This window comes from Eptesicus fuscus, chromosome 21 (assembly GCF_027574615.1).
Source record: "Eptesicus fuscus isolate TK198812 chromosome 21, DD_ASM_mEF_20220401, whole genome shotgun sequence".
In the NCBI taxonomy this organism is placed as follows: Eukaryota; Metazoa; Chordata; class Mammalia; order Chiroptera; family Vespertilionidae; genus Eptesicus; species Eptesicus fuscus.
Genome location: NC_072493.1, coordinates 48,592,378 through 48,657,471, shown reverse-complemented (window position 1 = coordinate 48,657,471; position 65,094 = coordinate 48,592,378). Strand labels below are relative to the sequence as shown.

General features: G+C 64.3%; 7 protein-coding genes and 1 long non-coding RNA gene across 20 annotated transcripts in view; 2 read left to right on the top strand and 6 right to left on the bottom strand.

The window, feature by feature from the left end:
* Positions 1-1,726, bottom strand: part of NLRP9 (NLR family pyrin domain containing 9) — an 18,980-nt gene extending 17,254 nt beyond the window's left edge. Inside the window, exon 1 of the mRNA XM_054710083.1 lies at positions 1,447-1,726. Coding sequence (XP_054566058.1) covers positions 1,447-1,726 — 280 coding nt within the window. The remainder of the gene's footprint in view (positions 1-1,446) is intronic.
* An 8,081-nt stretch (positions 1,727-9,807) lies between these two features.
* RFPL4A (ret finger protein like 4A) lies at positions 9,808-13,259 on the top strand. Its single transcript, XM_054710082.1, has 2 exons — positions 9,808-10,093; positions 12,730-13,259. Exons 1-2 carry the CDS (start codon positions 9,808-9,810, stop codon positions 13,257-13,259), a joined length of 816 nt encoding a protein of 271 aa, XP_054566057.1.
* Positions 13,260-15,947: 2,688 nt separating this feature from the next.
* EPN1 (epsin 1) lies at positions 15,948-30,108 on the bottom strand. 4 transcript variants are annotated; one of them, XM_054710146.1, is made up of 11 exons: positions 30,042-30,108; positions 27,317-27,639; positions 21,906-22,155; positions 20,114-20,238; positions 19,503-19,577; positions 19,043-19,126; positions 18,111-18,414; positions 17,738-17,848; positions 17,510-17,596; positions 16,543-16,800; positions 15,948-16,459 (listed from the first exon to the last, which is right to left on the bottom strand). In XM_054710146.1, exons 2-11 carry the CDS (start codon positions 27,542-27,544, stop codon positions 16,251-16,253), a joined length of 1,731 nt encoding a protein of 576 aa, XP_054566121.1. In that variant the 5' UTR covers positions 27,545-27,639; positions 30,042-30,108; the 3' UTR covers positions 15,948-16,250. The 4 variants fall into 4 exon arrangements, with proteins under 4 accessions (XP_054566121.1, XP_054566122.1, XP_054566123.1 ...); XM_054710147.1 differs by lacking the exon at positions 30,042-30,108 and adding an exon at positions 29,801-29,893; XM_054710148.1 differs by lacking the exon at positions 30,042-30,108 and adding an exon at positions 27,863-27,912.
* Positions 30,109-30,648: 540 nt separating this feature from the next.
* Positions 30,649-45,242, bottom strand: U2AF2 (U2 small nuclear RNA auxiliary factor 2). 4 transcript variants are annotated; one of them, XM_028138417.2, is made up of 12 exons: positions 45,054-45,242; positions 41,445-41,580; positions 40,910-40,954; positions 40,547-40,650; positions 40,211-40,362; positions 38,924-39,040; positions 38,687-38,825; positions 33,846-33,949; positions 33,640-33,762; positions 33,322-33,420; positions 32,959-33,207; positions 30,649-31,335 (listed from the first exon to the last, which is right to left on the bottom strand). In XM_028138417.2, exons 1-12 carry the CDS (start codon positions 45,100-45,102, stop codon positions 31,201-31,203), a joined length of 1,452 nt encoding a protein of 483 aa, XP_027994218.1. In that variant the 5' UTR covers positions 45,103-45,242; the 3' UTR covers positions 30,649-31,200. The 4 variants fall into 4 exon arrangements, with proteins under 4 accessions (XP_027994218.1, XP_027994219.1, XP_008159351.1 ...); XM_028138418.2 differs by having other exon boundaries at positions 33,334-33,420; XM_008161129.3 differs by having other exon boundaries at positions 33,846-33,925.
* Positions 45,243-46,667: 1,425 nt separating this feature from the next.
* On the bottom strand, positions 46,668-50,847 carry CCDC106 (coiled-coil domain containing 106). 5 transcript variants are annotated; one of them, XM_054710890.1, is made up of 6 exons: positions 50,656-50,847; positions 49,561-49,636; positions 49,342-49,449; positions 49,086-49,262; positions 47,777-48,022; positions 46,668-47,400 (listed from the first exon to the last, which is right to left on the bottom strand). In XM_054710890.1, exons 2-6 carry the CDS (start codon positions 49,589-49,591, stop codon positions 47,084-47,086), a joined length of 879 nt encoding a protein of 292 aa, XP_054566865.1. In that variant the 5' UTR covers positions 49,592-49,636; positions 50,656-50,847; the 3' UTR covers positions 46,668-47,083. The 5 variants fall into 5 exon arrangements, with proteins under 5 accessions (XP_054566865.1, XP_054566867.1, XP_054566866.1 ...); XM_054710892.1 differs by lacking the exon at positions 50,656-50,847 and adding an exon at positions 50,616-50,646; XM_054710891.1 differs by lacking the exon at positions 50,656-50,847 and adding an exon at positions 50,106-50,336.
* A 2,066-nt stretch (positions 50,848-52,913) lies between these two features.
* ZNF581 (zinc finger protein 581) lies at positions 52,914-54,700 on the bottom strand. Of its 2 annotated transcripts, none has more exons than XM_054710610.1 (2): positions 54,548-54,700; positions 52,914-53,952 (listed from the first exon to the last, which is right to left on the bottom strand). In XM_054710610.1, exon 2 carries the CDS (start codon positions 53,932-53,934, stop codon positions 53,338-53,340), a length of 597 nt encoding a protein of 198 aa, XP_054566585.1. In that variant the 5' UTR covers positions 53,935-53,952; positions 54,548-54,700; the 3' UTR covers positions 52,914-53,337. The 2 variants fall into 2 exon arrangements, with proteins under 2 accessions (XP_054566585.1, XP_054566586.1); XM_054710611.1 differs by lacking the exon at positions 54,548-54,700 and adding an exon at positions 54,316-54,433.
* Positions 54,701-54,859: 159 nt separating this feature from the next.
* On the bottom strand, positions 54,860-56,979 carry ZNF580 (zinc finger protein 580). 2 transcript variants are annotated; one of them, XM_054711006.1, is made up of 2 exons: positions 56,781-56,979; positions 54,860-55,773 (listed from the first exon to the last, which is right to left on the bottom strand). In XM_054711006.1, the coding sequence occupies exon 2, from the start codon at positions 55,759-55,761 to the stop codon at positions 55,264-55,266; it is 498 nt and encodes a 165-aa protein (XP_054566981.1). In that variant the 5' UTR covers positions 55,762-55,773; positions 56,781-56,979; the 3' UTR covers positions 54,860-55,263. The 2 variants fall into 2 exon arrangements, with proteins under 2 accessions (XP_054566981.1, XP_054566982.1); XM_054711007.1 differs by lacking the exon at positions 56,781-56,979 and adding an exon at positions 56,014-56,168.
* LOC129147725 (uncharacterized) lies at positions 56,970-58,179 on the top strand. The gene is made up of 2 exons (XR_008554995.1): positions 56,970-57,169; positions 57,938-58,179. It is a non-coding gene; the product is annotated as an uncharacterized LOC129147725 (long non-coding RNA).
* Positions 58,180-65,094: the final 6,915 nt, after the last annotated feature.

Sequence of the window (65,094 nt, the reverse complement as noted above, 5' to 3'; positions counted from 1 at the left end):
ATTTTATTGATTGGTTACAATTTCAGAGAGGAAGGGAGAGGGAGAGTTAGAAACATCAATGAGAGAGAAACATCGATCAGCTGCCTCCTGCACACTCCCTACTGGGGATGTGCCCACAACCAAGGTACATGCCCTTGGCCGGAATCGAACCTGGGACCCTTCAGTCCGCAGGCCGACGCTCTATCCACTGAGCCAAACTGGTTAGGGTTAAATTTATTTTTTTTAATATATATTTTTATTGATTTCAGGGAGGAATGGAGAGACAGAGAGAGAGAAACATCAATGATGAGAGACAATCATTGATTGGTTGCCTCCTGCACGCCCCCTGCTAGGGATCCAGCCTGCAACCTGGGCCTGTGCCCTTGACTGGAATCGAACCCGGGACACTTCAATCCGCAGGCCAATGGTCTATCCGCAGAGCTAAAGCAGCCAGGGCCTAAATTTTTTTTTTTTTAAATAATTTTAAGCCTGGCCAGCGTGGCGCAGTAGGGTCATGCAGGAGGCAGCCAATAAATGTTTCTCTCTCATATCGATGTTTCTCTCGCTCTCCCTCTCTCTAAGAAACTCACTAAATATATCCTCTGGCAAGGATTTGAAAAACAAAAGTCCTTCCTATCAACCAGGAACAAAGCTCTCTGGAACTGGATCGGCAGCCTTAACAGGTTTGGCTCAGTGGATAGAGCGTCGGCCTGTGGACTGAAAGGTCCCAGGTTCGATTCCGGTCAAGGGTATGTACCTTGGTTGCGGGCTCATCCCCAGTGGGGGGTGTGCAGGAGGCAGCTGATGGATGTTTCTCTCTCATCGATGTTTCTAGCTCTCTGTCCCTCTCCCTTCCTCTCTGTAAAAATCAATAAGGTATATTTTTAAAAAGGATGGACAAGTGTCATATGGACTTCCCCTCGCAGACTCTAGTCCCAGGCCACCTCCTGGGACAGCATGGACGTCTTGGGACTGAAAAATGGGGACACGACTGACATAAACCGTTGTCTCAGACACTAGGTACCGGCCGGCCATCACTGGCTCGAGTACGAGCGGAACTGCCTTGTCGTTTTTCTACCTCCGCCAAGTCTCCTCTCGACCATCACACATTCTCAGTGGAAGGAGGGGTGACCGTTATTCGAGGACGATATCACCTTTGCTACTCCGAGCTCCCGGAGACCCACCTTCATTGTTGTGAGCTGCCAGTACACGCCCCCCACCCCTCGGGTCCCACCCCTGCATCGCACACTTACTTTTTTATTTTAATTTCAGAGAGGAAGGGACAGGGAGAGAGAAAAACATCAGTGATAAGAGAGAATCATTGATTGGCTGCCTCCTGCACACCCCCTCTTGGGGATCAAGCCTGAAACCCAGGCATGTGCCCTTGACTGGAATCGAACCTGGGACCCTTCAGTCCGAAGGCCGACGCACTATCCACTGAGCCCAACTGGCTAGGGCCACACTTACTTCTGATCTCATCCTTGGCCTTGGCCCAGAGGTCTCGCCGATTGACCTGCTGAAACAGCCTCAGGGCGACTTCCCAGGCCTGTTTGCCCGGGTAGTGCCTGCACAGCAGTGTGGCCAGGTCGTCTCTGGAGGCCTTCTTCAGCTCCGGCCACGGGATCGGCCTGAGGTCAGATTGAGTGGGTTCTTGCTTGAGGAGCTCCTTAAATTTCCAGAACTCGTTCTTCTTCAGCTCCTTTAGGTACCACAGCAAGCAAACGTCAGAAAAAAAAGATTCGGCCATCGCATCCCAGGACTGTGAGCTCTGACTCCTCTCGGGAGGGCGGAGGGGAGGTGGAAATCTTCAAAAACAAGAAATAGGCGATTCCTGGCGAAGAATGAGGAGATTAGAGAGTTAAATCTCAGCCGTCGAAAGTAGCTTCAGTCTAGTATTTACAATAGAGGCCCGGTGCACAAATTCATGCACAGGTGGGATCCCTCGGCCTGGCCGGCAATCAGGCCTGTCTCGCCCAGTCCAGGGGGAGGGACTGTGGGAGGTTGGCTGTGGGAGCGCATTGACCATCAGGGGGCAGTTCCTGTGTTGAGTGTCTGCCCCCTGGTGGTCAGTGTGTGTCAACCAATCATTCAGTTGAGCCATCTTAAGGGTGGCTTAGGCTTTTATATATATAGATAGCCAAGATATGGAATCAACCCAAGTGCCCACTGATAGACGATGGGATAAAGAAGATGTGGTGCAGTTCGGTGGCGTGGCTCAGTGGTTGAGCATCGACCTATGAACCAGGAGGTCACGGTTTGATTCCTGGTCAGGGCACATGCATGGGTTGTGGGCTGGATCCCCAGTGTGGGGTGTGCAAGAGGCAGCAGATCAATAACTCTCTCGTCATTGATGTTTTTATCTCTTTCTCCCTCTCCCTTCCTTTCTGAAATCAATCAATGAAAATATATTTGAAAAAAAGAGTGAGGAGAGAACCTCAAAGCACATTCAGGTCTTCCTCTAGTTTGGGAACTGTGCCTTCCTGTTACGATAGATTTATTGTGGCTAATATTTCAAAAGGAACAACTAGCAAACAAAGTCGCGGTCATCAATAAAAGCCCGTGTGTCAAAAGTTGTAAATTGCACACCAGTAGCCATAACAGTATTATTCACAAGAGCCAAAAGGTGGAAACTTGAACCCAGCTCTTCATCCAGGATGAAGGAACACAAAATTCAGTCTACCCTGCCCTGGACTACCACTCAGCCCCGAAAAGGGAATGAACTCTGACCCATGTCGCCACAGAGAAGCTTCAAGACATTATGCCCAGTACAGCTAGCCAGACACAAAGGGCTAAATCTTGTGTGATTCCACTTACATGCGATACCCAGAATAGTCAAGCACAGAGGCAAAGTGGCATGGGGATGTGGGGGAGGGGAGAGGGGAGTTAGTGGAGAGTTTCAGTTGCAGGGATTAAAAAAGGTACTGGACATGATGGTGGTGATGGTTGCATAACAGTGTAAATGCACTTAATGCAACTAAACTATACTCTTTGTTAAAATATCTTTTTATTTCTTCAGAGAGGAAGGACATGGGAGAGAGTTAGAAACATCAATGATGAGAGAGACTCATGGATCAGCTGCCTCCTGCATGCCCCACACTGGGGATCGAGCCCACAACCAGGGCACGTGCCCTGACTGGGAATCGAACCCTGACCTCCTGGTTCATCGGTCAACGCTCAATCACTGAGCCATGCCAGCCAGTCCTAAACTAAACTCTTAAAAGGGGTTAAAGTGAGGGGACAGGGGATGGAGGATGAAGAGGGGAAGAGAGTCATATATGTGGAGACAGGCGACTAGACTTTGGGTGCTGAGCACAGGATGGAATGAACAGATGATATTATAGAATTACACGCCTGACACTTACACAATGTGATTAACCAGTGTCACTTCCATACATTCAATTTTAAAAATGGTCTATAGCAGTGGTAGGCAAACTGCGGCTCGAGAGCCACATGCGGCTCTTCGGCCCCTTGAGTGTGGCTCTTCCACAAAATACCACATGCGGGCGCGCACGTACAGTGCGATTGAAATTTCGTGGCCCATGCGCAGAAGTCGGTTTTCAGCTTCAAAAGAAATTTCAGTTGTTGTACTGTTGATATTGGCTCTGTTGACTAATGAGTTTGCCGACCACTGGTGCATAGGCCCTGACAGGGTAGGCCAGGTGGTTAGAGCATCGTCCCAAGACAACAAGGTTGCAATTCCATCCCCAGTCAGGGCGCGTACAAGAAGCAACCAATGAATGCATGAATGAGTGGAACAACAAACCAGTGCTTCTCTCTCTCTCTCTCTCTCTCTCTCTCTCTCTCTCTCTCTCTCATAAATAAATAGATAGATAAATAAATAAATTTTAACGGTTAAAATAGGAAACTTTGTTTTATGAGTATTTTATCACAATTAAAAACAAAAAAAAAAAAAAACTTGTGCCTTAACCGGTTTGGCTCAGTGGATAGAGCGTCAGCCTGTGGACTGAAGGGTCCCAGGTTCGATTCCGGTCAAGGGCATGTACCTTGGTTGCGGGCACATCCCCAGTGGGGGGGTGTGCAGGAGGCAGCTGATCGATGTTTCTCTCTCACGATGTTTCTAACTCTCTATCCCTCTCCCTTCCTCTCTGTGAAAAATCAATAAAGTATATATATTTTTAAAGTTTCTTTTTCTCTCTCTCCCTCTCCCTTCCTCTCTGTAAAACATCAATAAAGTATATTTTTAAAAAATAAAAAAACTTGTGCCATAAGGCTTTTCTGTAAACATTGCTCTCTCGTTGCTTTTCTAGCTGAAATCTTCTGAACACAGTGCGCCTGTGCCCTGAAGCCCTTTCAGATGCAGGCAGGTTAGCCCCCCGCCCTAACAGGGTCCAGACCTGGGCCACCCTCTGGAAACACGCTAACGACTCACCCACCGCCTGGGCACAGCCTGCCTCGGTCTCCACAACTCACAGCACCTGACCCACCTCCTCTCCTCGGCCTCTGCGGCCATGCCCGACCGGCATCAGCCACAAATCCTCCACGTGTGGTTCAGGGCCGTGGTCGGCAAACTCATTAGCCAACAGAGCCAAATATCAACAGTGCAATGACTGAAATTTCTTCTGAGAGCCACATTTTTTAAACTTAAACTTCTTCTAACGCCACTTCTTCAAAATAGACTCGCCCAGGCCGTGGTATTTTGTGGAAGAGCCACACTCAAGGGGCCAAAGAGCCCCATGTGGCTCTCGAGCCGCAGTTTGCCGACCACTGGTTTAGGGTAAATGAGGGCCCACTAGAACTTCCGGATGGCGAAAGATGAGGCGCTGGAAGCCAATCATCCAGCTCAATGACCAAGACGACAAGTCTCACACGTAACCCTCCCCTTTGCCCGCCTGCCCCTCCCTCTGCAATTCGCCCGAAGCCTGGTTTCCATTTGTCTCCCCAGGTTCCATGAATCTCACAATCACAACCGAGAGACCAACCAAGTCTAAGACTTTGACTTAGGGAATCTTCATCTCTTCTCCTTAGTTCCAATAGCCAAGGTCCTCCAACTCTGTCTCTGATTCAGTTTTATTTTACTTATTTTTTAAAATTTATTGAGAGAGAGAGAGATTTGCTGCTCCACTTATTTATACATTCATTGGTTGATTCTTGCTTGTGCCCAGAGAATCAAACCTGCAACCTTGGTGTTTGGGGCGGACGCTCTTAGCAACTGAGCTACCCGGCCAGGGCTCCGATTCCATTTGGGAGAACTAGGAAGCCTCAGTCCTGTTCTCTCACCTAGTTTGGCATTGGGAACGCGGAGGTTTCCAGAGAAGTGCTGGGAGCACCATCTCCCCGTGAATTTAAATACTCTTCCCCTTAGAGCATCCTTCCCACAACCAAGGGGCCGGACTTGGTTCTTTTGGGTGCCGGCTACCTCATTCTTTACACACAATGGCCCTGCAGTAAGGGCAGAGCAGAGAAAGAAGAAAGAAAGAAAAAAAGAAGAAAGAAAAGAAAGAAAGAAAGAAAGAAAGAAAGAAAGAAAGAAAGAAAGAAAAGAAGGAAGGAAGGAAGGAAGGAAGGAAGGAAGGAAGGAAGGAAGGAAGGAAGGAAGGAAGGAAGGAAGGAAGGAAAAGAAAGAAAGAAAAGAAAGAAAGAAAGAAAGAAAGAAAGAAAGAAGAAAGAAGGAAGGAAGGAAGGAAGGAAGAAAGAAAAAAAGAAAGAAAGAAAGAAAGATAGAAAGAAAGAAAGAAAGAAAGAAGAAAGAAAGAAAGAAAGAAAGAAAGAAAGAAAGAAAGAAGAAAGAAAGAAGAAAGAAGGAAGGAAGGAAGAAAGAAAGAAAGAAAGAAAGAAAGAAAGAAGAAAGAAAGAAAGAAAGGAAGGAAGGAAGGAAGGAAGGAAGGAAGAAAGGAAGGAAGGAAGGAAGGAAGGAAGGAAGGAAGGTCAGAAAGAAGACATCCTCACCCAATCTGGCGGCTGGTCCTCCAGGCTGGTCCCCATCAGAGAGCTCTGTGGGCGCCAAGACTATAAGGCCTTGCCTGCGCTTTGATTGGCTGTGGAGCTCTCCCTCCCATTGGCCGGCGTGACTCTTGATTGATGAGGCTCGGAGGGTGATGTGAAACTGCTGTGTCTTGTTTCAGGTGGGAAGGATCTCCCGGCATCTCCCCCTGCACTGCCAATAGCCTCTCCCTCTCTGACCTCAGTAAGCTCTGGGCTCCAGCCAACAGTCTTCTCCCGCCGCCAATGGCGGACCACTCTGCTCATGACCCCAGGGCCTGCTTTCCCCATACTCCCGATCCCTGAGGAAGTTATCTTTCTTAAATATATATATAAATATATCTTATTGATCTCAGACAGGAAGAGAGAGGGAGAGAGAAACATCAATGGTGAGAGAGAATCATGGATCGGCCCCACACTGGGGATGGAGCCCACAACCCGGACCTGTGCCCTGACCGGGAATCGAACCGTGACCTCCTGGGTCATAGGTGGACGCTCAACCACTGAGCCACGCGGGTCGGCGAGAAGTTATCTTGTGCCTCTCATAGCAGCACCCAGAACGCAGCCTTCGTGCACGAGGAGGATGTCATGACTGACTACTCCTGACGACCCAATGACTAGTCTTGGGTAAGGAGCTCTGGGCGCGAAGGGCAGAAGCTAGAATTTGCAAATGTCTTTTTTTTTTTTTTTTTTTGTAATTGAGATAGGAACACTGAACATGAGATCTATACTCTTACCAAGATTTTTTTTTTTATTGATTGGTTGAGAGAGAGAAACATTGATTTGTTGTTCCACTTATCTATGCTTTCATTGGTTAATTCTTTCTTTTCCCCAATATATTTTTATTGATTTCAGAGAGGAAGGGAGAGAGAGAGAGAGAGAGAGAAACATCAATGATGAGAAAGAATCATGGATTGGCTGCCTCCTGTACACCCCCCACTGGAAATCAAACCTGCAACCCAGGCCTGTGCCCTGACCAGGAATCAAACGGTGACCTCCTGGTACATAGGTCAACATTCAACCAATGAGCCATGGCCAGTGTGATTCAATGGTTAGGGCATTGGTCCCAGCACTGATGGGTCTCAGGTTCGATTCCCAACCAAGGGCACATACCTGGGTTGCACCCCAAAGGCAAGGGAGGCACTACCAATCACCTCTCACTCTCCCAATTCCTCCTTCTCCCCTCCCTCCCACTCTCTCTAAAAATCATTTTTTTGGGGGGGAGAGATTTCAATTATTTTTTTTAAAGTTTTTTAATCATCACCCAAGGATATGCTTTTTATTGATTTTTAAAGAGAGAGGAAGAGAGACAGAGAGAAACATCTATCGGTTGCCTCCATATGTGCCCCGACTGGGGATTGAACCCAAAACCTCGGTATGTGCCCTGACCCGGAATCGAATCCACAACCTTTGATGTACAGGACAACACTCCGAGGAACTGAGCCCACCGGAGCTGATTCCAAATTTTTTTTAGGCAAATTAGTCACCAACATTCAAGAGGATTAGATTTTACTATTGAGAGAGAATATTTTTTATCAGCGGAAAAGCACTTCAGGCTTTTCTCCAGTTTCAGGTGTCCAAGACCTTTCACGTGTAAACACTGAGAATGTTAGCACTTATTTTGTTGCTGATCCTCACTGGAGGATATTTTCTCCATTGATCTTTTACGGAGAGGAAGGGAGAGGGATAGAGAGTCAGAAACATCGATGAGAGAGAAACATCGATCAGCTGCCTCCTGCACACCCCCTACTGGGGATGTGCCCACAACCAAGGTACATGCCCTTGATCGGAATCGAACCTGGGACCTTTCAGTCTGCAGTCCGACGCTCTATCCACTGAGCCACACCAGCTAGGGCAGGGCTCATTTTTAATAAGTGGGTGGGTGGGAAGAGATTAACCAAAGAACTTGTATGCATAACCATGGACACAGAGGATGGGGTGGTGAGGGCCTCAGGGGGCAGGGGAGGGCTTGAAGGGGTCAGTGGGAGGACAAAAGGGGACATTTGTAATATCTCAACAATAAAGATAATTTTTTTAATTAATGTCATTTAAAACTAGCCCCCAAAATAAACCAAAAACAAAAACAAAAATCCTAACACACACACACACACACAACAACAACAACAACAACCTAGTCTCATTACTTTTTTTAAAATATATTTTTATTGATTTCAGAGAGGAAGCGAGAGATAAAAACATCAATGATGAGAGAGAATCATGGAACGGCTGCCTCCTGCACGCCCCACACTGGGGATCCAGCCCCCAACCCGGGCCTGTGCCCTTGACCGGAACCGAACCCAGGACTCTTCAGTCCGCAGGCCGAGGCTCTATCCACTGAGCCCAACCAGCCAGGCCATTTTAGAAGGATGAATAATGAGGACCGTTCTTCATTTCCATCCTAAGTCTAATGGATTGACAGACATAAATATTTAAGATCTATTGTAGAATGAATGCACGGCAATATTTAATTCGTGTTAGTTTAAAAATAACTTCCGTATACACTCCCTTCCTCTGGCCCCGTAGTCTCTCGGTGACCTGAGAAAATCCCATCCTTTCCATCCACCTCCGAGGGGACGCGGTGCAGCCGGCAGGAAGGGGGTGAGGTGGGAGGAGCCGCCGCCCAGTAAAGCCGGCGGGCTTGCTGGTCGACCTCACTCCACAGCTGCGCCCTCGAGCGAAGCAGCGGACTTAGCGCCTGCGAGGTGAGTCCCTCTGAGGGGCCCGTTTCACTGCCAAAGGTCCACGGAAGGTCCTGGGAAGGGAGGGTCCTGTCCGTGCAGCAGGTCTGTCTGGGGCCGCCTCAGGGCCGGGCGTGGCGGGGACACCGAGGGAGGGAGGGAGGGAGGGACGCGGGGCCTCTGACGCGGGCGGGCGGCGGGACCCAGGCTCAGGACCAGGTGGGAGTAGAACCGGATCGTCCTTATCCTGAGTGGGGTCCCAGCTTGGCGGGCTCGGAGGTGGTGCGTGGCGTGGCCCCCACGGACTTCCCCCGCCTCTCGGGGTCCGCGGTGGGTTTCCGCCCATCCATGGGGGTGGGGGCGGGGGAGCACAGTGGGGAGACGCGGAGGGTTTCGGGGTCTCAGCCAGCACTGCCCAACTGGATCTACCAGGGGACCCCCAAATGTCGTTGTAAACTCGTGTTCTAGCAGCCCCATAAGCAAAGGATCAGGGAAGTGATCCAGGCCCGGCTGGGCTGCTTAGTGGTTAGAGCGGCTGCCCTCCCTCCCAAGGGGCTCGGGTTCGATTCCCAACACGTGGGGAGGCTGGAGCCTAAAGAACAATGAAGCGCTAACTTTCCCCTGACCGGCAAGCGCGGGGCCTCCCACAGGGAATGAATCTGGGGGCATCTGCAGGAGAGAGCCCACTCCTCTTTCTTTCTGGTCCCCGACATCTCCGGCTGCACCCATTCCCTGTGGCTAAGCCCCACCCGGTGAGACCCCGGGGCAGGGGAGAGACCCCCACCTGCGCACAGCCCAGGCTGCACCTGGGAAGGTCAGGGCTGGGAGCCCTTCCTATTGGTCCTTAGATCACATCCTCCTCGCCCAGGAGGTTGCAAATGTCTATCCTTTAAGGAGGAGGCGGCCCTGACCGGTGTGGCTCAGTGGCTAGAGCGTCGGCCTGCGGACTGAAGGGTCCCAGGTTCGATTCCGGTCAAGGGCATGTACCTTGGTTGCAGGCACATCCCCAGTAGGGAGGTGTGCAGGAGGCAGCTGATCGATGTTTCTCTCCCATCGATGTTTCTAACTCTCTATCCCTCTTCCTTTCTCTCCGTGAAAAATCAATAAAATTTATTTTTAAAAAAAGAGGAGGTGTCCGGGGCCCCAGGAGTCCCTCTCCCTCCTGAGAGGCTCACCGAGCCTGTCTCCTGCCCCCCCCCCCCAGGCGGCCATGGCCCAGCAATTTAAGGAAGCCGCCCGCTGCCGCGTCTGCCTCATGTACTTGGAGGACCCGGTGAAGCTCAAGTGCGGCTTCGACTGCTGCCGCCGGTGCCTGGCCGGCCTGCCCAAGGCGCCGGACGGGGAGGGGGTGCTGTGCTTCAACTGCTCCCAGGTCTCTCGGAAGAAGCACATCAAGCCCAACAGGCTGCTGGGCAGGCTGGCGGCCAAGGTCAAGGAGCTGGAGCCCCAGCTGACATCCATCCTGACGATGGACCCCAGGATTCGCAAGTTCCGGGGTGAGAGCTCTGGGCGCCGCCCGGCCCTGAGGGGAGGCAGCTTCGCAGAGGGCCCGGGGGGGGGGGGGGGGGGGGGCCTCCCCTGGCGGCCGCCCTGGAAGGCTCCTCTTTCCCAGCGCCTCCAGCCTGAGAGTCTACGTGACAACCGGCTGCAGGTTTTTAGGCAAATAGAACCCTGAGTCCGTCCTAGACCTGGGCTCCCCAATATCTCCAGCCGCCCCACTGGAGACGGGCACAGGGAGAAACCTGCTTTTGCGTAGACTGGATGTTACAGACACTGTGCCACTGAGCAGCTCTACCCGAGTCTTGTTACTGTTCATGTGTTTTTATTTTAATTGATTTCAGAGAGGAAAGGAGAGGAAGAGAGAGAAGCATCAATGATGAGAGAGACTCATGGATCAGATGCCTCCTGCACGCCCCCTAATGGGGATGGAGCCTGCAACCTGGGCATGTGCCCTTGACTGGAATCGAACCCAGGACCCTTGGGTCTGCAGGCCGACGCTCTATCCACTGTGCCAAACCGGCCAGGGCAAGGAATTTTTTTAAAGTATTAAATTACAGTGGACATGAAATACCGGTTTGGCTCAGTGGAAAGAGCGTCGGCTTGGGGACCCTTCAGTCCCCGAGTTCAATTCCAATGAAAAATAAATTGCAAACATTTTAAAAGAGCCCCAGCCGGTGGGGCTCACTGAGGGCAGCGTCAGCCCAAGGGGCGGGGACTCTGAGTCTCCTCAAGGGCACCCACCTGGGCTGAGGGCTCCCTCCGCCAACACTGTCCCAGCCCTTCTGAAGGCAGCCAGTCCACGACCTACATCAATGCCTCTCTCTCTCCCCTCCCCTCCTTCCCCCGTCCCCTCCCCTCGCTGCTCCCTCCCACCTTGCACTGGAAAAAAGATCCTGGGGTGAGGATGAACACCAACAACCAAATTAAAACAGTGCGCCAAACAGGTGTGCGGGGTACCAATCCCCAGTAGGGCGTGAGCAGGCACAGCCAATGGATGCTTCTCTCATGGATAATTCTCTCCCTCTCCTTCTCGCTCTTTCTAAAAACATTGGTTTTTTTCCATTTAAAAGAAAAGAAAGCAAACAACAACAAACGCCATTGGTCTGTGGGGGGCAGGGTTCATGTCCGAGGCTGCCCCGGCTCCCTGCGCGGGTCCTGGGAGGAGGCCCGCTCTCCCCGCCCAGCCGCGCAGGCTCAGTCTCCTTCCGCCACCCCCATCGGGTCTGGGCCCAGGTTGCTGCTGAGGTTCGGACACATCCCAATGTCAGGACTCCAAGCATCTCCTGTTCCTTTTCATTGTAATTACAATAAAGCGCCGTGGCCTGGTCACCCACAGCAAGTGAGGAGGTAACTGCATTTATAAAGAAGAGGTAAGCCCTCGCTGGTGTGGCTCAGTGGGCAGAGCGTCGGCCTGCGGACTCAAGGGTTCCAGGTTTCATTCCCTGTCAGAGCACATGCCCAGGTTGTGGGCCCTGGCAGGAGGCAGCTGATCAATGATTGTCATCAATGATGTTTCTATCTCTTTCTTGCTCTCCTTTCTGAAGTCAATAAAAAAATATATTTTTAAAAGAGATAAAAGAGAGCTTTAACATCAATATCATTCTGCAAGAAGTGAACTATTTTCCATCCTTTGAAATTCGTGAAAATCTGCATGATAATTTTTTTATTGATTTCAGAGCGGGAGAGAAACATCAATGATGGGAGAGAGTCATTGATCAGTGGCCCCCTGCCGGGCTGTATGATAATTTTGAGGTCTAATTTTCGTGTGTATTCCTTACTAAAAAGAAAAGAAGTCCCACCCAGCGGGCCTGGGTCAGTGGTTGGGCATCACCTATGAACCAGTTCAGGGTTTGACTGCCAGTCAGGGCAGAGTCTCAGGCTGTTTGGCTTGGTCCCCCAGTAGGGGGCGTGCAGGAGGCAGTGATTCTCTCTCATCGATGTTTCTTCCTCTCTCCTTTTCCCTTCCTCTCTGAAATCAATAAAAAAATTTTTTTAGCCCAGCCCGTGTGGCTCAGTGGTTGAACGGTGACGTATGAGCCAGGATTCACACTTCAATTCCTGGTCTCAGTGCACAGGCCTGGGTTGCAGGCTGCATCCCCTGTAGGGGGTGTGCAGGAAGCTGCCCATGCATGATTCTCTCCCATCATTGATGTTTCTCTCTCTCCCTCTCCCTTCCTCTCTGAGATCAATTATACACACACACACACACGAGTGACCAGATTATTATTATCTCTGAACGCATAATAACCTGGCCACTCAGTGTCTATCCTATAGAATAAAAGGCTAATATGCAAATTGTCCCCTCGACCAGGAGTTCAACCAGCAGGCAGGCCGGCCAACCACCCATGTCCCCTCCCCTGGCCAGGGTGGCTGGACCCCACCCATGCACGAATTCATGCACTGGGCCTCGTGTGTGTGTGTGTGTGTGTGTGTGTGTGTGTGTGTATTTTTTTAAAAAAAGAAGAGAGAAGTCCTTACTCAAACAATTGAATCACTTAATGTCAAGAGAATACCTATCATTCCTCCTGTAGATACAATTCAATCGAACCCGGGGCCAGGGAAATGCCCGCGGCAGACAGGAAGGGGTGGGGCAGGGCCTGCACCTGCTGACTCGTCCTTCCTCTCTCCGCAGTGGACATGACCTTGGACCTGGACACCGCCCACAACTACCTCGTCATCTCGGAGGACCTGCGGCGGGTCCGCATCGGGGGTGACCCACAGGGGCGCCCAGCCCACCCCGGGAGATTCAACGACTCCCCCTGCGTCCTGGGCGCCGCCCGCTTCACCTCGGGCCGCCACTACTGGGAGGTGGACGTGGCGAGCAGCCGCGAGTGGAGCGTGGGCCTCTGCCGGGAGGCGGCGCCCCGGCAGGGCGAGGTGGTGCTCTCCGCCGAGCTGGGCTTCTGGACCGTGAGCTGCAGCGACGGCGACAAGTTCGTGGCCGGCACCCAGCCCCCCTTGGGGCTCCTGGTCCAGCCGCGCCTGCGCCGCCTCGGCCTCTTCCTGGACGTGGAGCTGGAGACCTTCTCCTTCTATCACGCGGCCGACGGGTCCCACGTGTTCACATTCCCCGCCGTTGCGGCCGCGGAGCCCCTGCGCCCCTTCTTCGGGCCTGCGGGCTCCTCCGAGGACGGCGAGAGCTGGCTGGCCGTCTGTCCCTGAGTCCCTGCGGGCCAGGGTCCCGGGGGGGAGGGGGGCAGGGAAGCCCTGAGCTCGGGGACACGGGCACGGGCTCCCTGCGTGCCTGCCCGGGACCCGCGCGCCGCGCAGGAGTGAACTCCGCCGGCGGCAGCGCCTCCCCACGCCCGTGCGGGGCGGTCACGGTGTCGGGACTTGGGTGTCTTATTCGCCAATAAATGTGTTCGCAACTTGCAGATCCGTCCCCAACGCTGCGCTCTTATTTCTTTGAAGTTGGTGTGGAGAGGAGGGAGAGACGGAATAAAATGTGGGATGTGCCCACGGGCTCGTGGGTGTTCTCTGATGCAGGACCCAGCCCCGTGGAAACGGGTAAAACACGGGGGGGGGGGGGGGCAGTTACTCAGGTGGCTGCGCCCCTCCGGACCCGCGGCCCCAGTTCCATCCCCAGTGGGCCCATCGTGGAGGCAACCTGATCCGCGGTTCTCGCCCTCTCCATAGAGATAAGCAAACAGATAATGCAAACCCTGGGGTGAGGATTACAACTCACACGGATGCCTTAACCGTTTGGCTCAGTGGATAGAGCGTCGGCCTGCGGATTGAAGGGTCCCGGGTTCGATTCCGGTCAAGGGCATGTACCTTGGTTGCGGGCACATCCCAGTGAGGGGTGTGCAGGAGGCAGCTGATCGATGTTTCTAACTCTCTCCCGCTCCCTTCCTCTCTGTAAAAATCAATAAATTAAAAAAAAAAAAAAAAAAACCTCACACGGGGCCCGGCTCGTGTGGCCCAGTGGGTGAGCATCCCCCTAGGGACCAGGTCCCGGGTTGGATTGCTGGTCGAGGGCACGTGCTGCGGTTGCGGGCTCCATGCCAGCAGGGGGCGTGCAGGAGGCAGCCCTTCCCCGAGTCCCTCACCAGGGATGTTCCCCTCCCTCCCTCCCTCCCTCCCTCCCTGAAAGCAATCAACACGTTTAAGAAAACTCGGGGTGGAAAGGGCGTCAGCACGTGGGGAGGGAGTGTGCTTGTCCGGGTGGCGGGGCGGCCCTGAGGCCACGCGTGTGGCTGCGTGTCCATTGGCTTTACTGACAAGCAGCCGGCCCCCGGCAGCGCGCCCACCGGAGGGGGGAGTCCCCGCCTCGGCACAGCGGGAGGGGGACGGGGGGCGCGGGGTGAGTTGCGGACTAAACACGTGGAAGGGCCTCGCAGGAAGGACGCTGGGCACCAGCCGGCGGAGGGAACCGGGCCGCCGGCGGAGCGGGGCTGCGCTCCGAGCCTGCGAACCCGGCAGTCGGAGTCCCCGCAGAAGCGCCGGGCACACAGGACGCTGCGACCAAGGCTCTGGAGCCGGCGTGGGGGGCAGGCCCGGAAGGCGGGGGCGGGGGGGCAGCCCCGGGGGGCGGGGGCGTGGGGGGCAGGCCCGGAGGGCGGGGAGACAGGCCCGGCCTCGGGCGCCCCCTGCTGGCTGCAGGGCGCCCTGGCGGGTGCAGACCCTGAACCAGAAGGACCCGGAGCCCCGCAGCTCCAGCCGTCAGGACAGGGGCCGCCAGAACCGCACCCCCACGACCCTTCACAGCCCATAAAGGCCGGGGCGGCCCGGCCCAAGCCCATCTGAGCCGCGCGGGCCGGGGGGCGAATCGGAAGAAATAAAGGCGGCACGCGGAGCGGAAGTGAACCCGCGAGGCAGGGTGACCCCTCCGAGGTGCAGGGAGGCCCGGAGCTCAGGCCGGAGCTCAGGCCACGGGCGGGGTGCTCGGACCGTGGCAGCTCCGTGGCAGCGGAGGCCGGCAGCTCTGCACAGGCTCCGGGGCGCCCTGCAGCCCTGCCTGGGCCGGAGCCCGCAGCGCCGGGTCCTGCCCCCTCCCCGAGGCGCACAGCGGCCGCCGCAGTTGCTGTTTCACCGCCTTCCCCGCTTCTTCTAATACCGTGTGGATTTCAGAGGGGAAGGGAGCGCTTGTTATTGTCCTACTTATTTTTATAAATATTTTTATTGATTGCAGAGGGAGAGGGAGAACCATGGATCAGCTGCCTCCCGCACGCCCCCCACTGGGGATCGAGCCCGCAACGCAGGCATGTGCCCCTGACTGGGAATCGAACCCGGGACCCTTCAGTCCGCAGGCCGATGCTCTATCCACTGAGCCAACCGGCCAGGGCTGCTGTCCTACTTGTGACCGCATTCATTGGCTGCCTCTAAGCGCCTGACCGGGGATAGAGCCTGCAACCTTGGAGTAGAGACTGACACCCGCCCCCCAGCTCCAGCAGGGCCTCCGCTTCTTTAAAGGCCAGGAAGGCCCCTCCCGGCCTCCCCCTCACTAGGCCCCGCCCACTCGGCAGCAGCCCCACTGCTCCCCAGGAACCACGGTCCCAGCACCAAGCCCTGAAGCAGCCGCCTGAGGGCTCCACAGCCCGGGGAGGCCGTCCATCCAACCAACCTGGTGGGCCGCGGGCCTCCACCCACACCCGCTCCCTCTGCCGCCCCCCGGGGGTCACGGCCACCCGCCAGCTCAGCCGCTCCCCGGCCTGTGACGGGCTCCACACCCGTCCCTCACCTGTGCCAAGTGTCCGCTGGGCAAGAACAAAGGCCGCCAAGCGGCACACCTGCCCGGCACCCACAGCCCACCCCACAGCTCCCGGGGGGTCGGAAACCAGGGTGCTGCCCCACACCCTGGGCCTCAGGGCGAAGGGCCCGGGAAGCCGGATGGGAACTGTGGGAGCCACGCCCATGAGAATTGCCATTTATTCCCGAAGTTGCCAAAATCATCACCAAGGATTCACCGAGGATGTGCGGGGAGGAGGCTCAACACTGATCAGGGGCCGGTCAGGAGCGGGAGGGGGCGGGGCCTGGTCCCTCCTAATGCCACGGAGGCCCCTCTGCCGCACCGCCCCGCCCCCAGGTCTCTCGGGCGTGGGGGAGGGGAGAGGTGTAGTGTGAGTGGCCCCGGAGGGAGGGCTGGGCCCGTCACATGCACTCACAACACTGGTGTCCCGGGGCGGGCGGGCCGGGCCAAGCCCCCAGCCCGGCTTATAGGAGGAAGGGGTTAGTGTTGGGGGCCGGAGGGCCCGGGGGCAGGATGGGGGGCAGGCCTGGGCCCCCGCCCAGGGGAGAGATGTATGTCGGTGGCGCCCCCGGGACCGGGGGCCCGGGGCTGAGCCGGAGCTGGTTCAGGGTGAGCGTCGCAGGGGGTGCGGGCTGGAAGGGGTTGGTGACGGAGGGGCCGGTGGCCGGGGCTCCTGCAGGAGAAGAGAGGTGCACAGCGCAGTCAGGGCCTGCCCGCGGGAGGGGCCCCCAGCACCCCTGCTCCGAGGCCACTCACCGCTGGGCAGGAAGGGGTTGGAGGCCTTGGCTCCCGGGAGCGTGGGGCCCGGCCGAGTCACCAGGGAGTCCAGGTCCACGAGGGCTGCGTTCGGCCCCAGGAACGACTCCGGCGTCTTCCGTGTGGGCGGCGTGGGGGTCGGGGCAGCCTTGGGCGGGGGGCTCCCCACCGCCTCGGACAGAGAGCCCTCGACCCCGCTCATGTCGAAGGCCCCGGGGCTGCGGGCGGGCACCTCCCCGGCCAGCAGCTGCAGCTCCCCTGGAGGGCAGAGGGCGCAGGTGGAGCGGCAGGGCCAGGCCCAAACCGCGGCGGGAAGGGCGGGGGGGGGGGGGGGGCTGGGGGCCCCTCCATTTGAGGGCCGTTTTAAAAGCTGACTTAGACCCCACTGGGGCTGAGACACGCACATGGATGCCCAGGCCCCGAGCATGCGGTCTGCGGCTGGGTGTGATCTCAGGGCGCCCTGGGGGGGGGGGGGGAGAGGGCAGGGGGGACGCGGGGTGCAAAGTGTGCTTCACTGCCAGCAGGACCACAGGGGCCTGGGGGTTGGGGGGACAGACACCCTGCCTCCTGGCGAGAGCCCCCGTCACACAGACAAACCCAAGCCCGGAGACGGACTGCGGGAACGTGGCGCTGCCCGCCCGGCGGTCCTGGCCCGGGCAGGGGTGGGGCAGGTGAGGGGGGCTGCGCAGGGCACACAGGGAGGCACGTGGGGAGGGCCGTCGGGGCAGGGAGGCCAGAGGCCGGCGTGGGGAGCGCCAGGAAGGAACCTCTTTCCGCTGCTGCCCCCCTTTCCTCCAAGTCGGAAATCCGAACACTTAGCACATGAGGCTTTTCTTACACAGGACGGGCACGGCCTGGCCAGGGCCGCACACCCACCAGCTGACCCTGCTGGGCAGGTCTCGGGGAGCAGGCCCGGGGTGGGGGACACGGGGGGGGGGGGGGGGGGAGGCATGGGGCGGGCGCTCACCTGTGCTGCTCCCTGAGGTCGGCAGGGCTGTGCGTAGTCGGTCAAAGTCGGAGAACTCGTCAGGCTCTGCGTCGAAGCCCCCGACCACTGTGGGGGTCACAGGGCCACGGGCTCAGGATGTACACTCAGCTCCAGGGGCCGCCCTCCCGCCCCTCCCTGCGCAGGGATCAGGGGGCAGCTCTTCCCTCGAAACTCTGCCGCCCCGCGCCCGCCCCGCGCCGCCCGCACCTGCAGTGCCGTTGGTGCTGGGCTTGGCCGGTGACCCGCCCCAGGGGTCCGAGAAGGCCGGGGCTGGGGCCCAGGGGTCAGCAGCTGGGGGTCCACCAACCAGGGCCCCACCTGGTGAGAAGGAGGCGCGTGAGGGGCTGGGGCCCACCTGTGGCAGATGGGGGTTGGTCTCCTCGAATCCGTGGCTCCAGGCCCCTGCCCTCCCCCCTCGGCGCCAGGCCCCGGCCCTCCCCTCACCAGGTTCCGTGTCCGGCCAGGGAAGGCCGCCCGCCCACCAGCCCCCGTGCCCTCCCGGCCGCCCCTGCCCCTCCACTCGGCTCTCATCGGAGCCATCTCACGCCCAGGACTGCCCGGGACCTGGGCTGGCACTCACCGTCTGAGCTCCCCCACGGGTCAGGGGCGGGCCCCTCTCCAGCTGCGGGAGCCGGGGTCCCCCCCCAAGGGTCAGCCGGGGGCCCCGCAGGGGCAGCGGGCCTCCAGGGGTCCCCGGAGGCCGGGGTAGGGGCCGGACCACCCCAGGGGTCAGCAGCTGGAGGAACAGGAGGTCCCCCCCAAGGGTCCGAGGCAGGGGTGGCTGTGGGAATGGCAGTGGCCATGGGGGCTGGGCCCCCCCAGGGGTCCGAAGCCGTCGGAGGAGCCGGGGCCGTAAAGACGTCAGCGAGATCCATGAGGGACGACTGCAGAGAAAGGGGTGAGGGGTGAGGGGTGAGCAGGACAGGACCGAGGGGGAGACAGCACAGGGTGGATCCAGAGACGGGGACGAGGCCAGCACCCCCGATCCTAGTACCTGAGCCCGGCACCCGGCCCTCCCCACACCCTTCCCTGGGCTCCGCCCCCCACCCCCGGAACGCCCCCCCGCGGCCCCTGCAGAAACGAGACAGCGGCCGAAGACGCGCAGGCAGGGCTGTCCTCACGCCCTGCACCAAGCCGCTGACGGGGGCCCGCGTACACCTGGCCTGGCCAGCACCGCCCGCTCCAGGCGTCCCAGCGCTGACTCCCCTCCCCCAGGCTCCCGGCCCGCCTGACTCTGGGATGTGGAGGTGCCCACCCCCCAGGATGCAAGCAGCACGGAGGCCGTGGCCGGACGCTGAGCTGTGCGGGAGCACCGGCCCACGCCAGCCAGGCGCTAGGGCCCCTCACCGGCCGGGGTCTGTCCCACCCGGGAACCAGGACCCGCCTCCCGACCCGCAGCCACGGCCTTGCTGTGAAGACACCGGGGACGCCCACAGTGCGAGGCTGGGACAGGCAGCGGGACGCATCCCCAGGCACCCCGGGCAGGGCCCGCACCCCCCTCCCCACACTCACCTCCTCCTGACCCCCGGTCTCCCGCTTGCTCTCCTCTATGGCCATCTGCAGCCTCAGGTCATCCCCACGGCGGATCCGCTCCTCCTGTTTGGGCCACGAGGGCAGGCGGCAGGAGGTCAGTCTGAGTGACCGGACGCCCGAACCCCCTCCCGCCCAGACAAAGGTGACGGAAACTTAAAATGGGATGCGGACGACACGGATGGGGGACGGTGGCGGCGGGAAGGCGGGCGGAGGACTGCTCGGAGGGTGGGAGGCACAGGTCTGCAGGGAGGAGGTGAGGCCTCGCCGTCTGTCTGTCTGACGCCTGAGCGGGCGTCACGGGGCTCCGTCCCACAGGCCCACAGCACCGATGCTGCGGTGCCAGCGTGCCAGCGAGGGCGGGCCGGGCGGCCCGGGGGTCAGAGGCGGGCGGGGAGGCCCAGGGCCTGCGGGCGGGCGGGCGGGCGGGCGGCTCTCTGACCTTATCGTGCTCCTCTCGGCTCAAACTAAGGGCCAGCTGGAGCTGGACGTCATCCTCGGGGCCGCAGGACGGGGGCTGGGGGAGAGACAGTGTGAGGGCGGGCGGGGGGGGGGGGGGCGGGGGAGAGGGAGAGGGAGAGAGAGAGAGAGAGAGAGAGAGAGGGAGAGAGAGAGAGGGAGAGCGAGAGAGAGCGAGAGAGAGAGAGAGAGAGAGAGAGAGAGAGAGAGAGAGAGGAGGCATACACAGAGACACAAGAGGCTAAGATACAGAGAAAGACAGAGACAAAGCCAAACACAGAGAAACGTCCCCAAACTGGGGAGGGGCGGGGAGAGCCAGAGCAGAACAAGCCTCCAGGGTGAGGAGGGGAAGGAAGGAGAGGGGAAGGGGAAGGAGAGGGGAGGGGAGGGGAGGGGAGAGGAGGGGAGGGAAGGGAGCCCCAGGACGGAGGGAAGGAGGCAGCAGAGCACAGGGCCCAGGGTGAGCAGAGACAGAGACAGCAGGCCTCAGAGAGGGCAGAGGGCGGAGGGCGGAGGGCGGAGGGCGGGGGCATGGAGATGGGATGGCAGAACGAAAGGCGAACCCTGCAGCCACGCCCTCCCCGCTGGCCGTACCTGGTCCGCCTCCTCCTTGCTCATGGCCAAGGCCAGCTGCAGCTGCAGCTCCTCCTCCCCGCTGCTCTGCGGCCACGCCTGCTCGGCCTCGGGCGGGCCCCCAGAGCCCACTGCTGCGGAGGAGGCTGGGGAAGGGGTGGCCCGTGAGACGGAGAAGACGGGGAGCCCCAGAGCCCGGCCTCCTGCTTCCAGCCCAGCCACCCCCAGAGCCCATCTGGGGCCCAGACCCCAGGCTCCCTAGGAGGCGGGGAGGCCAGCCCTGCAGAGGGGGGACTGGGGGAACCCTGTGCACGCCCCAGGGGGCCAGGCCTCGCTGTCCAGTGCTGGCTGACAGCTCAGGACCGTGGGCATTCGGGAGTCCTGGACGAAGGAAGGATGGAGAGACGGGAGGGGCTGAGGGGAAGGCCCCGCGAGGCTGGGGCAGGGGGGCCACCCTGCCCTCCCCCAGCCCGAGGCGCCAGGGCAGCTGCGCCCCACGCGGAGCTCCGGGCGGTCGGCCCCCTGCGGGACGCTCCTGCCCCCCCCGCCACCCCCGCCCCGTCACCGTGCCCAGGGCTCGGTCAGCAAACCGGGCCCGCTGGCCCAGCCCTCGTTGGCCCATAAGCCAAGGAAGGGTTTCATTGTTTCAGTGGTTGGGAGAAAAAAAACAAAAGATGAATAACATCTCCTGTCCCTGAGAAAAGCTCACACAACTGAACCTCAAGGTCTGAGACTCACGGGGCAAAGCAGCTGCTGAGAGCCTCCTCCCCCCCCCGCCGGGAGCGCGCCCAGGGGTGCCCCTGACCTCCGAGCGGGTGCTGGTCCCCCCGTGGCCTGGCACACGTGTCCCTGACCTCTGAGCGGGTGCTGGCCCCCGTGGCCTGGCACACGTGTCCCTGACCTCCGAGCGGGTGCTGGTCCCCGTGGCCTGGCACACATGTCCCTGACCTCCGAGCGGGTGCTGGTCCCCGTGGCCTGGCACACGTGTCCCTGACCTCCGAGCGGGTGCTGGTCCCCCCGTGGCCTGGCACACGTGTCCCTGACCTCCGAGCGGGTGCTGGTCCCCCCGTGGCCTGGCACACGTGTCCCTGACCTCCGAGCGGGTGCTGGCGGAGAACAATGTGACAGGCCCGAGCAGAGCGCCCAGCCCTCCCAACACGCCGGGTCCTGCGGGCGGGCGGGCAGAGGTCACGGCTCCCGGGCATCTCGTCCTTCCCGCAGGCCCGGGCTCACCAAGACTCCTCTGCACCCCGCTGTCCACCGACACCACCCCCCCATCGCCTGGAACTGCCCGGCCCCTCGGGTCCCCGGGCCCTGCCAGGTCACCATCCCGGCACATGAACCGAGTCTGTGCCGGGTGCCCCTGCGCGGACACCACCATGTCTGCAGTGGTTTCCGCGGTGACCCCGTCTGCCCGGGACACACGCCTCCCCCTCAGTGGTCCAACGGGAAGCTCCCGGGATGGGGCCCTCCACTGGGGGACACACGCAGACGCCCCAGTGCCTGTCCCCAATGCTGGTCACCACCCCAAACCGAGCTCGCTCACCCCACCGCCAACCTCAGGTTCAACAGCGGGTTCTGCCTCCGGCTGCTCCCCGCCACCGCTGGGCTGTGCCTCCCCCAGCCTCCGGGCCTCGGGGCCACCTGCTCCTCCCAGGCCAGGCTGCACCAGGCTGCACGGAGGGCGTGCCCCCCCCCCCCCCCCCAGCGGCACGCTCCCCTCCTGGGCACCGCTCAGCTGGCACCTGGGGGTGAGCGCGGGTGGGGGAGGGGGGCGGGGGCGGGGACAGCTCCGGGCCTCGGGCACGCTCACCCGTGGCGGTCTGCGCCAGCTTCTCCTTGGTCTTGAGCGCGTGGGCCCGCTCCTCCCGCAGCCGGTCCTCGTCGCGCAGCAGGGCCACCAGCTGCTTGGCCTTCTCCCGCACGTTGACGCCCTGGTCCTTGCCGTCGCGGTCCACGTACTGGAAGTCCTTGAGCGTCTGCACGGCGTACATGTTCTCCTTGCACTGCTGCGACACGCGCTCCGAGCCCGTCTTGATGAGGTACTCCATCAGCGTCATGGCCTGGGGGGACACCGCGGTCACTCACGCCGCCGGGCACAGCCTGAGGGGACGGCGGCGCGGACCGTGCCCCGCGGACCTGACCGCGCGGCCCGGAGCGGCCGCGGCACCAGCACACGCCCCACGGCAGGGCCGTAGGCAGCTCCGCAGCGGCGGGCGGGCGGCCAGCAGGAGCCGGGCTGACGCCGGGCACCGTGTCTGCCTGGGGTGACGACGGCCGAACAGCCCTGTGCACGCGCTTCATGCCCCGACCTCCAGGCTGCACAGGGGTTGGCGGCCCCGGGAGCCGCAGGCACGTCCCCAAGGGCGGCAGCCGCCACCCAGCCCGGGCCTCGGGGAGGCGGACCCAGCCGCTGCTGAGAGGCAATCTGAAGGGCACGGACACGGGTGACTGCCGTCCAGGCCAGGCCGCGTTCCCACACCAGAACCCGTTCCCAGACCCGAGCCAGACCGCCCCCTCCCACCCCGCCCCCTCCGCACTGCTTTCTCTACCGTCCCACCATCACCCTGCACCCCCGCCCCCCCCCCCCCCGCACCGCACCCCCCTCCGCGCCGCCCCCCCCTCCGCGCCGGCCCCCCCTCCGCGCCGGCCCCCCCTCCGCACTGCCTCCCCTCCGCGCCGGCCCCCCTCCGCTCCGGCCTCCCCCCCCCCCGCACCGCCCGCCCCCCCCCTCCCCCCCCCCGCCCCCCCCCCGCACTGCCTCCCCTCCGCGCCGGCCCCCCCTCCGCGCCGGCCCCCCCTCCGCGCAGGCCCCCCCTCCGCGCAGGCCCCCCCTCCGCTCCGGCCTCCCCCCCCCCCCGCCCCGCCCGCCCCCCCCCCTCCCCCCCCCCCCCCCCCCCCCGCACCGCCCCTCCGCACTGCCTCCCCTCCAGGCCTCCCTCTTTGTCATCTCTGTCGGTGGCTGGGTGGAGCGGCCACACTGCAAGTGTGAAACTTCACACCCACAGGCTGGGCAGCCACAGGGAGGGGCTGGGAGGAGGAACAGCCCGGGGGCCTGTGCGCTTCCTGGGGGGCGGGCGGGGCTCGGTAGTCCAGGAGCCCGCAGCCTGGAGAAGGGCCACCTTAGACTTACAGGCCGTCCAGGGCTGCCCAGAGCCCCGAACCCGCACAGGAAGAGCTGGGGGAGGGCCTGGCACGGAGGCAGCCCTCGAACCTGTGACCTCCGCGGGAGCAGACCGGCCTGGCCCGGCGTCCGTCCCCGCGTGTCGCCGTGCTCGCCTCCCTGTCGGAGGTCAGTCTTTAACCGGCCCTCCGGGTGTTTGCGCTCGGAGAGAGGAAAGGCAAGTCACACCGGGAGGCGGGAGGCCGGCTCTGAACCTGCCGGCCCTGCTCCCACACGTGACACAGCGCCCCCCCCTCCCCCGCGGAGGGCACCCCGCTCCCACGTCATGGGACCCACAAGTGCCCGGAAACGGCCTCGCCTCGTCCTGGGCGCGCCCAGTGCCAACGAACCCTGACACTGTTCATCCCAGAGCGAGCTCGGTCGGGGACTTGGGGACTGCGGTGAAGACGGTGACCCGGAAATGCCCCCCCGCCCAGGGCGACAGGCTCGGTCCGGCACCGCCCTGTGGTCATCCGAACGGCTGCCCCTCGCGTCAGCCTCCCCCACGGCGGGAGCCATGGGGCTGGCACGAGAACCGCTGCGAGAAGCTCTAGGCCCGTGGTCGGCACACTGCGGCTCGCGAGCCACATGCGGCTCTTTGGCCCCTTGAGTGTGGCTCTTCCACAAAACACCACGGCCTGGGCGAGTCTGTTTTGAAGAAGTGGCGTTAGAAGAAGTTTAAGAAATTTCAGTCGTTGTACTGCTGACACGTGGCTCTGCTGACTGATGGGTTTGCCGACCGCGGGTCCAGGACACCTCAGCGGACAGCGGCGGGGCCGGCGCCTGAGGGAGCGAGCGGGCTGCCCACCCGCCCGCCTCAGGGGGAGTGGGACGTGCTGCACAAGCGGCAACGAGACAGTCACGCCCCCCATCCCTCTGCAAGCAGCTTCCTGCCCCCCCAGCTGTGCCCCCAGGACAGACACACCGCCCGCCCAGCGGCCTGGCCTCACGCGATAAAGCTTTATTTACACACAGGCAGGGCGGAGGGGCCCTGGGCCGTAGATTGCTGCCCAGACCCCGCATTCCCGGGACGGGCAGGTGACACAGCCAAGGCAAGAGGGGGCTCTGGGGCTCCCCGCCCAGGGTCAGCACACCTGGGGCCCGAGCCTCTGTGCCTCGGTTCCCTCACCTGGAACATGGAGACGGGAAAAACGCCTCCACTGTTCCTGCCTCAGGCGCCGGTCAGGAAGAGCCAGCGTCCGGGCCCTCGGGACTCCCGGCCTCGCACACGGCCATCCCTCCAGGCCGCAGCCACGTCCCCGAGCTAGCTCCTGGCTTCCGCCTCCTGGCCAGCCCCGGCCCTCTCCCCTACACGCACGGGCCCCCCCTCGCCTACACGCACAGGCCCCCTCTCCCCTACACGCACGGGCCCTCCCTCCCCTACACGCACGGGCCCCCCCTCCCCTACACGCACGGGCCCCCCCTCCCCTACACGCACGGGCCCCCTCTCCCCTACACGCACGGGCCCCCTCTCTCCTACACGCACAGGCCCCCTCTCACCTACACGCACGGGCCCTCTCTCCCCTACACGCACGGGCCCCCTCTCTCCTACACGCACTGGCCCTCTCTCCCCTACACGCACGGGCCCTCCCTCCCCTACACGCACGGGCCCTCCCTCCCCTACACGCACGGGCCCTCTCTCCCCTACACGCACGGGCCCTCCCTCCCCTACACGCACGGGCCCTCCCTCCCCTACACGCACGGGCCCCCCCTCTCTCGCCTACACGCACGGGCCCTCTCTCCCCTACACGCACGGGCCCCCTCTCTCCCCTACACGCACGGGCCCTCCCTCCCCTACACGCACGGGCCCTCCCTCCCCTACACGCACGGGCCCTCTCTCCCCTACACGCACGGGCCCTCCCTCCCCTACACGCACGGGCCCTCCCTCCCCTACACGCACGGGCCCTCTCTCCCCTACACGCACAGGCCCTCCCTCCCCTACACGCACAGGCCCTCCCTCCCCTACACGCACGGGCCCTCTCCCCTACACGCACGGGCCCTCTCTCCCCTACACGCACGGGCCCCCTCTCCCCTACACGCACAGGCCCTCTCTCCCCTACACGCACAGGCCCCCTCTCCCCTACACGCACGGGCCCCCCCTCCCCTACACGCACGGGCCCTCCCTCCCCTACACGCACGGGCCCCCTCTCCCCTACACGCACGGGCCCTCCCTCCCCTACACGCACGGGCCCTCCCTCCCCTACACGCACGGGCCCCCTCTCCCCTACACGCACGGGCCCTCCCTCCCCTACACGCACGGGCCCCCTCTCCCCTACACGCACAGGCCCTCCCTCCCCTACACGCACGGGCCCTCCCTCCCCTACACGCACGGGCCCCCCCTCCCCTACACGCACGGGCCCTCTCTCCCCTACACGCACGGGCCCTCTCCCCTACACGCACGGGCCCTCTCTCCCCTACACGCACGGGCCCTCTCTCCCCTACACGCACGGGCCCTCTCTCCCCTACACGCACGGGCCCTCCCTCCCCTACACGCACGGGCCCTCCCTCCCCTACACGCACGGGCCCTCTCTCCCCTACACGCACGGGCCCCCCCTCCCCTACACGCACGGGCCCTCTCCCCTACACGCACGGGCCCCCCCTCCCCTACACGCACGGGCCCTCTCTCCCCTACACGCACGGGCCCTCTCCCCTACACGCACGGAACCTCCCTCCCCTACACGCACGGGCCCCCCCTCCCCTACACGCACAGGCCCCCTCTCCCCTACACGCACGGGCCCTCCCTCCCCTACACGCACAGGCCCCCTCTCCCCTACACGCACAGGCCCCCTCTCCCCTACACGCACAGGCCCCCTCTCCCCTACACGCACGGGCCCCCCCTCCCTCGCCTACACGCACGGGCCCTCTCTCCCCTACACGCACAGGCCCTCTCTCCCCTACACGCACGGGCCCCCTCTCGCCTACACGCACTGGCCCTCACTCCCCTACACGCACGGGCCCCCTCTCCCCTACACGCACGGGCCCTCTCTCCCCTACACGCACAGGCCCTCTCTCCCCTACACGCACGGGCCCCCTCTCTCGCCTACACGCACAGGCCCTCTCTCCCCTACACGCACGGGCCCCCTCTCTCGCCTACACGCACAGGCCCTCCCTCCCCTACACGCACGGGCCCCCTCTCCCCTACACGCACAGGCCCCCTCCCCTACACGCACGGAACCTCCCTCCCCTACACGCACGGGCCCTCCCTCCCCTACACGCACAGGCCCGCCCGGAAATGATAAAAAACTGACTCAGCGACGAGTCAAGCGAACTGCTGACCCAATCCCGGCCTGCCGGGCGGGCGGGCAGGGAACCAGCCACAGGAAGCAGGGAGATGCTCCCGGTAACCGCCACGTGGTCATCTCGCTGCCCGCCCACCGACCGCCCTGCTCCGTGACATGACCCCCAAGTGACCCCCAGGCCGCTGGGCGCGTCAACAGGCCGCGCGGGGACGGCACTGCGGCCACACTCTCCAGGTGACACGCTCACGCGCCCTGCGGCCCGCAGCCTGCCGAAGGCGGTGTGTCTGCGCGGCTGGTCTCGCCCCGCAGGCCGGCCACACAGGCGGCCACGCGCCTGTTTAAAGAGCGACAGGTCCTCTGTGTCCCCACAGGCTCTCGTCCCTCGGACTTGGCCTCGTCTCCCTGTGAAAAGCCACGCTCTACTGTACAGCTCTGGTCCCCAAGGCCACGCGGCCACGTTAGCGCCTGAGGTCCGGCCGTGGCCCACAAGTCCCCGGTGCTGCCCGGTGCTCGGACGTACACGGACAGGGCCCCACAGGAGGACAGAGGCTGCGGCCCGGCCGGAGGGAACTGGACGGGGGCAGGGGACGGGCACGATGCACCTGCTCGGGCCTCCCGGTGCGTGGCTCCTGGAAGGAGTGGCCGCTCTTCAAAAATAAAGTCAAAAGCCTAAGCTGTCGCACTGTGGCCACGACGCAGTAAGAGCGACCTCCTAAGGAAGGTGCAGGCTCCGGCCCCTCCGGAAACGGGGTCGGCCGCAGCCTGCCCGGAGCACCCGCCCCCGCGTCCCCGCCGAGCCCCGCGCCCGCCCAGGGCACCGACCTTGTAGACGTGCCGCCAGTTCTTGCCGTGGTCGTTGAGCCGCTTCCAGATCATGCTCATGATCTCCGAGAAGGCGACGACGTTGTAGGTGAGGTCGGCGATCTCAGACATGAGCGAGCTGGACGGGCCCCAGGGGTCGTTGCTCGTGGCCTCGCGGACCTTGATCTCGGCCTCCGAGTAGTTGTGGACGATGTTTTTCATCTGGCGCCGCAGCGACGAGGTCGACATGGTGGCCGGTGGCGCCAGGGGCGGGCCCCCCGGGTCGTGGGCAGAGGGGGCGGCTGGAGGAGCGAGGCCACCGCGGGGCGGGCAGGTCACCGCATCTGAGGAGAGGAGGGGAGGGGGGCTTGGAGACACACGCGGGGCCAGGCCGCCCGCCCGAGCCCCTGCCCTCGTGGGCCCTCAGTGACCGCGGAGGCTCCGGCCCTGGTCCCCCTCCATTTTAGTCGCCCCGTCCATTTCGGTTCCTCAAACACACCCAGCCCCTTCCTGCTGGGGCCCTGCTCACCGAGGCGAGCGAGCAGGCAGACGGCCCAGGGGACCCACCGCTCGGGGCTTCCTGGCCCGCCACCTGGTGGGCTGGGAACTCCCGCACCTCAGCTGTCTTCTCCGGGCAATGGGCCCCACTGGCACCTCAGGGAGCTGGCGGACCAGGGCGCGGAGCAGGCTGTCCGTGTGGGCAGTGTCCTGCGCTGTCCCCTGCCCTCCCTCTCCCTAATCACCGGTCACTCCCACCCTGCCCCAGGGCGCCACCTCCCAGATCTCCAGCAGCCAGACACCACGGCCTCCGCCTCCCGCCACCTCCTCCCTCTGCTGGGAGGGCCGGGGGGGGGGGGGGGGGGGGGGGCTCGCGGGTGCCCCTTAGCCTGTGACTGCCCGCATCTGCCTGGCTCAGGGCCAAGGCCCCACCGCCCGGGGCAGAGACCTGTCTGGACACTGCTTTACCCATCAGAGCAGCTGGCCCGGAAGAGCCTTTCAATAAACTGGAAGGAAGGGGGGGAGGGGGGAGGAAACACCTCTGGAGCAGGGTGGAGGGGCAGAACCCGGGGCAGACGCAGGGCCACACAGGCAGGGACACAGGCGGAGGAGGCCAGGCCGAGGCGGAGGAGGCTGGGCGGGAGGGAGAGGCGGAGGCTGGGGGGAGAGATAAGGCACAGCACAGGCCTGGGCCAGAGTCCATTATCTCACTAGCACCTCAGGGCGCCTCGGGCCTTGGAGGTTCAGTATTTCAGCCAAGGCCACGCGCTGGGCCCAGAAGTTGTACCTTCAAATGGAGACCAGGGTGGCGGGAAAGAGTCGAAGGGCGAGAATTGGGCAAACGGGACAATCCCTGACCCCAGGCCCGGCCCTGACCCTGCGCCCTGCACTCCTCTAAGTGCTGGACACACAGCAACTCAATGAGTCCTCGCAAATCCGTGTCTCACGGACAGCTCACAGAGGGGGGGAGGCGGGGGGGGGGGGACCGAGGCCCCAGGCCTCAGGGGGAGCAGCCTGGCTCCAGAGCAGGCTCTGACCACCACCATCCAGCGCTTCCGCAACCCGCCGCCAGGACAGACACCCGCTGAGCCCGCCCACGAGCCGAGGCCAGGCACTGGGGAGAGATGGGAAGAGCTGAAGAGACGCCACGGCCGGCACACCTGGGCACAGAGGATGTGGGAAGACTGAGAGGAGAGGGAGTGAGAGACGGGCAGAGGGGGTACCCAGGCGCGGTGCCGCGGGCACAGAGCCCCGGAGAGGCGGGGAGGGAAAAGCAAAACGACAAAAGGCAGCAGTGACCGGGACTGACCAACGCGAGACGCGAAAGCGGCACAGAACAGGGAGCGGAGGGAATCTGGGCCCGGATCCTGGCCATCTGCTCCCCGCAGCCTCCGCGGGGAGGCGGGAGGAGCCCCACCGCAGGGGCTGAGGCAGGCACATCCAGCGCTGGCCCGGCCACGGAGCGCAGGCGCCCGGCGCGCGGATGTCCTCAGAGGAAACCAAGCACTTCCCCAAGGGGGGCATCGGGAGACCCCCCCACCCCCCACCCCCGACCCCGTGTGCTTACAGGGGACACACGACCCGCTCACTAAGGTCCCACCCACGCTGCTTAGCCGGAGACTCAGCTCTTCGAAGAGTGGGAGCGCATCCTCCCATTCGATAGAGGGTGGGGGGCAGGACAAAATTCTCCAGGGGGCCCCTCACAATGACCGACATCTACATGGCAGGACAGAGACCCCGCAGCGGGCTCCCCGCGGTCAACGACACGCTTTCTACCGGCCGGACAGCGCCGGGCTCGTCACCGGCACCCCCTCCGCCAGGCGCGCAGCTGCAAACACCCCACCGCCCCAGGCCCGGGCGCGGCGAGGCGGCGGCGGGAGGCACCCGGACATCACCGGCGAGCGAGAGCCGGCCTGGTTCCGGAGCCCGGGTCGCCAGCACCAGACTCGGGGCCTGGGGGAGGGGCGCCCGCGGCGCGAGGGCAGGGGACAGGGCAGGGACAGACACCTGGTGACCGAGGACACGGACGCCCGGAGAGACGCGAGCAGGAATCGTGCCCTCCAGACACGCAGACGCGCGGGCAGTGCTTTGTAAGACGGCGAACAGACACGGCGCGAGCAAGGCCGAGGCGGTGACAGACAGACGCCGAGACGGAGACGCGGACGGTGCGGGCCCACCCGGCGCCGAGACGCCACGGCCGCGGAGGCGACCGGGGACCGGCAGACGCCCGCGCCCGGCCCGCGCTCACCTCGGCCCCCTCACGCCGGGCTCCGGGGGGTCATGGCGGGCAGCCCCCTGCCCCCGCTCGGCCTCGGTGTCGCGGGGCGCGCGCCGAGCCGCGGGCAGCGGAGGCGGGAACGCGCTCGGGCGGACGCGCGGACGCACGGAGGACCGCACGACGACGGCCCCGCCGCCCGGCGCCCTGGAGGGGCGCGGAGAGCCGGGCGGGGAAGGGGAGCCTCCAAGCGGACGGGAAGCAACCGAAAGAGGCGACGGACCGGAAGCGGAAGTGGCCGCGCGCCCCGCCCGGCGCCCACTACCGAGTCTGCGCGGCACCGGCTTCCTCCGCCCTACCCACCGGCAAAACGTCACTTCCGGCGCGCGAGGCCCGGTTGACAGGCTTCGCCAGCTTCACTTCCGCCGCCGCCACCAGGGCCCCGGGGGGCCGCGCAGCTCCCACCCCGCCCCGCGCCCTCCGCCCAGCCTGGCCCGGCGCCCGCGCAGGCCCGGCCCGGCCCGGGGCGCCTCCTCTGGGCACACCCCGGCGGAGAAGGCGGGTGCGCCCGGCGGGAGCCAAGGGCACCTGGGACCGTGGGGGCACCCGGGTCACACACCAGACAGAGCAGCCCGCGGAGTAAAATACAACAAAATGTTTAATGAGCAAAGTCGTCTTAGCAAATATGAAACCGCCACAGAGGAGGAGGGGCAGGCCGCGGGGCTGGAGGAGAGAACAACTACGTTAAGAAACCGAGGGAGGGCCAGAGGCCCAAGGGCTGGAGCTGCGGAGCTGGGGGGGGGGGGGGGGGGCAAAGGGCCGGACAACAAAATTCAAAAGTTTGGCCATAAAATATAAACACGCTGTTCCTACAGTGGAAAGGGGAGGGGTGGGGTGTAAGGGAGGAGAGGCGGTCTTGGGGAGGGGCTGTGGGGTCCCACCCCACCCTGCCGTGCACCCCTCCCATCCAGACCCCTTCCCTCTGTGTCCGTGGGTGCGTGTGTGGGGGCCGTGTGCACACTTCCCCGTCCCCGTCCCGCCCCGCCCCCCACCCTTAATTGCTGCCATTCCAGTTGCTGCCGGCTGTCATTCGGCTGTCACTCCTCTGCCCATCGTCTTCGGAGGGGGAAAGAGGGAGGGGGCGTGGGGGAGTAGCCCCCAGCCAGCCCGGCCCCACCCACCCCCGCCGCCTCTACCAGAAGTCCCGGCGGTGGTAAGAGTCGGGGTCACAGTACTTTGTGACAACCACTCTGTTGGCGAACTTGCGGCCTGTCAGGCCCTGCATGGCTTTCTGGCAGTCAAACACAGAGGTGAACTCCACGAAGATCTGCAGGAGGAGAGGCAGGTGAGAGGCCGGTCCCTGGAGGCGCTAGCTGGCTACTCGGCCCTCAGCCAGCACCCGCCCTAACCGGGACCCCCTGCAAGTGTGGTCATTACCCACATGCCCTCCGGAACCCCCGGATCAAAGAGCAGGAGAGCACGGAGCAGAGGTGTGCAAGGGAGCAAGCGCGGAGGCAGGCTCCCCGGGAAGAGGTCACATGTGTGACCTCCTCTGTACCAAGCGGACCCCAGTCACCCCCAGGGCCACGCTCTCCCCAGACAGTGGATGAAGTAAGGGGAGCTCAGAAACTAGGCTTCACACCCAGGCAGACACAGAAGGATAAGAACTGTGACCTAGTCAAGTGCCTGCTGGCTTGAACCACCAGTTTACAGAAGTGCGGGGGGCTGCGCGGGGGTGCTGGAATGCCCCTATCGCGTCAGCCATTAAAAAGGCGGCAGGGGAGGCAGAGCTGACCAACTGTAAGCCAGTGTAAAACCAAGTTGCAGGATTCCCGTTTGTGCCCTGAAATGAACCAAGTGTAGGAGACATTTCTGAGACCAGAGGGGAAGGCCGGGCACAGGCGGGAGGCACGAGGATGGCTGTTAATAACGGTGTTGCAGAGCGTTCAGCAGTTCTCAACAGGGCGCCTGTCCCAGGCTGGAGATGTGGTCGGTTGTCCCAGGGGCTGTGGTGCTCCCAGGAGCTGGTGGGCGGAGGCCCGGGATGCAGCTAAGCATCTAACCACGCACAGCAGACCCCAAAGCTAGCTGCCTGTGTCTCCGGGGAAACACGCCATCGCCTTTAGTCATTTCAGCAGAAAAGGGGGCGGGACGGAGGCTGACTATAGACTTTACGAAGGAGAAGTTGCTGGCAACTGGAAGCTCCGCTCTGAAACTGCTGTATGTGCACAACACAACCCAACCCGCTCTCTCACTCTGACAGTGTCTCTACCTGCACACGTTCGAAAGGATAAAATAAAGTTTAAAAACGAAACAGGCTGGTCCCAGAGGTGAGGCAGGGTCATTGGTTCCTTGATGTTCAGCCCCTCGTGGGCCAGGCTCCGTCTAGGCTCCTTCCTGTGCCGCTGACAGCACCAAGCATGCGCCTGTTCCAGGCTCTGCGCCCGCCCAGGACCCACCTGCCTGCTGCAAGAGCAGGGCCTCCTGGGTGCCCACGGCCGCCTCTGGGCCTGACGCTCCTATCTGAGCAGTGCCAGGCCTGCCTGCTCGAGCGGGAGAGGCACTCCCGGTTCCCGGGGTGAGCGTGCCCCCAGGGCACAGGGCTGGAGGTGACCGGACCCAGGGGGCTGGGAAACCAGGCCGGAGAACGTGACACCTGACCGCGTGGCCTGCGTCCTCCTGGGAAGGGCCAGGAGCTGCTGTGAGCGCTCCGGGGTCACCAGGGGAGTTCAGCGGGGTCGCTCAGAAGGACACCCAGCACCGGGAGGTGAGTGTGTGGGAGTGGTGTCTATTTTTAGCATTTTCCCCGCTGCGAGGACAAGGCCGAGCCACCTGCACACAAGGTCACACAGCAGCCCTGCACCCTGCTGCCTGCGTGGGCCCTGGGCGCCGGGGGCCAGAGGAGGGTGTGCGGGAGCCACGGAGAGGGGCGGGCAGGGGGCGCACGCACCTTCCCGCAGCCGGGCACCTCCACGCCGTCCACGGGCCGGGGGATCTCGATGGACTTGACCAGCCCGTACTTGCTGCACTCGTCCCGCACGTCCTCCACGATCTCCTCGTACTCCTCGTCGTCCAGCAGCTCCTCGGGCAGCACCATGTTCATGAGGCACAGCACCTCCGTGGGGTGGCCGCCCATCTGCACCTGCGAGCTCATCAGGCCCGGCACTTGCAGGGTCACGGGCGTCTGGTTGATGGTGCTCTGTGGGGTGCAGGCAGGGGTGTCACGGGCCGCCCCCGGGGGGCACCCGTCCCGGCACACCGAGCCCGGCCCCGTCCCGCCCCCCGGCCCCCGAGCCAATGGAAGATGACGTGCCGGGAGGCTCACCAGCGTGGCGTTCTTGGCTCCCACACTCGCCCTCTGGACCAGCAGCTTCTTGTCCCCCAGCTGCATCCCGTTCAGCCCCGCGATGGCCTGTGTGTGGAGGACGGCGGGCGGGCGCAGGGGAGAGTGTGGGTCAGGGCCCAGGAGCCCACGGGCCCCCAACACCAGAGGCGGGCGTTGGTGGGGGAGGGGGGAAGGCAAAGGGCCGAGAGCTGGGAAAGCGGGCAGGGCCCCGAGGCCGGCGGCCTCTCCCGCCCGTCCCGAGGGGAGCCCTGAGCGGTAGCACAGCAGGGTGGGGGCCCGGCTCACCTGGTCCGTGACGTTGATGTCCACGTACTCACAGAAGGCGTAGCCCTTGGAGAGCCCGGTGGCGCTGTCCTTGACCAGGTTGAAGGCCTTGAGAGGCCCGAACGATGTCAGCAGCTCCTTCACCTGCGGGGCGGCCGCGTCAGGGTGTGTCCGGGTGAAGGTGGGGGCGGGGGGGGGGGAGGGGGGGGGGGGGGGCGGAGGCCTACCTGGTCATCGTTCAGGTAGTTGGGTAAGCCCCCGATGAACAGCTTGTGGGCAGAGTCCGGGACCACCGTGGACACCACTCCTGGGGGGAGGAGGAAGGGACAGACTTGGATGCCCACCAAGAGGTTGCCACCGAACCCTGGGGGAGGTGCAGGGAGAGGCCCGCCTTCCTCCCGGCCCGGTGACAGCTGACAATAGAAAACGCCTTGTCCCCAAGCCTGCCCGCCTCCCAGGTACCGGGTGACACGCCAGCGCCAGCGTGGTGCAGAGCACCGGCCCCGCCCAGGGGCCATGAAGACCGAGCTCACCCCCACCTGCTGCCTGCGGCTAGGGAACCCCACCCTCCCGACGGGGTCTCAACGACGCACAGCCCCGTCTTCACCCTTCAACCTTCCCGCCATCTCCGGCCCGCCCCGGGCTCCTGCACGCCACGCAGCCCCCCAGCCCGACGCTCTGGCCCCGGGCAAGTGTGACACTGGAGGGGCCTCTGTGCCTGTCCCTGAGGTGCCCGGCTCACTCAACACCGGCCCCGGCGCCCAGTGGGGCTGACACAGCAGGTCACGTGGGCTGAGTGGGTTGCACTGAACTCTGGGCCCTGCCCCTGCCTCCCTCTGCAGCCCCCCACCGAGTAGCTGCCCCACCCCCTCCTGACCCTGGGCAGGTGAGCTGGGCTGGGGGACACACTGAGACAGAGCCACCGCACCCCTGGGAGGCTGCGCTCCCACCCCCTGCAGAAGTGCTGGCACCAACCCAGCCACCCCCGCACCACAGCCGAGCCTCAGACCCGCCCGTCCCAGGGGAGGAGCAGAGCATCCTGGGAGCTGGGGCCTCGTTCGAAAGTCCCCACAGGGCGGGCACCTGGGTCCCATTCAGTCTACACCTCAATGCTCTCCACAGCCTACCCACAGCGCGACAGGGGTAAACTGAGGCACCGAGAGGGAGTGCGGGCTGAGTTCACACAGGCAGGAAGAAGGGGCTTCCAGGACCCACTCACCCAACTCCGCAGCGAACTGAGGGCTTCCCCGACAGTGGGGGACCCGTCAGAGGCTACGGCACCGGCAGGGGAGGCAGAGCCGGTGACCCCCAGCCGTTGGACCCAGGGAAGCAAGGCGCTGCACACCGCCCCTCCCCGGTTCTGTCTCTTCCATGGACTCAGGTCGGGCCTGCAGCGCTGAGCGAGGCTCCGAGCCGCACAGAGGGAGAAGGTGGCACCCAGCACAGAGGCGCGTGGATGGGATGATCCGCACATGCCGTGTCCTTCACCCAGGACCTGAGGGGGCCCGGCCCGGAGGCCCTCCATGGCCACCGGGCTCTGACGCCGGGAGTGTGACCTCTCACGGTTCCATGGCCAGGACAGGGCAATGCCGCCTGGGACTCAGGCTGGTCTCAGCGCCCAAAACCAAGCCCCGACGTCTGCCACCACCTGACATTAAGGCCAGGCCAGGCCTCCACGCGAGCCTGCGGCTGCATCTGCACCGGCTACCTGCCGCCTCCCCCCAAAGGCCGCCTCCCCCCGACAACCAAGCGGTCATTTCCGTGCCAGTGTCCTCCGCCTTCTGCCTCAGCCGGACCAGGCTGCCTGGTGACGGCGGGGCCTGGCACCGAAGACCTTGCCCAGGAAGGGCGAGGGCGGAGCCCACAGGCAGGAGCCTCCGGAGGCAGCGGGACTCAGCCCTGACCTGCAGGGTGAGCCCGGCAGTGGGCGGAGTTCACAGCCAAGCTGAATTCACCCCCAAGGTCACGTGCCTTCGGCTGCACGCACACCCGGGCTCTCCCTGCCCCGCCTTCCGGACTCCGCTCAGGACACCAGCAGTGGACAGGGGCCGGCTTCAGGGGCCGCATTTACGGGTCCCCGCCCCCCCCCCCCCATGCGCATCTAGCCTCAGGCCCATGCCCTTCTGCGGAGATGAGGAAGCCGCCTCCGGGGCCTGAATTTTCCCATCAAGAACGACCGCTGGCCCTGGCTGGTCTGGATGGAGCGTCGGCCTGCGGGCTGAAGGGTCCCAGGGTCGATTCCTGTCAAGGGCACGTGCCAGGTTTGCAGGCTTGATCCCCAGTGGGGGGTGTGCAGGAGGCACCAGATCAACGATTCTCATCATCTCTCCCCCTCTCTGAAGTCAATAAAAATATACTTTAAATATGCCGACCTCCTGGCTCATGGGTCGCCGCTCAGCCACTGAGACCCACACTGGCCGGGGGTCACTGGCCGGCCTTGCACTGTAGGACTGTGACCCCAGCCCCACACCAGCAGTGCCTGACAGGAGCTTGGGGGGGAGGGGAGGCTCCCCAATGATAACTGAGCAGGACCCATGGGTCTCCAGGGCAGAGCCTACCTGGGAGCGGCTCCCAGGCGCTGACACTCAGAGGTCAGCGTGCGTTACACCTCATTTTCCAAAAAGTCAGGCGCAACGCATTTACCCAAATGGCTGTGGGCAGCCCAGGAGCCGAGAGGGCACGCAGCCCGAGGTGCCCCCTCTCAGAACCCCAGCACTCCGCAAAGCGAAGAGCTGACGGGTTTCTAAAGGCGCCCCCGGAGCCCAGCCTCAGCAGGCAGACCACCGCCCCGCCCCAGGGCCGGCTCAGCCCACGCCGCGCACACGCCTGCCAGCCCACCTCCTGGCAGCGACTCTGACAGCCTGAGGCCCCAGGCCCGGCCCCCGCAGCAGCATGGCTCGGCTCCCCGGCCGCCCCGGGGCTCCCACAGGCCTGGGTCCTCCCTCACGCCCGCCTGTCGGCAAGTCCTGCCCGACTCCAACAGCCCCAGCTCATTCCATGGCGTGTGAACAGGCACGAACCCCGCTGCCCGGCCTGGGAGGTCAGGGCTCAGAGCGGGGGGCACACAGCCTCGGCCGCTGACGAAGTGTGGTTGCTGCTGCTGTCTGACCAGCGCAGAGTGGAACCTTCCAGAGAGCGGACGGCCCTGCCCACTCAGAGGGGCGCCGGCCCCAGGCCTGCTGCCACCTCCCAGCCGGGGACGGTGCACTCGCTGCGGGACAGGGTGGGACTCGGTGGAGACGTGAGGTTCCTGCCCCAGAGTCCATGGAAGAGACAGAACCAGGGGACACCTGGTGGTGGGCCCCAGGACCCACTGAAGCTTCACCTGTCACCAAGGAACCAGCTCAAACGGGCCGAATCCCGTTTCCAAGGAGATACCGCGAAGTCCTTGTGAGTCATACGCGCCACACGGCCCAGCACGCAGAGAACTGACCTCCAGTGCCGCCCGGAGCCAGAGCGGGACCGACCCACTCCACCCCGAACCTTCCCCCCGGAAGGCGCGGCCGCTTCCACTCGCCAGCCGCCCTTCCTCACCCTCAGCCCCCCGGCCCCCCGCGAGGCCGGTCTGAGCCTGGCCTCCTGCCCTCCGGCCTCCTGCCCTCCTGCCTCCTGCCCACAACAAAGCCCTTGCCCCCAGAAGCTGGCCTCGCAGGTGTGAGGGGTGGAAGGCTCGGAGGGGAACTGTGACAGAACAGTGACAGCTCGGAAAACACCAGGACCGGCAGAATCGGGAAACTGAGGCAGGCAGGCAAACAGCAGTTTGTGTCCACCCAGCAAATCGCATCTTCCCTACACCAAGGCCACTAGAGAGGAAGTGGGCTGCACATCTCCCCAGCCAGAGGGCGAATGGCCCAAGTCACCCCACTCCGGAGGCAGAGGCCAGAAGTCCGCTCAGGGCCATGAAGAGGACAAGCCTGAGCGGGACAATAGCCTATCGATCCGCCCCAAAGGCCTCCCCAGCGCCGCCTTTAACGCCCTGGAAGTGACGGCCGTGCACTCTCCCAGGAGCACTCCCCGCCCGCCCCCCTCCAGCCAGAGCCCCCACCTCCAGGGCCCAGGAGACTTGCAACCGGGGAGCCAGGGGCAGCGCCTCCCGGGCTGACCCTGAACCTGTCCAGAGCCCCGTTTCCCGAGGCCGCCCTGCCCCGGCTCCCCTGTGGCTCCCTCCGCCCCCCACGCCCGTCCTTGCTGAGCTCCTGAGTCCGTGCCTGCCGTGGTCAGTAACTCCCTGCTCGGTCTCCATGGAGAGCTTTCCCTCCAGAGGACGAGAACCGAGGCCCGTCGGCCCAGCAGCACCTCCGCTTTAACCACATCAGCCGGAGGCCAGGGCGTGAACCCCCGACGGCCCGCTCCTCCTCACCCGCATCTCAACACACCCCACCTCGCTTCACATTAAAACAACAACAAAAAACCCCGATGTCCTGGAACTGTCTTCTGTGCGTGTGGGCACGAGCCACTGCACATAACTGACTGCGCACACACTCACATGCCCTCACACATATGCATACACGCACACACGTGTGCACGCACTCACACTCGCACACCCACAGATGCATGCACGCACTCACACAAGCTCACTCGCAAACATGCATGCACTTACATGCATGCACTTTGCATGCACGTATGCAGACTCACATATGCAGACATGCTCACACACGTGCATGCTCACTCGCACACTTAAACACACACACCCTAACACTTATACATGCACACACACTTGTATGCACGCACATGCTCGCACACTTACAAGCATGCACTTGCATGCACACACACATGCACACGCAGGTACACACTCGCACTCGCACGCGCACACACTCGCATGCACTCACACACATACACGCACACCCATGCACGCACACCCATGCACGCACACACACTGCCCAGGGCCCAGAGCCGGGCCCTCACCCCCGCGCCGGGCTGGGTCCTGGCCCCGCCCTGACCAGCTGGGCTGTGCACCTCCAGCAGACAGCTCCCCGCTGGCCCCGCTCGAAGGTCTGGGGGGCGGAGCACTCCCTCTGCTTCCCAAGCAGCCAGCTGGGCTGGGGCCGCGGGCCGGGAGCCCACTCACCAGGCACGTAGACGGAGGGGTTCTCCGACATGCCGGGCAGGGGCTGGTAGTCGTGAGGCCTGCGGATCTTCAGCGACTGGCCCTGGAAGATGATGCCGTCGAAGGCCATGGCCTGGGTGGTCTCGTCCACCGAGCGGAACTGAAGGAAACAGACCGGGTGGAGGGGCGGCTGAGCGGCCGGGGACCACCGCAGGAGAGCCCACGCCAACAGGGCTGCCACGGAGCCCGCCCCCTCACCTCCAAGAAGGCGAAGTTCTTGTCCTGGTTGATCTGCACAGCCAGGACGGGGTTGCCCGGGGCCTGCGTCAGCCCCCCCAGGCGCATCTGGGCGTTGAAGAAGTCCATCATGGCCTCCTGCAGAGGGAAGAGGAGACAGGGAGGGGCGGGGAAGGGGGTGGAGAGAGGAGGGGGAGGGTGAGAGAGGGAGACACAGAGGGTTTGGGGGGAAGGGGAAAGGATGGGGGGGGGATAGTGGAATAGGGTGGGGACAGAGGTCAATAGTAGGAAAAGCGGGAGGGGGATGAGAGCGTGGGGAGGGGCAGCAGAGGCGCCGAGGGCCAGGTGTGGGGCGAGCCCCAGGGGCCCAAAAGGGGAAGGAGAATTAGGGTTCAGGGTCAGATGCAGGATCGATGACCACACGGAAAGAGGGAAACAGAAGAGAGGAAACGAGGAGACAGGACACGGACGAGAGAGAGAGACGGCCAGTGGCGAGGAAGAAGAGGACGACGGGAGGGGGGGAAAGCGGCGGCCGAGTGGAGAGAGAGCGGAGGGAGGAGCAGAGAGACAGGGAGGACGGGGAGGGGAGCGCGGGAGGGGCGGGGGAGGGAGGAGAGAAGAGTGATGTGGAGGGATCTGGCCCTGGAGTCGGGGGCTGGTTCATCAAATGTAGCAAAGTGCAGGTTGAGAAAGTCAGAATGGACCTTACTTGCCTTCGCCGACGGTAGCAAACTTTTTGTTGCTACGAGGGATCTCAGCCCCACAATATTTCACTTTAAAGAGAAATGGAAACAACTCTTTGATCTCGGGGTTCTCAGGGGTGCCACGGGAAGGGGTGGGGAGAGGGGGAGAGGAGCGTGGGGAAGGCGGGGAGGTCAGGGCCATCAAAAATAAAAGAGCAGCGACCACGGGAGGGAGGGAGGGAGGGAGAGGATGGGACAGGCGGCAGAGAACAGAGGGTGTCGGAAACTGAGGCGTGCGTCTGTGTGTGTGTGTCGAGTCCCCCTCTCTGTCTCTCTCCACACGGACTCGGATGCGTGGATTCGTGGTTCGTAGGGAAGTTGTGTGTGTGCTCGATCCATGGGTTTGGAGGAGGGTGGGGAGGGGAGGCGGGTGAGGAGAGAGGAGGGAGGGAGGGCCACCCCCAGCCCGGCCCCTGGCTGGCTCAACTCCATCGTCCGTCTGGGAGGGGGCCGGGGGGTCTTGCAGGAACAGAGTCTGACCCGTGCAGGTAGGGGAGGGGTCGGAGGGGAAGGGAGGAGCAGGGGGAGGGGGAGGGGAGGGGCACGGCAAGGGGGGAGGCAGTACCTCAGTGATGCCGAAGGGGATGTTGCCCACGTAGAGGCGCCGGGCCTGTCTGGTCATCTGGCTCCCCACAACAGGCACCGGCGTCGGGGTCACAGCCAGGCCGTCCGGGGTCATGGTGGGGAGGAGGGCGGTGGCTGGAATCTGACCCGCAGCTTCAGGAAGGACGGGAGGGTCAGCGGGAGCGGGACCAGACTGTACCCGCTGCTCTACTGCCCGCCCCCCCTTCCCGGCCTCGGGGGCTCCCTGATGGGTCTCCCGCAGGCGCCCGCTCCAGTGCGGGGGGCTACCGAGGGGTGCAGACCCCGTTCCCTCCCCGAGTGGGGTGCCGGAGCCCACCTTGCATGGCCTTGTACTGCATGGGGGTGATGTGCTCAAAGCCGGGCGGCGGCACGTCCCAGTATTTGCGGACCTTCTTCTTCTTCTCATGGCGGGGGGAGCGACTGGGGGGGCGGAGGGAGAGCGGGCAGGCCCCCTCAGTGCGGCCGCGGCGGGCTGCCGGCCCCCCACACTCCCCTGGCTCCCCCCAGTAGCTCGCTCTCTCCGGAGGAAAGGGTCTGGGTCTGGGTCGGGTCGCGCCCGGCCCGGGGAGGGGAGGGGCTGGTTTCGAGGCAGGTGCGTGGCCAGGCCAGGGCGGGCGGGCAGGTGCGCGGGGCGGGTGGGGAGGGGTGGCGGGGTGAAGGGGCAGGAAGAGCAGCTCACATCAATCCACCGTGCTCCTCTTTAGCGCCTCTGGTCAAAGGTTTGCTGGGGGCAGGAGGGAAAGGCATGGGGAGGGGTGACTGGGGGCCTTGTCTTCCCCACACACCACACCCCCGGGGCACTAAGGCCCTGCCGCCCCCCCAAGCCCCACACCAGGAGAGGAAGGGAGGAGGAAGGCCAGCGGACCCCTTTCCGGCTGGAGACTGAGCAGAGGGGCGGGACTTCCCCACCGCCCCCCTCAAGAAGGGGCAGGAGAGCGCGTGGCGCCTGGAGAGGGAGGAGGCTTTGGACACCCGCGGCCCATGTCAAAGTGGGGGGTCCTGGCCTCTGAGGTCTCCCGTTCCGGGGGAGCACAGCCTCGGGCAATCCCACAGGAGCTCAGAGGGTCAGGGGTGGCCTAGAGTCAGGGGCGGGTGGGGCAGCCCCTCCCAAGGAAGACAGATCCCGCCCGGTGGGAGAGGAGCCAGAGCCAGGGCGCCCCACTCCGCCGCCCGCGCCGGCCCCCCAGCGGCCCAATGGGGGCCCAGCCTGGTACCTTCGCCGCCGCCGGTCCCGGGATGCGCTCCGCTGGTCCCGGTTGCGCCTGTCGCGGCTCCGGCTGCGGCGCTTGCGGTCGCGGCTGCGTGAGCGGCTGTGGCTGCGCTTCCGGTGCCGGTTCTCCTTGTCTCGCTCTGGGCAACGGGGGGAGGATGAGCTGAGGGAGGACGCGCCCTGCCCGCCCACACATGGGGGCCATGCCCCAGCCCCAGGGAGGCCACCCCCACCGGGCCGGGTGCGACCGAGGAGGGGAGTAGCAGGCTGCGGGTCCAAGGCCAGCCCAGGGGCCTGGACCCGGGGCGGGAGCCGGTTACCTGCGGGGACGGGCCTGGAGGTACCCCCAGGGTGCAAGGTACCTGAGCTGCTCAGGAGGAGCTGGGGAGCCAGAGAAGACAGAGGGGCTGGCGCCTGGTCCCCTCCAGGCTGAGGGCCTGGCCCCAGGGTCGTCCCTGCGAGGGGCAGGGCTAGAGGCTGGGGAACCAAGAGACCCAATGATGTTTCCCGGAGGGACCGGCGGCCCCTCAGGAGAGACGTCCCGTCACCAGGCGCACCCGCAGCCCCAGCCAGGCCCCCTCCCGAGGCCCCTCTTCCAGCCCCCGCAGACCTGAACCCCTGCCTCAGAGCCTAGTGCACAGCACGGGGGGCGGGGGCGCTTTCGCTGAACACCCCGGAGGTGGCACAGAGCTCCCTCCCCCCCTCGTTGGGGTCGGCGCCCGGGAGGGGAGCACGCCCTCCCAGCAAGGCCACAGCGCCCTCTGCTCCCAGACCTCCCAGCCTCCGAGGGGTGCAGGCTGAACCCCGACCCAGAGCGCGAGCACCGCCTTCTACTCAGCCCTGGACTGAGACACTGGCTCCTCCACCCCGTCCGCCCCTATCAGCCCCCCCGACAGCCCCCCCCAGCTTGCTCCTGGAGCTTGCGCGCTCGGGGCAGGGGTGGCGTCAGTGGGCGTGGAAGTGGCTTGCCGTTACTTTCTGACGTAATTAATTATGAATGTTTTGTGCCCGCACCTGAACTCGAGTCACTGGCACCCGGGCAATAGGCACCTACGCAAGGGAGGACAGCAGCGAGCCCCGGGTGCTCCCCAAACCGAGGATCGGGCTACACACACCGAGGGGCCAGGTGACGATGACCTCTGAACGCATCATCATCTGGCCACTCGGTGTGTATCCTATAGAATAACAGGATAACGTGCAAATTGTCCCCTCGACCAAGAGTTCCACCAGCAGGCAGGCCGGCCAACCGCCCATGTCCCCTCCTCCTGGCCAGGCTGGCCGGACCCACCCATGCACGAATTCATGCACCGGGCCTCAGGCCTCTAATGTACATATAATACACACACACACACACCTATATATATACACATATGTATATATATATATGTATATATGTACACACACATACACACACACACACTGAGTGGCCAGATTATTATGGGTTCAGAGATCACTCGCCCTCAATCCTTACTAGCGCTTTGGGGAAACCCTGCTGGGGGCCGTGTCACAGGGAAACTGAGGCACGGCGCTCCATGACTGGCCCGAAGGCCAGAGAGCAAGGAAGCAGCAGGCCCCTCCCCGGCTCAGGCAGCGCCTCTGCCCGGGCCTGGATGGGCCACTAGCCACTATGGGGTTACCTCCTGGACGGCAAAAAAGCAGAAATGACCCAAAAAGTGGAAGCAGGAGGAGAGGGTCAGGCCGAGGCCTGGCAACACTCAGGGACTCAGGCTTCCAGCCAAGGTCTGCCCGCCGCCCAGGCTCAGGCCCAGGCCCAGGCCCAGGCCCAGGCCCACCGGAGGCAGGGGCACCTGCGGCCTGGGAGGCGGGGCAGGACGTGGCTTCCCGCACACACAGGTGCACATGGTCGGTAGAGTCGGGAGGGGCTGGGCTCGGAGACAAAGACCCACAGACGGGCAGCACGTGGGCAGCGCGTCCCCCTGGGCACGCGGATCCTGGGCGCAGGGAGCGCGGGTGTGCGAGACGCTGTGGCCACCTGGCGGGGCAGCGCCGGGCCTGGCCTCGGGTACCAGGCGGCAGCACGCGGGCGGCCCACGGCCTTGCGGGCAGTCAGCTCTCCTGCTCGGCCCCTGACGCAGCAGCACCCACCCCCCGACACGCGGGTTCCCCTCCCAGAGGCGCCGGGCGGGCAGGGGCGTCTGAAAGCGCCTTCCAGGCGGGAGCCCCCTGCGAGCTGAAGGCCTCACCAGGCGGGATGCAGAGAGAAGCCCCCCTGGGGGCATCCAATGTCCGCGACTCGCTCCCCTCGGCCCTGCCGCCCAGGCCCGGGGCCCTCCCCCTCCTCCTCTGCGGGCTGAGGGCACCCCGGCCCACCCGCAGGGACCGCGCAGAGAGCCCAGAAGGCCGGGCCCGCGCTCCCCCCGCCCCCCGCAGCCCGTGCCCAGGGGAGCATGGCCACCCCACAGGAAGCAAACAGCATTAGACCGGGAGCCCGGGAGCCCTGCTCCGCCTGCGGGTCAGCGGGTCCCGCACAGAAACGCAGCCCGGGCGCTCGGTCCGCGGGCCCCCTCCCGGCGCGGGCCCCTCGCCCGGCCCCCTCACCCCGACTCGGGCTGGGCCCAAAGGGGCATGGCCCCGCCTTCGGGCCCTCACCCACGGCAGGCAGCCTCAGCGCCCACCTGCCCGGGCCCGTGTCTTCGCTCCCAAACTGAGTAATGAGACAAGGGGGGCTTTTCAGACGTCTAACGGGCCCCCCAGCCCCAAATCCGGGGAGTCTTCAGCCGCCCTCCCCCCAGCCCCGGCACCCAGCTGGGCAGGGCCCCTCCTTTGCAGAGCCTGTCTCCCCGTCTCTGCGCGGGGGTGCTCACAGCCAGGGACCCCCATCTGGGGCCGGACAAGACGTGGGCGTTTGTGTCTGGCGGGGGAGAGATGAGGGGCTAACACTCCCCATGACCGCCCGCGTGTTAAGCAAGACGTACGCGTGGGGCACAACACCATTAAAAAAACACCGAAAAACCACAGGGCGCTCCTCTTTCACGAGGCAACCCACGTCACACGCCGTGACCCGAGGTCCCCAACAACAGCGTGGACCCCCGCGCGGACTAGTCCGCAGGCCTCAGCACACGTGGCGGCCGCGGGGGGGGAGGGAGAGCCGGTCCACGCCGCGGCCGTGCCCGCGCCCACGTGAAGTGGGGGGGGGGGGCGCCCCACAACCGCCATTTTGGAACAAAGGGGGCGTGGAGAGACCCGAGCCGCGGACCCGGCCGGAAGCGGAAGTGCCTCGGCCAAGGAAAAGAGGGATCGCGGGGCCCGACGTAGAAACGTGTGTACACACGCTCTCTCCCCCCCGGTTAGGGAAAATAGGTCCGGAGGGGACACGCGGCGGCCCTGGGCTGCGCCGCCTCCGCCGGGACTGAGCGGAGCGCAGAGCGGAGCACGGCGCGCATGCGTGCTGCCCCGCGCCCGCCGCCCCCTCCCCGCCGCGCGCCCAGGCACGCCGGGCGGTCACGTGAGCGAGGCGCGCGCCGCGGGACGGTGGGGGTGGGGGTGGCCGCGCGGCCCTGAGAGGAGGGGAAGCGAGGGGGAAAATGGCGGGGGGCACAGAGGAAGGCCAGGGCCCGCCCCGCCCGCCGCCCCGCGTCCCCGGCGCCCTCACCTTGCTTATTCTCGTTGAGCTGCCGCTCGAACTCGTCGAAGTCCGACATGCTGAGGCGGCCGCGTAGGGCCCTGTGCAGCTCTCGCCTCGCCTTGCCGCCCGCCCGCTCTAGCCGCTTCGGCTACTTCCGCCGCTCGCTTCGGCTACTTCCGGCCGCCTCCGGCGCGCCGCCGCCTCCTGCCTAATCGAGCCCCGCCTGCCCCGCCCCGCCCCGGCTCCGCCCCTCGCCCCGCCCGCCCTCCCGCCCGCCGCGAGGTGCCCCTTCCCCAGAGCCTGGTCCCGAAGAGCGTCAGCTATTTCCGGACCGTAGAGGCAGGAGTCCGGCGCAGCGGCTTCGGCTTATTCCGAAAACGCCCGAAGCGAGGGCTTTGCCGGGTTCTCGAGCTGTCGTAACTTTTCGGAAATTAGCTCGTCCACGTTCGGGTGCTTCCGTGGGTCCTCGCCTTCCTCTGCGTCCAGCGCCCCCCACCCCTGCCAAGGGTTCGGATTCTTCCGACAATTCAAACCGTCCGTCTTTGGCCGCTTCCGCAGGGCTTCCCAGCTCTACTCCGCCGGCCCTGTCCGAACAGTCCGCAACTTCCGACAGGCCTAACCGTCCTGGGACTCAGCACTTCCCGAAGGTTCCCAGAGTTCGCCCTTGGGCCGCGCCAGGGATTAAGCTGGATTCCAAACTTCGGCTCTTTCCGGAGATTCCACTAGCTCACTCCTCCCCTCTCGCAGAACTTCGGCTCTTTCCGCCACCACTTCGGGGAAGGACGGCTTCGGCTTTTTCCGTCAGTGCTTCGGCTCCTTCCGGCGTCGGGAACCGAAAAGGGAGGGAGGAAGGAGACAAGGTGGGTCAAGGGAAGGATCCGGGGAACCGGCGGCGTCCCGGACCCCCCCTGGCGCTCCAGGTGGGGGAGCGGAGGAAAAGAAAGGCCGAGCTCGTGGAAGGCTTAAGAAGGTGGCGCGAGACAAAAGCAGCCAGCGAGGTGACGGGTGCGCGCGGCTGCTGCGGAGGTTGGCAGCGCGGCTTCGTGCGCCTGCGCAGAGTGGACGCGTTGGGGCGCGAGATGGACTTGTGCGCCTGCGTAGTAGTGGGTCCTAGGCGAGGCTTATCCGGGCCCTGGGAGGGAGACGGGTCCCAGAATCCTCAGTGCGCGTGCGCGAGACTTTCCCTTCCCCCAGCGAAAGTTCCGAATTCCTGACAGTTAAGCGAGGCCGCCCTCTGCTGGTTGCCGTAGCAACCGTTTCAGCGCTGCGCCGTCCTGCCGCCGCGCAGGCGCAGCAGGCTGCGTAGAGGACACTCCAGGAGACAGTCTTGCGTTACCGCCTCCCGGCCCAGGCCTCCTCCCGGAGGTTCCCCGTTTCCCCCGGGGGCCGTCCCGCTGGAGGTCACTGAGTCCCGCCTCTTGCCGCCGCGCCTCCGGGCGGGACCGCCTTTTCCCGGGAGCACGGCTGCTGCTCCCCTCCCACCGCTGCCTCGAGGGGGCTAATGACACCCTGTCCCCCCAACCTCCCGTTTTCCGTCTGGCAGCCCGCTTCCTGGAACCCTCCACCCCCCCGCAAGGTCCTGTCACCGTCTCCGTGGCAACGGCCACCCCCTCCCAGGAAGAGGCCGGGGCCTAGTTTATTCCAAATTTTATCGTCTCTTTAATTTAAATTCTCTGAATAATTAATTCTCTGTCTCGCGTGGACTAGGGGGTGGTCCGGAAAGCGGGTCCTCGGTCGGGGCTGGGGTCGGAGACCGAGTTCTGTACAGTGTCCCCGCCCTTTTCCCGGAGGGAGGGCCCGGTGCGGGCGGGAGGGGAGCCGGTGTTTAGGAAAGAGCAGGACCGGGCCCCTGGGAGCCTGGCTACGGGAGGAGGCCCCCCCGCCCTGGGGGTGGGAAGGATGCTGGGAACGTGGGGAGCAGGAGGGCAGGGCTCTGTACCAGGGGCCTGGGGTGCCAGTGGGGGTCCGCAGGACGGGGAGGAGAGGCCCCCGCAGAAGCACGCTGCCCGCCCCCGAAGGGGCACCCCGCTCGTGCACCCCGGGCGGGCGGGCGGGCATCACCGCTTGAAGCGGTAGGTGATGGGCAGCAGCAGCTTGCTCTTCTTGAGCGCCTGCACCTTCTTGAGCGTCTCGTCGTCCAGGGCCAGGAAGCAGCGGCGCGAGTACTCGAGCAGCCGCTCCTTGGACGGGTCGAACTCGCCCACCTCGGCCAGCTTCTCGGGCGCCACGATGAGCAGCTCGGCGATGGGCGTGGTCAGCGCCACGGTGTTGCGGTCCACGCGGTGGTGCTCGAAGGCCCGCGACATGCTCTTCAGCTTCTGGAAGGTGCCCAGGATCTTCTTGTAGCGGCACAGCACGCCGTCCGCGTCCTTCACTGCAGGGCCGAGCGGGGGGCTGAGAGGCGGGCGTGGGGGGGGGGGGGGGGGGAGGGCAGGCGTGGGGACGAGAGACAGGGGGCCCGGGCCCAAACAGCGAAGGGGCGGAGGGAGACAGGAAGACGAGGGTGAGGAGCCCCATGCAGGACCGGCCAGAGCAAAATGGCAGAGAGGCGAAAGGGATTGGAGCAGGTGGGAGAAACGGGCAGAATCGGGAGGGAGGCCCCGGAGGGAGGGGCGGGGGAGGAGGCGCTCTAGAGCTGCCGGAGGCCTGCGGGAGCTGGACCACAGGCGGAGGCCGGGAGCCACAGAGGTCAGGTCTGCTCAAGACACAGCAAGCCCCCCCCCCCCCACTTCGTCCCCGCTCCCCCTCACCCCGCTGCCTCTCCCGGGCCTTGGGCTTCCCGAAGCGCCTGCGGCCCGCGCCGCCCTTCTGCTTCTGCCGCCGCCTCTCCGCGTTGCTGCCTTCCTCGGACGCCCCGCTGAGCGAGGAGGCGGCCGACTCGGGGTCCGAGGCCTCGCCCGCCGCCCCGCCCCGGCCGTCGCCCTCAGCCCGCCTGGGCCCCGGCTTCACCCGGCAGTGGTCCTCTGGAGAGAGGTGGGGAGACAGGCGCACGTGACCTTCGGGAACAGGAGGGAGGCGGCTGTCACATCACACAGGTCCCCTGCCTAGATGGCTGGACACAGGACGGTCAGCTGGGCTTTGGGGACAGTCGTGGGTGGGGCCTGGTGGAGGATGCTCAGCTGACGCCTGAACTTGGTGGCAGGAGGTCTGGGGGACACCCAACGCTGGGCTGGGGCCTCGGGGAAGTCTATGGGGTTCGGTTCCCACCGTGGACGAGGGTCTTTCCGGGGTCCTAATGGGACCTCCAGAAGAGTGCAGTCCAGGCGCCCTGAGGCAGGCAAGGCCTTGTTGGGGTGCGGGGTTAAGACCTGGAGCAAAATCTCAGGCTCGGGGGTCAGGTGGGCTGGGCATGGCAGGCGCCTGCCTCCGCCTGCGGGAGGGAGTGCTGAGGCTCTGGGCAGGGCCCCCAGGCGGTCAGCTGGGGGAGGCCCTGTGTTGGGGTTCCCCCTGGGCTCGGCCATCCTGGGAGGCTCCCATGTTGTGGGGAGAGCAGGCCCGCTCAAGATGGTTCCGGAGCACAGGGGTCCCCAATAACATCCATCCTGGAAAAACGGGGGCCCTTGCCCAGGCTCCCGTGGAATTCACAGAGGAATGGGGGAGCCTGAATGGGAGCCAGCTGGGGGCTGAGTACCAAGAGGGGGGGGGCACAGGAGGGGTTCCCCAAATCACTGCTAACAATAGCTGAGCATTGACCTAGGAACCAGGAGGTCCCTGTTTGATCCCGGTCAGGGCACATACCTGGGTTGCGGGCTCTATGCCCAGTGGGGTGTGCAGGAGGCAGCCGATCAGTGATTCTCTCTCATGGTTAATGTTACTCTCTCTCCCTCTCTCTGAAATCAATAAACATATTTTAAACGATGAAAAGATTTGGCAAAGGAAAGCCCTGAGCACCTGGGGGAAGGAAGCTGTGGTCCCGGGGACACCGCGGCCCTAAGCAGAAGGTAGAGAGCCGGGTCCCCGCTGGCCACCAGAGCATGAGTGTGGGGGGGAAGGGTCGGAGCTGGGGCCTGGGCCCAGGAGCGGGTGGGGAGGGCGCTGCCCCGGGCCCTGGGCCCTCACCTGCGTCCATGCGCGCCGAAGAGATGAACTTGTCCAGCTGACAGCGCAGGAAGTCCCTCTCCTCCTCCAGGTCCTCGATGCGCTTCTGCAGCCACGAGTTCCGCTCCAGGGCCATGTGCAGCTGCGCCCGCACGCCGCTCATCAGCGCCGCGGTGGGGGACGCCGCCTCGGGGGGCTCTAGGGCAGCGGGCACCCTGGTCACACCCCGGCCTCAGGGGCCTGCACCCCCGCTGTGCCTCCCTGTCCCCCAGCTCACCCTCGAAGTTCCCCCGAGAGGGGCTCAGGCTGTAGAAGAGCTGGGGGTCCAGGTGGGGCGTCTCCTCCAAGGGGATGGAGATCTCGAAGGCCTCATCGTCCTTCTTCACTGGAGAGAAGAGAAGGGGGGTCGGCCCAGGGAAGTGCCCCCCCCCTCCCTGGTCCCAGGCCCAACCCCGGGGAGAAGAGAGCGGGTGGGGCAGGGTCCCAGCTTCCTCACGCGTCCTCCTCCGGCTGCTCCGGTCGTTCATGGCGCGGCCTCCCGCGGACCCCGGCCGCCGAGCACCTCAGAGACACTGGACAGAAAGAGGACACCCCAGGAGGTGGGCTGTCTCCTCAGGACTGAGGGGGGCTCCTGGGTCTGATGGAGGGGGGAAACCCAGAGCCCTCGGGGCTGCTGAGGGAGGACTCCGGGGTCCAAACTCCTGGACCGCTCCACGGGTACCGGGGCCGGCTGGGGGCCGTGGAGGGGACATCCTGGCCAGGAGGGGTCACCCCGGGGCCGAGAGGTGCGTGGGGAGACGACCCCAACTTCCAGGCCTGGGGCGGGGGTCCAGCCCACGCGCCTCCCCCGCACTCGCGGGAGCAAGCATGCCCCTTCCCCGTGGTGGGAGGCTGGGCGCGTGCGCAGTGCGGGGGAAGGTCACGCGTGGGGATGCGCCCCCGCCCTTTGTCCCGCGAGTGGGAGGAGGACGGAGGTGGCCAGAGGTCCCAACGTGGGGTGCGCCAGCCCGCCACCCGCAGCGGCCCGGGCCCCGCGCTCACCCACCCGCGCGCGGAATCCGGCCGGGGAACCGACCGCGGCGGCGGCGCCCATGCCCGGCGGCGGGGAGCGGAGGGAAGCGCCCACCCGGCGGCGGGGGCGGCGGGGCGGGCAGGGACGCACTCCGGATCCGCCGGTCGGCGCGCCTCCCCCGGCAGCCCGGGCCCAGGTGAGGACCGCCGATGCGGCGGAGACCGGGGCCGCACTTGCGCGATGGCCCCTTGCAGCCCCCGCCCCCGCCCTCCGCGAGGCCCGGGCAGGGAACGTCGTGAAATTCCCAATTCCTGGGGAGCCGCTGGCTCCGGGGTCCCCGGGTGGTGGCCGCGCACGGATCGGGCGGGGGAGAGTGGGGACAGTCAGGAAAGTTAGAGGCCGAGGAGGGGCCCCTTCAACGACCCCCTGAGGCCCACGGCCCCCAGGATCCTGGGGAGGGCGTGCCCCTCCCTGCAAATAGGGGCCTGGAACCCCCACCCAGCCCCCGTGGGTGAGGACCGGCCCCGGCACGCGCAGACCTGGGTCCCGGCCGCTGCGGCTCCGGCTCAGTTTACTCACCTGTAAAGTGGGGCGGGTGCAGTGACGTCACACGCAAGCGCCCCGCCCCGCGCACGGCCACAGTCGGGGCTCGAGATGAAGGTCGGGCACCGTTAGCCGTGGGTGCCACCGGAGTCAGGCGGCGGGAGGTTTCCTCTCCCTCGGCGGCCGGCCTGTTTGTTCTGCCGCACAAAACGGGCCCCGCACAGCGCCCGCCCCGAGCAGAGGCCCAGAAAGGTCCTGGAGGAGCAGGGGTTCCCCCCGCGCCCGCTTCAGCTCCGCCCGCTCTCCTCCCCCGTTCGCCGGAGGCTCCGAGCCCTGGGAGCGGTGCCAGCCCTCGGGGAGCACAGCGTGAGCCCTGCGGGGGGAGGGCGAGATGGCTGCGGCGCTGCGAGGGCTGTGCCCGCTCCTACCCGCTCCCCGTTACAAATAAGCGCAGCCTCGCCAAAGCCCGGAGCGCCCTGGCCGTGTGGCCGGCTGGTTAGAGCGCCCTCCCCCGCGGGGCAGTGTCTGGGCTTCCGTCCCCCGGCAGGCACATGCCCAGGGTTTGGTCCCTGGTCGGGGCATACGCGGGAGGGAACAGATGCTCTCTCTAGGGCAGTGATGGCGAACCTATGACACGCATGTCAGTACTGACACGCGTAGCCATTTCTGATGACACGCGGCCGCTGAGGGCCGCATGCCGAGGATGAAACATTTGCGAAATAATGTTTTTTCCTCAAAGTGACACACTACCCCAGTTATGCTCAGTTTTTTGGCGAAATTTGACACACCAAGCTCAAAAGGTTGCCCATCACTGCCCTAGGATCAATGAGAAACATGTCTTTGGGTGAGGAGATTTTATTTATTTATTTGTTTAATCCTCGCTCGAGGATATTTTCCCACTGGTTTTTAGAAAGAGTGGGAGAGGGAAACAGAAACATGGATGTGAGAGAAACACACCCCTGCTCCAGCCCTGACCAGGGCCCGGCTGGGGAGGAGCCTGCAACCAAAGTACATGCCAGGCCAATGCTCTATCCACTGAGCTCACCAGCCAGGGCAGGATTTTTTTAAGTCCAAGAGAGGCATCTGCCCTCGATGCGTGTTTTTCACACCACAGGCCATGGGCAGAGAATTCAAGATAGTAGGATGGAGTCAGCCATTCACAAGTCCCGCATGCGCCCTGGCCGGCGGGACAGTTGGCTGGGCATCTGCCCGTCATGGAAAGGTTGCCTCTTGGACTTCCAGTCAGGGCACAGGGGCTGGGGGTTCCGCTTGGCCACCGCCAGGGGGCGCAGGAGGCAGCCACTGATGCCCTGCTCTCCCATAGATGGTTCACTCCCTCCCTCTCCCTTCTCTCTCTCTCTCTCAAAATCAATTAAAAATCTTTTAAGCCAAAACCGGTTTGGCTCAGTGGATAGAGCGTCGGCCTGCGGACTGAAGGGTCCCAGGTTCGATTCCAGTCAAGGGCATGTACCTTGGTTGCGGGCACATCCCCAGTGGGGGGTGTGCAGGAGGCAGCTGATCGATGTTTCTCTCTCATCGATGTTTCTAACTCTTTATCGCTCTCCCTTCCTCTCTGTAAAAAAATCAATAAAAATATATATTTTTTTAATCTTTTTTAAAAGAAGTCATAGTCCCAGCTGGTGTGGCTCAGTGGCTGAGCGTGGACCTAGGAACCAGGAGGTCCCAGTTCGATCCCCAGTCAGGGCACATGCCTGGGTTGCGGGCTCCATCTCCAGTGTGGGGTGTGCAGGAGGCAGCCAATCCATGATTCTTTCTCATCATTGATGCTTCTCTCTCTCTCTCCCTCTCCCTTCTTCTCTGAAATCAGTAAAAAGATTTTTAAAAAATAAAAATAACTGCGCTAACTGGTTTGGCTCAGTAGATAGAGCGTCAGCCTGCGGACTGAAGGGTCCCAGGTTTGATTCCGGTCAAGGGCACATGCCTGGGTTGCGGGCTTGATCCCCAGTGTGGGGCGTGCAGGAGCAGCCAATCCATGATTCTCATTGATGTTTCTCTCTCCCTTCCCCTCTGAAATCAATAAAAAAAATTGTATTATTTAAAAAACAAAATCACTGCCTGTGACGATGTTTCTCTCTCTCTTCCTCTCTGAAATCAATAAAAAATTGTATTATTTAAAAAACAACAACACTGCCTGTGACACAGGTGCTGCGGGGCCGAGCACAGAGAGCCCCTTCCCCAGCCAGGCAAGCCGAGGCCCAGGGGCCAGGCACGTGCTGAGTCCCCTGCCAGGCAGCGGGGTGGCCAAGCCCGGTCCAAAAAGAAGCCTCTAGTGCTCAAAGTAGAAAACGGGTTTATTGGGTGTCTACTCTCAGGCCCTGTTTGGGGGGGATGGGGAGAGAGCGGGTCTGGAGCCCCGCCCCCAACATCCGCATGGAGGCCTCAGCAAGACGGAGTGGGTTCCTGGTGGCCCCCAGCCACATCTTCAGGCCGGAGAATGTCCACGCCGAGTGGCCTCCCCACGGCCCCTGCCAGGGCCCAGCCTGGAACGGCCCATGTCGCTGAGGTCTCATAAGACATGGGGACCCGTGGCGACCCCGGAGCTCCTCCCTCCGCGGGGCCTGGCCTCCGCAGCAGGTGGGTCTGTGTTTGCGTCCAGGGCCCCACGGCCCAGCCTCGAGTGCCCTCTGGGTGTCTGCGGACGACAGGAGTCCGGGCTCCCCCAGACGCCAAGGTTCCAGGGGTGCCCTGCGGCCCGGCTCACGGGTGCTTCCACCGGGCGTGCTTCTGCAGCGTGTTCTGGTCCATAAAGCGGCGCGGGCAGTGCGGGCACGGGAACGGGCGCTCCCCAGAGTGAACCCGGCTGTGCTGGGCCAGCTCGCCCGCCTCCCGGAAGCGGCGCGGGCAGAGCGGGCAGCCGTGGGGCCGCCCCCCGCCGGCCCGGTGGATGGAGTGGTGCCGCGCCAGGTGGCTGGCCCTCTTGAACGCCTTCCCGCACGTGTCGCACTCGAAGGGCTTCACCTGCGAGTGCGTGATGCTGTGTCGCTGCAGGTAGGACATGTACTCGAACACGCGGGAGCACACGGGGCAGCTGTAGCCCCTTTTCTGAGCGGAAGGCCCGGCGGGCCCGGGCTGCCTCGGCGCCGCCGCCTCCTCCACCAGCGCGGTGTACGGGACGCCCTGGGTGTCAATGAGCAGGTAGCGGCTGGGCCTCGGGGCGGCGGAGGGCTGGGGGGAGCCTGTGGAGGAGGAAGGTCCGGGTTCTGGGGACCGGCCTGCGCCCGGGGGCGGGTCCTCCATGGCCTCTGCCGAGGGCAGCGCCGGGGGCTGAGGGCAGGGGGGCGGCAGCACCAGCATCCGGAGGGTGGCTGAGGCCTGGCGGTGGGAGAGAGGGCAGGTTACACGGAGGAGGGAAGGCCCGGCTCCATCCTCTCCCTCTGGGGACCCGCCCGGACTCCTGCGTCCTCCATCACCTCCAGTCCCTGAGCCCCGGACCCTGCGAGCCTCCGGGAAGGCTCCCACGGCCTCCCTCCTGGAGAAGCCCCTGCTTTGGCCGGTCCACCACCCACTGGCGCACCAGGACCGGGCTGCTCCCCCTCAGTGCGCTCCCCAGGCCACCGGGTGCCCCTCTCCGCTGCCACCCCACCCATCAGCCCTCCCGGCCTCCCGGTCCCGCCTCTGCCGCTCCCGATCCCGCACACGCCACCCAGCAGCCCGTCTACCCCCCTGCACACCCACCCTCCTCCGAGGTGCCACTCGGGGCCGGCCGCCGCGTGGCCACCTCCCTGCACCCCTGGGGCCGCTACCGCCGGGCTCGCCCGCGCGCGCCCATCCTCCCAGGTCCTCCCAGTCCCGCCCCCCCCGCCCGGGCCACCCGCGCCCGGCGCCGGCCTCGTCGCCAGTTGTGGGCAGAGCCCGCGGAGCAGCCGCCCGCCCCGCCCCTCCGCCCGCCGCCTCCCGGCCCCCGTACCCGGTGCAGCAGCCTCTCGAGTCCGGGCGATTCCGGAACGGGCCCGGGCTACCCCCGCGGGGGCAGGCGGCGGCGGGACGGGGGGCCTCTGCGGACCCCCCAGGGGCTGGCGGAGCCGCGAAGGGGACTGCGGACCGGGGGACCGAGAAGAGGGTCCTGGGGAGGGAGGAGAGCGGGGCGCTGGGGCCTCGGGAAAGTGCTCCGGCCAGAAACACACGCCGACAGAAAGGTTCCCAGGCGCCTACGGCCCGGCCTCCAGCGCAACGCGGCCGCCCCGCGCGCCAGACGCAAATGAGGACTCGAGCGTGCGGTGCGGAATGTTTATTGAGGACACGGGGCGGGCGGGGCGGGAGGGCAGATACAGAAGGAGCCGTGCGTGTGCTCTGGTCAAGTCTCCCACGCGGACCACCATCCCCACTTCGGAGCAGAACGCCGGGGCTCGGAGAGAGCAAGTCCCTGGCAAAGGCTCCCGCGCACAGCGGGGCTGGCACCGGCCGCGACTGGCTCCGGGCCCAGGGGGGGCAGCGCCTGGGCTCACATCACAGTCAGGGAGGAAGTGGGGGGCGGGGGGATGGAGGAAGGAATGACGGTTCTCCCTCGGGACAGACAGGGAAACTGAGGCCCGGGGTAAGGCACTCGCCTCAGCAGCGCCAGGGAGTGTGTGGTTGTGCCGCTGTGTGCGGGTCGGGCGCCGAGGCCCAGCGCCGGGTCTGGACTTAGTGGAGGCTCATGTGCTGCGCCAGCTCCGCGGCGTCCTGGAAGCGGCGCGGGCAGAGCGGGCAGGTGTGCGGCGGGCCGGCGCGGGCGCGGTGCGTGGCGCGGTGCCGGGACAGGTGGCTGGAGCGCTTGAAGGCCTTGCCGCAGGCGCCGCACGTGAAGGGCTTGAGGTCCGAGTGCGACACGCGGTGGCTCTGCAGCCGCAGGGGGCTGGCAAAGACGCGGCCGCACTCCGGGCAGTTGTAGCCCTTGCGAGGCGGGGGCTCTACCGGAGACGGCTCGCGGGGAGGCGGGCTCGGGGGCGGCTCCTCCGGCGGCGCCGTGTACGTGTAGGGGACCCCGTTGGCGTCGATGAGCAGGTGGGCCGGCGTCGGGGGTAGGGGCCCCGCCACCGACGAAGGAGTGGAAGACGGGCTGTCTGCCTTGGGGGACGACGGGTCCATGGCCTCCGGCGAGGAGGGACGAGGGTGGGGCGGCCGCGGGGGCAGCAGCAGCATCTGGAGCGACAACTGGGGGCGACGGAAGGGGGAGAAGTTAGCCTCCCGGGGGACGCGTGCCCCTCTCACTGCTGCACCCCTGCACCCCACCCACCTCCCTGCAACAGACACTGCCTGCAGCCAGCTCGCTCGGTGTCCCGCCGCCACTGGGGGCGCCGCCAGCTGAAAGCACCCCAGGCCCCCACCTGTTCCCGCGGGGCCCCCTCTAACCCCCGACCCCACAGAGGGCCAGTCCCGCCTTTCCCTACTCACGGCAGCCCGTCTCCGGCCACGGCTATTCCCCTTTACTTCTGGGCTCCTTTCATCTCAGGCCCGGGCCTTCGGGATTGGGGTGCAGGGTGCTCGCTCCCTCTTCCTCCCAGCCCCCAGGACCCCGCGGCAGCGCCTCTCCCGCCCCCCAGCCCCCCACCCCGGCTCTCCATCCCGCCAGGTGCGCTGTAAACCCTCCTATCTCCAGGGACACCCGTCTCTCACCTTCCTCTCCAGCTACACCCCGGAGCCCCACTAACCTAGTTCCCCACTTTCCCCCGCGGCTCCTACACCCGCTCCTCCCTCAGCACCTCACGGCCTGCACGCCCTCGCCCCACTCCCTGCCCATCGTCGGCCCTTCGCGTCGGCGCTCCCAGGACCTGCGGCCCCTGCCTCCGCCCACCCCACCGAGGGTCCCGCACACGTCCCCCTCCCCCTCCCGGTCAGCACCCCAGGCTCGGGAGTCCCCTCCCGAAACTACTCCGCCCAGCACCCTGCGCCCTCCCTCCGGTGTGAAGCGGGCATCTTCACGCCTCTGCCCCTCGCCCCGCTATACCCAGCAGGGCCCTCCCCCCCATTCCTCGGTGCATTCCGGGGTCCCCTCGCCCTTTCCCTTCGGCTGGCGCCTCCATCCCCACCCCCACCCCCCGGCTCCGTCCGACGCCCCGCCCCACCCCCACCCGGGAGCGCCAGCCCCCTTCCCCGCCCCGCCCGGCTTTGCGCGGTCCCCGGGCCCGAGCGGGCTCCTCCCTCCGTCCCGGCCCCCGTACCCGGTGCGGCGGCCTCTCGGGTCCGGAGGAGCAGGCCGAGGTCCCGGGAGGCCCGGGTTCCCCTCGCGAGCGCCGGCGGCGACGGAACCAAGACTTCCGGGAGTTCCGGGCCGCCGGCGCCGGCGACGCGAGCGCAGGGGGCGCGGGCGTGGGGGCGCGGGGAGCGGCGGCGTCCCTGGGAAAGGGCGCCGGCTGGAAACGCGCGCTCTGCCACAAAGGTTCCGCCGCCCTACTGCCCGCCTTTACCGAGCGCCCTGCCGGGGGGAGGGGGAAACGGAGGGCGGGAAGCACAGAAACCCGCCCCCTGCCCCCCTCCCAGCCCCGACAGCCCCCACAGGAACCGTCCGGTCGCGGTGACATGATCGGTTTATAAGCTGGGGTCAGGCGCGGTGAGTCTGCCCGAAGTTCCACGAGGAATGGGCGCGCCCAAGTTGTTCCCTTTCCACGGGGCGGTCCCCCTGCGCCCCTGCCCAGCGGGAGGGACGTGTCTGTGGGTGGGCCCATGGGGAGGCCGAGGTCCCGAAGCCGGCCGCCGGCTCTGAGGTGGCACAGCCGTCATTTGCATGTGGGGAAACTGAGGCGCAGAGGTCAGACTTAGCCGGATGGAGGGGCGGGGCGCGGGGGGCACCTCCCACTGGGCAGGGAAGGTCGAGGCCCACGGGATGGCAGCTGCCCCGTCTCAGATGGCGCCGGGCACGGAGTGCAGTGGGCAGGGGGAGGCCGAGGCAGCGAGGCGGCGTGGGCAGGCGTGCGGAGGTCGCGCCGGGTGCGGGAGCTTTTGGGGACCCGGCCGCGGGCGGCGCACGCGAAGGGCTGGAGCGCGGGGTGCGATCGCGGAGGCGCCGCGGGTGCGGGAGACCCGACCGCGCTCCGGGGCCCGCAGTTAGACCCCCAGCTGCGCCGGGAAGGGACGCAGTGGTGCAGGCGGCGGGTCCGCGGTTTGGGGGCGGCGCCGCGTGACACCCGGAAAGTGTGGGGGGGCGGGGGTGCAGAGGGGAGAGGAGAGGCCTTATTGTGGGGTCCAGCCCCGGGGAGCTGTCCAAGGAACTCCCCGCGATGCTGGAAACGGTCTGAATCCGCGTGCGCTGAGCCACTAGCCACGTGGCGCTGTTGCGCACCGAGGACCTGGAACTTAATTCATCTTTTAAATCTAAAAGGCCGCTGGTGGCTGCCCTGACCGGCTTCGCTCAGCGGGTAGAGGGTCAGAATGCAGACTGAAGAGTCGCGGGTTCGATTCCAGCCAAGGGCACATGCCCAGGTTGCAGGCTCCATCCCCAGTGTGGGGCTGTGCAGGAGGCAGCCCATCCATGGTTTTCTCTCATCATTGATGTTTCTCCCTCCCTTCCTCTCTGAAATCAATAAGAATATATTATACAAATAAATAAAAGGCTGCACGTGGCTCCTGCCCGCCTGCCTGCCTTGGGGGGCTCTGCAGGCCAAACAGATTCCTAGACTTCTAGCTCACGGATGACCTATTCGGACTGTATTTTGAAAGGACGGGCCTTTGGACCTGTTGGGTTCTGTAAGGATGTTATGAAGGCCCATTTCCCCTGTGCCTTTCCACTGGTTTGGGGGAGGCTCGCCTTCGATTTCTACTGGACAGCGCTCTCCTGGAGGAGACGGAGGGGGGCACCTGTACCTTAAAGGGGCAGCGACGCCGCCTGCCCACACCAGGGCTGCTGGGCTTGGCACTGGGCCTGTAGGGTGTTGAGCAGCCTCCCTGGCATCTACCCTCTGGGCCTGAGTACTTCCCTCCCAACTCCCTTCCCTCCGGAGAACACACGTGCCAAATGCCCCCAGGGGTTAGCTTGCTCCTGGCCCACCCAGGCACCCCCAATGGGAGTCTCCCGCCCAGGTCCCTTTCCCGGGTTCCAGACCCACATACCCACCCCCACTCACCCCCAGGAATAGCAATGAGCACCTGAGCCCTGACCATGGTGCCCGCCACTGCTGACTGCGCCTCAGCGCAGACCCACCAGGTAGGGGCCCCAAGGTTACCGTTGTATGGGTGGGGGTGGGGGTGGGGACAAGGCTTGGTGAGATCATGGGACTGGTCTGTGGTCACACAGCCACAGGTGGGAGCCAGGAGGGCACCTGCTCCGGCCTGACCCCTGAGTCGCCTCACTTCCCACCCCGGCTGCCACCGCCCACTGCAGCTCCCAGCACCTCTGCCTCCTCCCGATCCTCTCTCCATGCAACACTGCAGCACTGAAACACACAGAGCCCTGGCCCGTGTGGCTCAGTGGATAGAACGTCGGCCTGCGGACTGAAGGGTCCTGTGTTCGATTCTGGTCAAGGGCACATGCCTGGGTTGCAGGCTCAATCCCCAGTGGGGGGCCTGCAGGAGGCAGCCGGTCAGTGATTCCCATCATTGATGTTTCTATCTCTCCCTCTCCCATCCTCTCTGAAATCCTATATAATAAAAGTCCAATATGCAAATTGTCCCCTCATCCCGGACAGGGGACAGGGCCAGCCGGCCAACCACTCGCAGCCCCTCCCCCGGGCCAGCCCCGCCCTGGCCAGCAGCCACTAGGGACCCTACCTGTGCATGGATTTCGTGCACTGGGCCTCTAGTGAAAAAATAAATAAAAAGTAAGAACACACCCACACACACAAATGATCATTCCCGCTTTAAAACCCTCCTCCCTGCATTTAGAACAAAGCCCAGAGCCCTCAGGCCCCGGGTGAACTGGTCCCCATCACTACCTGGCTGCCCCCCCCCCAACCTCTCCCGTCCCCAGAGACGTCCTGTTTGCTGTTCCCCTCACAGGGACGGGTCCTCTCAGCTCTCTGGCTGCGCGGATTGGGTCAGAGGTCAGGAAGGTGAAGCCTGCCCTGGCCCGCCCGTGTGTTGCCTCCGCTCCCGTCACCTCCCTTTCCCGCGCTCCACCAAGGCCCGCCCAGCTCTGCCCCCGCCAACCTTCCATCCGCGGGACCTGGCAAAGTCTCCGGAGAGGGTAGGCCCGTGGTCGGCAAACTGCGGCTCGCGAGCCATGTGACTCTTTGGCCCCTTGAGTGTGGCTCTTCCACAAAATACCACGGCCTGGGCGAGTCTATTTTTGAAGAAGTGGCGTTAGAAGAAGTTTAAGTTTAGAAAATGTGGCTCTCCAAAGAAATGTCAATCGTTGTCCGGTTGATATTTGGCTCTGTTGACTAATGAGTTTGCCCACCACTGGGCTAGGGGCTCAGCTCAATATTGGTTACATGATGAATGAATGAATTGAATGAATGAGTGCAATCACCTCCTCCAAAAGTGAAGCATTATCTCCCCCCCCCCCCGCCAATACCTTCCCCCGCCCCCCGCCGGCTTCTTTCCCGGGACATGATCATGGGGCCCCACCATCCGTCCACAGGAATCTGGCAGCACAATGTCCTCGCCCCCACACCTGCTCCCTCCCGAGGCCAGACGGGCACCAGCCTCCGTCCACGCCTCAGGCGTCCTGAGCTCTGTGCTCCCCTCCGCTCCGAGCCCGGGCTCTGGCCCGTTCCTCTCCTCTCTGCCGGGGCCCCTGGACCGGCCTTCTCCCAGGCCCATGGCCTCCAGCTCCCCTCCCACGCTGACCCAAACCTCTTCTCACTCTGTCACATGGAGCTGATCATGGCCCCCGGTTCCCTCAAGGCCAAGTCCCCGCCCGGCCGCGTGGCTCAGTGGTTGGGTGCCGATCTACGGACCAGGAGGTCACGGTTTGATTCCTGGTCAGGGCACATGTCTAGGTTGCGGGCTCGATCCCCAGTGTGGGGCGTGCGGGAAGCAGCCGATCAGTGATTCTCATCATTGATGTTCCCATCTCTCCCTCCCTCTCTGAAATCAATTAAAATATATTTAAAAGAAAAGTAGAGGAACAATACAGCGTCAGACACTGTGGCTCACCTGTAACACCGATGTCTCCGTTCATTCTGTGAACATGGACGGGAGCCCTCCCGACTTGACAGGTTAGGAAACAGAGCCACGTGGACAGGGACCTGGCTGCACACGGAGTGGCCTGATGATGATGATCTCTGAACGCATACTCCTCTGGCCACTCAGTGAACTTCTCTTGAGCACCTCATTTGTTTGATATCACAGATACTATAAACCGTGCACCTGATCAGTTTCCCCTCTGCACTGGCTGACAGAAAGCTCAGGGCAAACAGGTGGTTGATCTCCAGCAAAAGTCTAGAATACTTTTGGTGCCCATTTGAGATACAAACACACTGAGTGGCCAGATTATTATGCGTTCAGAGGTCATCATAATCTGGCCACTCAGTGGAAATGATGCCAAAATTCGGTGTTTGGGTGGGAGTTCCTCGTCTCGAGAGATCGAAGAATGCCTTCACAGCCAAGGAGGTAAGCGAAAGGAAGGTTTTACTGAGAGAGAGGCAGGCGCCCTCCAGCAGGGAGGGGACCCACTGGGCTGGCGCAGTCGCTTTCAGTCTAGAGGTAGTTACATGTCCCCCGGCTTCTGATTGGTTCTTTCTCGGAAGCTCCCTGTCTATAGGGTGGAGGGAGCTGTCTGTCTATAGGGTGGAGGGAGCTGTCTGTCTATAGGGTGGAGGGAGCTGTCTGTCTATAGGGTGGAGGGAGCTGTCTGTCTATAGGGCGGAGGGAGCTGTCTGTCTATAGGGTGGAGGGAGCTGTCTGTCTACAGGGTGGAGGGAGCTGTCCGTCTATAGGGTGGAGGGAGCTGTCTGTCTATAGGGCGGAGGGAGCTCTGTCTATAGGGTGGAGGGAGCTCTGTCTATAGGGCGGAGGGAGCTTGCGGAGGGAGCTGTCCGTCTATAGGGTGGAGGGAGCTGTCTGTCTATAGGGTGGAGGGAGCTCTGTCTATAGGGTGGAGGGAGCTCTCTGTCTATAGGGCGGAGGGAGCTGTGTGTCTATAGGGTGGAGGGAGCTCTGTCTATAGGGTGGAGGGAGCTCTGTCTATAGGGTGGAGGGAGCTGTCCATCTACAGGGTGGAGGGAGCTGTCTGTCTACAGGGTGGAGGGAGCTGTCTGTCTATAGGGCGGAGGGAGCTCTGTCTCTAGGGCGGTGGGAGCTCTGTCTATAGGGCGGAGGGAGCTGTCTGTCTATAGGGCGGAGGGAGCTCTGTCTATAGGGTGGAGGGAGCTCTGTCTATAGGGCGGAGGGAGCTTGCGGAGGGAGCTGTCCGTCTATAGGGTGGAGGGAGCTGTCTGTCTATAGGGTGGAGGGAGCTGTCCGTCTATAGGGCGGAGGGAGCTGTCCGTCTATAGGGCGGAGGGAGCTGTCCGTCTATAGGGTGGAGGGAGCTCTGTCTATAGGGTGGAGGGAGCTGTCTATAGGGTGGAGGGAGCTGTCTGTCTATAGGGTGGAGGGAGCTGTCCGTCTATAGGGTGGAGGGAGCTGTCCTTCTATAGGGTGGAGGGAGCTGTCTGTCTATAGGGTGGAGGGAGCTGTCCGTCTATAGGGTGGAGGGAGCTCTGTCATAGGGCGGAGGGAGCTGTGTGTCTATAGGGTGGAGGGAGCTCTGTCTATAGGGTGGAGGGAGCTGTCTGTCTATAGGGCGGAGGGAGCTCTGTCTATAGGGCGGAGGGAGCTCTGTCTATAGGGCGGAGGGAGCTGTCTGTCCATAGAGTGGAGGGAGCTGTCTGTCTACAGGGTGGAGGGAGCTGTCCGTCTACAGGGTGGAGGGAGCTGTCTGTCTATAGGGTGGAGGGAGCTCTGTCTATAGGGCGGAGGGAGCTGTCTGTCTATAGGGTGGAGGGAGCTGTCTGTCTATAGGGCGGAGGGAGCTGTCTGTCTATAGGGCGGAGGGAGCTCTGTCTATAGGGCGGAGGGAGCTGTCTGTCTATAGGGCGGAGGGAGCTGTCTGTCTATAGGGTGGAGGGAGCTGTCCGTCTATAGGGCGGAGGGAGCTCTGTCTATAGGGTGGAGGGAGCTTGCGGAGGGAGCTGTCCGTCTATAGGGTGGAGGGAGCTGTCTGTCTATAGGGTGGAGGGAGCTCTGTCTATAGGGTGGAGGGAGCTCTGTCTATAGGGCGGAGGGAGCTGTCTGTCTATAGGGCGGAGGGAGCTCTGTCTATAGGGTGGAGGGAGCTCTGTCTATAGGGTGGAGGGAGCTGTCCGTCTATAGGGCAGAGGGAGCTGTCTGTCTATAGGGTGGAGGGAGCTCTGTCTATAGGGTGGAGGGAGCTCTGTCTATAGGGTGGAGGGAGCTGTCTGTCTATAGGGCGGAGGGAGCTCTCTGTCTATAGGGCGGAGGGAGCTGTCTGTCTATAGGGCGGAGGGAGCTGTCTGTCTATAGGGTGGAGGGAGCTGTCTGTCTACAGGGTGGAAGGAGCTCTGTCTATAGGGTGGAGGGAGCTCTGTCTATAGGGTGGAGGGAGCTTGCGGAGGGAGCTGTCCGTCTATAGGGTGGAGGGAGCTGTCTGTCTATAGGGTGGAGGGAGCTCTGTCTATAGGGTGGAGGGAGCTCTGTCTATAGGGCGGAGGGAGCTGTCTGTCTATAGGGCGGAGGGAGCTCTGTCTATAGGGTGGAGGGAGCTCTGTCTATAGGGTGGAGGGAGCTCTGTCTATAGGGCGGAGGGAGCTGTCTGTCTATAGGGTGGAGGGAGCTGTCTGTCTATAGGGTGGAGGGAGCTGTCTGTCTATAGGGTGGAGGGAGCTCTGTCTATAGGGCGGAGGGAGCTGTCTGTCTATAGGGCGGAGGGAGCTGTCTATAGGGTGGAGGGAGCTGTCTATAGGGCGGAGGGAGCTTGCGGAGGGAGCTGTCTGTCTATAGGGTGGAGGGAGCTGTCTGTCTACAGGGTGGAAGGAGCTCTGTCTATAGGGTGGAGGGAGCTCTGTCTATAGGGTGGAGGGAGCTGTCCGTCTATAGGGCGGAGGGAGCTCTGTCTATAGGGCGGAGGGAGCTCTGTCTATAGGGCGGAGGGAGCTGTCTGTCCATAGGGTGGAGGGAGCTGTCTGTCTATAGGGTGGAGGGAGCTCTGTCTATAGGGTGGAGGGAGCTCTGTCTATAGGGCGGAGGGAGCTGTCTGTCTATAGGGCGGAGGGAGCTCTGTCTATAGGGTGGAGGGAGCTCTGTCTATAGGGCGGAGGGAGCTTGCGGAGGGAGCTGTCCGTCTATAGGGTGGAGGGAGCTGTCCGTCTACAGGGCGGAGGGAGCTGTCCGTCTATAGGGCGGAGGGAGCTGTCCGTCTATAGGGCGGAGGGAGCTGTCCGTCTATAGGGTGGAGGGAGCTCTGTCTATAGGGTGGAGGGAGCTGTCCGTCTATAGGGTGGAGGGAGCTGTCTATAGGGTGGAGGGAGCTGTCTGTCTATAGGGCGGAGGGAGCTGTCTGTCTATAGGGCGGAGGGAGCTGTCCGTCTATAGGGCGGAGGGAGCTGTCCGTCTATAGGGCGGAGGGAGCTGTCCGTCTATAGGGCGGAGGGAGCTCTGTCTATAGGGTGGAGGGAGCTCTGTCTATAGGGTGGAGGGAGCTCTGTCTATAGGGTGGAGGGAGCTCTGTCTATAGGGTGGAGGGAGCTGTCTGTCTATAGGGCGGAGGGAGCTCTGTCTATAGGGTGGAGGGAGCTCTCTGTCTATAGGGCGGAGGGAGCTGTCCGTCTATAGGGTGGAGGGAGCTCTGTCTATAGGGCGGAGGGAGCTCTGTCTATAGGGTGGAGGGAGCTCTGTCTATAGGGTGGAGGGAGCTCTGTCTATAGGGCGGAGGGAGCTGTCCGTCTATAGGGCGGAGGGAGCTCTGTCTATAGGGTGGAGGGAGCTGTCTGCCTATAGGGCGGAGGGAGCTGTCCGTCTATAGGGCGGAGGGAGCTGTCTGTCTATAGGGCGGAGGGAGCTGTCTACAGGGCGGAGGGAGCTGTCCGTCTATAGGGTGGAGGGAGCTGTCCGTCTATAGGGCGGAGGGAGCTGTCCGTCTATAGGGTGGAGGGAGCTCTGTCTATAGGGTGGAGGGAGCTCTGTCTATAGGGTGGAGGGAGCTGTCTGTCTATAGGGTGGAGGGAGCTCTGTCTATAGGGCGGAGGGAGCTGTCTGTCTATAGGGTGGAGGGAGCTCTCTTGTCTATAGGATGGAGGGAGCTGTCTATAGGGCGGAGGGAGCTCTGTCTATAGGGCGGAGGGAGCTCTGTCTATAGGATGGAGGGAGCTGTCTGTCTATAGGGCGGAGGGAGCTCTGTCTACAGGGTGGAGGGAGCTGTCTATAGGGTGGAGGGAGCTTCTGTCTAAAGGGTAGAGGGAGCTGTCTAAAGGGTGGAGGGAGCTCTCTGTCTATAGGGTGGAGGGAGCTGTCTATAGGGTGGAGGGAGCTCTGTCTAAAGGGTAGAGGGAGCTGTCTAAAGGGTGGAGGGAGCTCTCTGTCTATAGGGTGGAGGGAGCT

Coding starts and splice junctions, on each gene's coding strand:
- RFPL4A (XM_054710082.1), top strand. CDS start 9,808: ATGGCCCAGCAATTTAAGGAAGCCGCCCGCTGCCGCGTCTGCCTCATG. Junction 10,094..12,729: donor CAGGATTCGCAAGTTCCGGG/GTGAGAGCTCTG, acceptor CTCTCTCCGCAG/TGGACATGACCTTGGACCTG.
- EPN1 (XM_054710146.1), bottom strand. CDS start 27,544: ATGTCGACCTCGTCGCTGCGGCGCCAGATGAAAAACATCGTCCACAAC. Junction 22,156..27,316: donor ACTGGCGGCACGTCTACAAG/GTCGGTGCCCTG, acceptor GTGTCCCCCCAG/GCCATGACGCTGATGGAGTA. Junction 16,460..16,542: donor CAACCCCTTCCTGCCCAGCG/GTGAGTGGCCTC, acceptor CTTCTCCTGCAG/GAGCCCCGGCCACCGGCCCC.
- U2AF2 (XM_028138417.2), bottom strand. CDS start 45,102: ATGTCGGACTTCGACGAGTTCGAGCGGCAGCTCAACGAGAATAAGCAA. Junction 40,651..40,909: donor GAGGAGCACGGTGGATTGAT/GTGAGCTGCTCT, acceptor CCGCCCCCCCAG/TCGCTCCCCCCGCCATGAGA. Junction 33,950..38,686: donor CCCCTCCGTCTACGTGCCTG/GTGAGTGGGCTC, acceptor TGGGCATCCAAG/TCTGTCCCTTCCTCCTCCCC.
- CCDC106 (XM_054710890.1), bottom strand. CDS start 49,591: ATGAACGACCGGAGCAGCCGGAGGAGGACGC. Junction 49,450..49,560: donor GAGCAGCCGGAGGAGGACGC/GTGAGGAAGCTG, acceptor TCTTCTCTCCAG/TGAAGAAGGACGATGAGGCC. Junction 47,401..47,776: donor GGCCCGGGAGAGGCAGCGGG/GTGAGGGGGAGC, acceptor TCGGCCCTGCAG/TGAAGGACGCGGACGGCGTG.
- ZNF581 (XM_054710610.1), bottom strand. CDS start 53,934: ATGCTGGTGCTGCCGCCCCCCTGCCCTCAGCCCCCGGCGCTGCCCTCG.
- ZNF580 (XM_054711006.1), bottom strand. CDS start 55,761: ATGCTGCTGCTGCCCCCGCGGCCGCCCCACCCTCGTCCCTCCTCGCCG.